Consider the following 71,818-nt stretch of genomic DNA (forward strand, 5'->3'; position numbering starts at 1 on the left):
TCTAGTCATCTCATCCTCTGCCACCTCCTTTTCCTTTTGCCTGAATCTTTCCCAGCATCAGGTCTTCTCCAATGATGTTCTTCGCATCAGGTGGCCAAAGCATTGGAGCTTCAGCTTCAGCATCAGTCCTTCCAATGAATATTCAGGACTGATTTCCTTTAGGATGGCCTGCTTTGATCTCCTTGCAGTCCAAGGAACTCTCAAGAGTCTTCTCCAACACCACAGTTGAAAAGCTTCTTTCGAAGCTTCTTCAGCACTCAAACTTCTTTATGGTCCAACTCTCACATCCATACGTGACTACTGAAAAAAATCACAGCTTTGACTATACTGACCTTTGTCAACAAAGTGATGTCTCTGCTTTTTAATATACTGTCTAGGTTTGTCATAGCTTTCCTTCCAAGGAGTGTCTTTTAATTTCATGGCTTCAGTCACTGTCCACTGTGATTTGGGCATTGTGTTTATTGAGGCTTAATTCTAGGTTCTATCTTTTGCCTGTTCAAAAATATCCATATCTCCTAACCATCCACAAAATAAAAGCCTAACTTTCCAGAATTTAAAGCCCTTCGCCATCTGTCCCAAATGAAGTTTTCTGAGCATATCCTATTGGACATTCCCCTGCCCCAAACTTGTTATCCTCTTGCCTACCTCTCCCTTCCACTCCTGATAACCTCTACCCTTCCTCATCCTGCCTGGCTCCTGTCTATCCTGAGATTTTGAAAGCCCCCCACCCCAATATACTGGGCACCCATCATCCCATCTTCTTTCTTATGATATCTGATCCACATTGCTACTGAGAGAGCAGGACCTCAGGTATTTGAGGAGAGTCCAGGACAGTGCCTGGCATGGAGCAAGCCTTGGTCAACATTTGATTCAGGCGTTCTTACCCTTCTTATAAAGCTAGGGACTACTTGGGCATCTGACAAAGTGTATGGAGCCTTTATCAGAATTACTCTTTCAAATGCATAAAATAAAATACAAAGGATTACAGATGGAATCAATTTCATTGATTTTTAATTGCAATTTGTGACTTAGTATTAAATGTACTTCCACATGAAGACTCTAAAGAACAGGATCCACTGGTGCGTTCTAGTGACCATTTCCAAATAGGGAGGAGCATAGGCAATATTTCAAAACATCTCCACCAACTGCTAATATTAGGTAGAAAACTGACAATATTGCACTGTTTTATAGCTGCGGTTTGGAGCTACCAAACAGTGATTTCAATATCATTTTGTCTAATTCTACTCAGGTTTGTTGCTTACACTTGCAGGAAATGCTTGATTTCAGGTAAGTGTGAGTAAAACTAAAGATGGCTGTTTTTCTTCATCAAAGTTCATGGACACTCTTGAATTATATCAGGGACTCATTGAGGAGAGATATCTTGATAGCCCCTAGTTGATGAATGGTCAGAGCCCAGGAAAGGTGCTGTGGGAGGGGAGTAGTGTGGAGAGGAGCTGCCTGTGGAGAGAGGCTGCACCAGGGGCAGCCTGGGGCTCCCTGGGGCTTCCTCTTCCTGAGCATCTAACCAGCCTGGGTCTCTGCTCCCCACAGGCTCCCTGTTCCCACAGCTGAAGCCCTCAGAGGGTGTCTTCAAGGTTATCTTCTGGCTGGGCTACTTCAACAGTTGTGTGAATCCACTCATCTACCCCTGCTCCAGCAGGGAGTTCAAGCGTGCCTTCCTCCGCCTCCTGCGCTGCCAGTGCCATCATAGTCGCCAGCGCCGCCACCCACTCTGGAGTATCTACAGTCGCAACTGGCAAGCTTCAAATGGCAGCTCACACCCAGACTGCCCTCCTGGCCCAGGTGCCATACCCACCAGGGCCCCACAGGCCTTCACTGTGCCCTCAGCCCCTGGCTCCCTGGGCGCATCCAAAGCACAGGCTCCAGCTGTCACCTGTCGAAAGATGCCCTGCACCTTCCGTGAGTGGAGGCTTCTCCGGCCATTCCAGAGACCTGCTACCCAGCTGCATGCCAAAGTCTCCAGCCCATCGCAAAAGATCCACACCAGAGAGGCCATGTGCGCCCTGCACTCAGAGGTGGAAGTGGTGTTCTTAGGTGTCCCCCATGATGCAGCTGAGGGTACTACCTGCCAGGCTTATAAACTGGAGGACTACAGCCATCTCCAAGAGACTGATATTTAAGGACCTTGAGTTAGGCCGAGGAGTATGCTGGGGTGGCAGGAAGGGTATGGAGAAGGAGACTGTCTTTGTTCAAGAGGCTGGTGAGAATCAGAGACCCAGAAACTAATCAGCATCAGTTTTGGCAACTGCTCTCCAGCATCCGTGAGAAACTGAGATGGGGTGAGGGCTTTGAAAGTTATGGGCTCCCCTCCTGGACACAGACACCCCCAGCTCCTCCTTTCAAGAGAGGGGCTACAGGCTCCTTGAGGCCATTTGCTTCCAATCCCTGCTTGAGAAACACTGCCCCATCTATGCTGTGAACCCTGGGTAGGTGGCCCCAAGTATAATCAGGCAGCCCTGTCCCTCCTCTTGGGGAGGAAAGGGCACAGAGGCCCTGCCTGGCTGTTCCCAATGCCTCCCTTCCAGGAAAGGTCACTGGGGCCAAGGATTCTCCATGGACACAATTTCTCCTTACTGCAGACTGGAGAAATCCAGTGAGCCTGCCATTGCCACCGGCATGCTTTGGTGGCAGAATAAATGACTGTTCTACAAGCCTATTGTATAACTTGCAGGCCACTCTGCCCTACAGAGGCTCTGCCCTGCCCCTCATTTTGTCTTCCAAAGGGCCTTACTGTTTACACTCTGTATATAGCTCCTTATGGCTGTGCCCATCACTTCTTGCTGGGATCTAGAACCATCAAATGGGGAGAGCTTTGTCATTTTTAGACATATTTATTGGTCAGGGTACTTCTGTTTTCTCCAAACTGCAAACTGTTCCTTTTTAGCTTACAACCCATAAAGAACTCCTTTTTGTACTAAAGGCCCACAACAGGATAAATTGAGTTATCCTGTGATCTGTGTTCACTTTTTAGTTTCAGCCTGTCTCTTTAACCGATGGCTACTGTCCTTTGGGACTTTCAGCATGACCAAAAGATTTGGGAATTTTGTTGGCTCTTAAAACTCACATGATTAGTCTTTGAAAGTAAACAAAGTTTAACTTGTTCAGTCTCACCAGATGCATCTGTGATGCTCTCAGGGCCTCAGTCTGGAAGGTGGCCATCAGTAAAATGGGTGAAACATTACTTTACATGAAAAAATATACAAGCCCAAGTAGACATGTGTACATGGTGAGTGAGAGAACACCTACCTGGAGCCGTGCTTATTAGCGTTGATGGTTCAACAAACCGTCCAAAATTTGTTGTATTCCCAAGAGGCTATAGGTAGTCCAGTCTTCAGCTAGATAATACCAACCACACATATCCAACCAGCAAAGGAATGATGATGGTAGCCCAGTGGACCTTTGGAAGGAGAACTGCTAGACAATACCCTGGGGTGTCTGGAGTGGAGGTGTTCTGAAACAGGAAGAACCAACTGCTGGGGCCAACATGGACCAGTATTTTCAACCAGAAGCTTCCTGTAGTAGGGAGGTAGTCTGTTGAAAAGGTCACCACAATTTCAGACTCCTCATCCCAATATTACAAGGTAAAAAGACAGCCAATATCATCTGGGCTCAGGAGCAGAAATTTCGCCCTGGGGGTCTAGCAAGTACTGGACTTTCAGGCCTGGCATCCCCCAAAGCACAGGAGGAGCAGTTAAAAGCAGATACTGGGAGCATGTTGCGTACATCAAAGAGGGCCCCATCTTGCAGCACACTGGCTGCCCTAACTCTGGGAACACTGGCATGGCCCCCAGAATCTTCTCACAGAGGTGGGCCCATCTGTCAAAGCAAGGAGGCAGACTCTTTTGTCAATGTATTGAACGTTGGGCTTCTGAGCAGGAGAGTTCAACAGCAGGGGAGGGTCTCTTAGAGGGTTCCCACATGCCAAGGCAGTTGAGCCCACAGGAGGTCCATAGTGGGGACAAGGGATAAATGTGGAGAGAGAGCTTTCATCAGAAGGATTTAAGTGGCGGGGGGGTGGGGGTGGGGGTGGGGGGGGGAGGGGAGCAGGGGTTGCTCCCTGTCCTGGATGACAGTGAATGTAGAGACAGGTGGGGTCAGCAGCTTGCCCAGTACTTTCTCTAGGCTTGATGACCAATCAGCAAAACATATCTGACCTTTAAGCCTCAGCTTTGGTCTCCTGCACATGGGGCCCTCAGCACAAAGCTGGCCTCCTCTTATGCCCTCCATACCAGGGAACAAGCCTGCAGGAGAAGGGGGCTGGGGCTACAGAGCCCCTAGAGAGGCTGTGCCACAGCAAGGGCATCCAGTGACCCAGTTCTAAACATCAATAAAGCAGAGTTGCTGACCTTGTTCTCAGGACATGGCAAAGGGTCCTGGAATAGCCAAGAGGAATGGAGGGAGTAGCAACAGCCTTTCTAAAGGAAGGAGCCTCTTGCAAGTGGTTTTGGGACATCTGGAAGAAGTGCATTCACTGCACCACTTTCTGGGTCTTCAGGTGCCCCAGCCCAGTCCACGACTGAGGGAGTAGAGAAGACTCTCTCAGTGCCCATGAAAATGGGACTAAGTGTTCCTTTACACAATCCTCAAGGGATGGAGTGAAGCCTGAAGGAGTCATGAGTGAGAAGAAGGATGCTCCTGTGAGATTTGACAGAGACAGAAGCAAGCCTCCAAGGGCACTGGTATTTGCCCAGTTCCACCACCCACCCCAGCCCCGCCCCCTGCCAATTCCTTAGAAAGCTGCATTCCCACTTCCATCCCAAGGTCCCAGCTCCAGTCCATCCTCCCTTTCCAGCTGGGCTCTTGCCACCCATCTTGCTTTCTTCCCACAGTCTCAGGACTTCTGTCCCAGCATCGTCCAGGGCTGCTTTTGCAATTCACCTGGGACCTTTCATTTCCCCAATCTCCTCCCTCTCTGTCTCTGCCACAGTCCACACTGGTAGCCACTCCCTGTTTCCTGAAATATTCCTCTCCCTGCCTGATCCACACCCCTGGGATCTTCTGGTCCCCTGACCACATTCTCTCCATCTCCCTCTCTGCCTCCTGTGCAGGTGCCTCTACGGTCTTGTCCCCAAGGTTCTTTTCTTATCTCTACTTGCCACCCAATCTCATCCACTCCAAATCATCTTAATGACCACTTGTACATAAATGGCTCCCAAGTATCTGTCTGTCTCTAGCTCCAAATGTGTGTGATCACCCTCCCCTGGATGACCTCAAACACCTCAAATACAAGCCCTCCAGCCTCTTCCAAAGTCATGTCCTCTACTTCTTGCAGGCATGACAAACCCACTGATGCTGAAGCTTCAGTATCTCAGAGGCCCTGAGCCTGCCTGCCCTCTTACATTATCTTCCCAAGACCTCCTTCCCAGACCCCTGGCTCAGAATTAAGCCCTGAGTGGCCCTCAGCCTCTCTGGTAGTTCACACCAAGGTCATCCAGGCTTAGAGTTCACCAATAGAATCCATATCTTCATCCACTACGTGGAAGTGGGCTGTCTGACCCTAGGCTATTCAAGACTAGGTGTGAGCATTCATTAAATCCTGGATCAATGGAGTTGCCCCATTACCCCTTCCTGCCACACTGCTCCAGTGCCCACTTGACGGCTGGCCAACATCACTGTCTTTGTAAGACCCTCCCCACAGCCAGTTCTACCAGTCCTCAAGGAGCTCGAGCCTGCATCCTTCTCCAGCCAGAGAGCCAGCTACACCCTGGACTTCTGAAGAAAGAAGTCTCCTGCTCCACATGCCCTGCTGCCCAGACCTCTCCTGGAGCCCTACTCTGCAGGCCGCTCACCATCACCACCACCAGCACTACAAGCCAGTCCCTTAGTCCCTCTGGTTCCAGGCGCTGACAGGTCCTGGGGAAAGTTTTTGGACCTCAGTGACTTGTCAGAGCTCAACTCCTCTGTGCCCTCCTGACCCCGTTTCTATTCCCATCCTGTCATACCCCCAGGGGGTTGCATGTTCACTGTACACTTGGAAAAGAATTTCCTTTTTTTTTTCTTCTTCTTGTGGTTTCAATGAAGCACAAAACCAGATGCTTATAAAGGCTAAACCCGTCCCATAGCCTCTCAGCTCAGAATGGCTCTCTAGGGAGCCCAGTAGATCCAGGTGGTGCTGGGGATGGTAACTTTGGGAAGAGGGGCTGCACTCGGCTCTCCTGAATGTCTAGGCTGTCACTTATTCCCTTTCCCATCCAACACTTTGAGGGAGCAGGGAAACAAAGAAACTGGCCTACATTCTCAAATTGCTCTTGTCTAGAGAAAAATGAAGCAGGAATTGCAGGGTGAACTTGGAACCAAGAAGAAATATAGGAACTGGGACCACAACAGGCTGAGCTTTTAGAGCCAGGAGCTAGAAGGAAGGACACACTGGAAGAGGACTTCACCCATGGCATTTGTGGATATCCCTTCCAGGAGTTTGACATTCATGTGACTCCATCATACTGTTTGCATACACCTTCTTCTGTCCTGCCAGAAACCATAGGACTCTCAGCTTCCATTCTGGAGACAAGCCACAAAGGCTATGGCTCACTGGCCAGCCCATGGATTGACTAATTAGAGGTCAGGTCTGAACATCTGGGCAGACAGATAGGCGTGAGATGAAGCACATAGTACAAAACACAGCTGCCTGGGTGCCAGTGTCTGTGAGTAGAGTAATTCTCCTAGATGGGGGAGGAGTGAAGCAGATAACGAAGGACAGAAGCGCCCTGGATATGCTGAAAATGCAACTGCAAGTAATAAGCTGCTTAAACACTGGTTATTGTTTTTCTCACTTCACAACTTATTAAGTAGGCACTTTCTGGTATTGTCAGTCACATACCCAAGATCTTTCTATCTTTGCTTCATAATCTTAAGTATGTTGGTTTTTATACTCCTTGTCGCTTCACCGTGATCAATGGAACCATGATTCACATTCATATTCAAGGCAGAGGAAAAAGGAGAAGGGTCTGGGCTATGGCATCTGCCTCCTTTTATCAAAATAATAAAAGTTTTCCCCAAACCACCCTTTCCCAGCTTACCTCCAGAAGTGGATATCATGACCACCCTGCAAGGGAGACTGGTAACATAAAAAACAAGACGGAGTGATAGGTCTGCAAAGTGGGCCAAATTTAGCTTACCACCTGACTTTATACAGACTATGAACTAAGAATGGGCTTTACATTCTTAAATGGATGAGGGGGAAAAAGATCGAGAGATTATTTCATGACAGGTGTATTATATGAAAGTCACCTCTTGGCCCACAAAGCCTAAATGGAAAAAAAAAATTTTTTTTGTCAAAAAGTTTGTTGACCCTGCTTTAGGGCAACATGAATCATTGCCTCCCATTGGAAACCACTGCTACTCTGAAGAAAATCACAATTCTGGCAGCAGGAGGAAGCAATGGATATCATGCAGGCAGTTCTCAGTGTCTGTCACATAGGCCAGTCACTGCAATGCAAGCCTTTGTCAGCTATCTAATCTGCAATAGCATAAGCTAAGAGCTCCCCCTCTCATCAGGAACCTAACCAAGGGGGGTTTTCAGGAAGCCTTCTACCTCAAGGAGAGTTTCCCAAACTGACCAAAGGTGTGGAATTTTGAAAAAGTAAAAGGGGACACAATGAAATATCTGTCTGGCTATGCCTCAAAAGACTCAATCAGTTATTATCTGCTCAATGAACTTGCCCTCAGCCAAGGGGCTGGTCTTTGGTATTACAGTTGTAGAAAGTGAGTCTTGCCAGTGTCCCACAGTTACCAGTCTCATATAAGCTACACAGATGGCCTACCTAACTAGGACATGAAGTTCATAAGCCCAAAGCCAATGTACTCATTTTTAATGGGAACTATAACTTAACTCGGAGTAGGCAATGGCAACCCACTCCAGTATTCTTGCCTGGAGAATCCCAGGGACGGGGGAGCCTGGTGGGCTGCCGTCTATGGGGTCGCACAGAGTCGGACACGACTGAAGCGACTTAGCAGCAGGAGCAGCAGCATAACTTAACTATCACACAAGCCAGTGTTCTCATGACAATAATTGAACTTAATGGGAAGCCAAACTGTGGTCTGAAAGATATTTAGTGAGTTCAGAGACAGAGCCAGAAAGTTAAAGGGAAAATTCACTTATTTAGTACGCCAGGTATGGGGACTGGTTCCCAGGACAGGGTTCCATGTCCCAGGGCGCTGTGCCTCTGATTTCCCTCTCCATCCTCCCGTCTCATGTTTCCCCATGTCAGCCTTTTGTCTTACTCTGTTCCTCAGGAGTGAGAGGCAATAACATAAACAAAATATATAGTAAATGGTGATAAGCAAAAAAAAATATAACAGGGAAAGGGAACAGGAAATGTTGAAGCTGTAGAACATTGTACTTTCAGACTGAGTACCCAGGGAAAGTCTCAGGTAAAAGTTAATATGTGAGAAAAGGCCTGAAGGTAGTAATGATGCAAACTGTGCAAATTGTTGAGGAAAAGCATTCCTTGCAAATGGAACAGCAAGCGCAAAGTCTTAACTTAGGAGAAGACTTGGTGTGTTCAGGTTAGCGAGCAGGGCAGGGTAGATCAGGCAGATCAGGCAAAGTACAGGAATAGAAAATGAGGCTGCCAGATGTAGTAGGTGATGAGTGTCAAAGTGCACAGAGCCGTGTAAATAACACAGGACTCGGGCTTTCCCTCTGAGTGAAGTGGTGCCTTACAAGAGTTTGAGGAGAGAAGTGACAGGGTCTGACTTTGGGTGGACAGAGTTATTCTAGCTATTGTGTGGAAATCAAAAAAAAAACAAAAACAAAAAACACAAAGACCAGAATGAAAGCAGGAGGCCAGTTAGAGAGCAGTGACAGCAACAATCTAAGCTGATAATGGCTTGGCCAGAGGAATGCAGGTGAATGAGAAGAGGAAGATTCTGGATATTGTGGAGATGGCATTTCCATGGGCTACATCCATGCTCAGCTTTCCTTTCCCAAGTTACCATCTATACCTGCCTGCCTTATTAGAAGCCCTTAACATCTCAGGAAAGACTATTGTTAAATCAAAACCACTTCCAACTTAAAGTGACATCCTGTCAAGTCCTTAATAAAACCCTTCTCCTTAAAATACCAATAAATATTTTAAAATAGAATAGAAATTCAAGACATGTCTGAAACATAAGGATATCAGCCAACCATTTGGCAAACAGTGGGAACTCTAAAGGCAAGGAAATAGAATTAAAAGGCTAGCCAGAGTTCTATCCCTTGTATCAAAAGCACCACTGGCTGAGGGTGAGTAAGGAAAAGGCTCTACCCTCTTCCACCAGAGCCCCCCACAGCCTACTCCTAACTCCAAGAAGAGCTTGCCCAGTCATGTAATCTCCAACCACTGTCCTACTGCCAAGAATTGCTTTCTGAGAAGCCAAGAATACAGTCTATGATCACCCATCATCCCGATTCCCTGCAGGAACCTTCTGCCTTTAGCAAGGACTTCAATACTGTCCGGGCTTGTAGGTCTGGGTCAGAAAGGACATTGAGAGTGGAGGGAAACTGTCATTTCTCAATTCTCCATTTGCTAGAAAAGGAGTCACAGCAATTCTGAATTTTTAGAACAATGAGCTGAGAACGAGGCAGTGGTTAGATCTTTCCTCTATCGGGCAGGACAGAACTAAAAAGAGCTTCTGTCTCTTCCAGCTCCTCGAGCCAGAGTCAAGCCATGAAATGAATCCTCCAGGAATCTGAATCCCTTGGCCCATTCCTGCCAGGCCCCTTTGCTGGAGCTGTGCCACCTTTGTACCCTGGGTGGCTTCCCGTCGCATGGGCCACTGTTCCCTCTATCACCAGTGCCAACAATATCCCTCTTGGGTTAGATGACTCTCCCAAAGAGAGATGTTAGCTACTGCCGTGATAATGCTGCAAAACAAGCCACCCCTAAATTCACAGGTTATAAGAGCAAGCATTTGTCTTTCTTGTTTATGTGTCTGTCTACAGGCCCTAGGTTGGATTCCAGGCTTCTATAAGCTCAGATCTATTCCCCCTTTGTCCATATTCTCCATGAAGCATCAGCTATGAGGGACCTGTTCTTGCGACAAATTGCAAGTACATGAGAGGCAGAAACCCAAGTGCAAACGTGTTGGGAGCTTCAGCTCATACCACAGTGTGTCTGTTCACCTTCTGTTAGCCAAAACAAGTCAGATGGCTAAGCCCAAAGTCAAAAGGCAGGAAATATCCTCTATTCCCAGAGGAAGAAAAGTGATTGATACTCGCTGAGTATCAATTTCAATGAGTATCAATATCAATATTTGCTGATAATCTTTAATCCACCACAGGGAGTTAGGTTAGGACTTCAACACATGAATTTGAGGGGACACAATTCAGCCAATAACAACCTCTTTAGTGAGAGGAGATGCAAGTTCACATAGCAAAGCAAGCAGAAATAAAGAACTGAGGTCACTTTTGCCATTACCAACCCCAAGTGGCAACACCAATCTAGCTTTTGCCCCAAGCTAGACCAAGCTCTATCAAAAGGAATCAAGGTTCTCTGAAGAAATGGCTGTTTCAATGACAGCGACAGGAAATATACAAGATACGCCTAGAGCACCTTATAGTGCCGGAAAGTCAGAAAGTGTTCAAAAAGAAAAGAAAAAAAAAATCCAAACATTGATGGCAGCAGGTCAGAGACACAGGAGCCAACTGAAAGAGCTCCCAACAACCAAAGTTGGAATAATTTAACAACAAAACAAAGTAGTATTTATAAAATAAATATGCATGAGTCCATTCTGATATAAATAAATGACTGAACAAGTTAATAAATGAAAGGGGGAAAGGAAGAGAAGGAACAATTTTCCTGTGCAGAAGAATTCCAAATAAATTATATAGATACTATTATCTAAAGGAGGGGAACATAACTCCCCACTCCCTAAGTGTGTGGGCTGCAAAGTGACTTCCTTCCAAAGAGGACAGTATGATGGCAGGGGGATGGGGGAGGATAACTTCACAGTGCAGAAACCTGATAAAGTCTATCTCAGCAAAGTGATCAAGGTTCTATGGTGAGATGAAAATGGCACTTTAACTCCGCGGTTTTCCTCCTAAAAACCTATAATCCCAGTCTAGTCATGAAAAACACATCAGACAAATTCCAATAGGGGGCATCCTACAATACATCTGACTATACTACTCAAGGGAGAAGGCAATGGCACCCCACTCCAGTACTCTTGCCTGGAAAATCCCATGGATGGGGGAGCCTGGTGGGCTGCAGTCCACGGGGTCGCTGAGGGTTGGACACGACCGAGTGACTTCACTTTCACTTTTCACTTCCATGCATTGGAGAGGGAAATGGCAACCCACTCCAGTGGTTTTTTTTGCCTGGAAAATCCCAGGGACAGGGGAGCCTGGTGGGCTGCCGTCTATGGGGTCGCACAGAGTCAGACACGACTGAAGTGACTTAGCTTATACTACTCAAAATGGTTAAGATCATTGAAGATAAGCAGAGTCTGAGAAAACATCACAACCAAGAAGAATCTAACAAACATGATGGCTAAATGTAACGTGGCATCATGGACAGAATTCTGGAACAGAAAAAGACATTAGTTTATTCATCTTTCCTTAGTTTAACCTATGAACTTTGGTTCACTGATTAAAACATCGGTTCTCTGGTTATGACAAATATACCATATTAATGTAAGATGTTAATAGGGAAAATGGGGGTAGAGGCTAAATACTCACTTTTTCTGTAAGTCTAAAACTGTTCTTTAAAAAGCTATTAATACAAAAAAATGATAGAGTTGAACGGATAAACAGATACACAATTATATTTAGACACTTAAACTATTCTCTCAACAATCAAAAGAACTAGACAGAAAATCAGCAAAGATATAGAGGAAATCAACAACACTATCAGCCAACAGTATCTAGTCAACAGCTGTAGGATACTGCACCCAACAATAGCATAAACACATCCTTTTCAAGCACCATAGATCATATTCTAAGACAGACCATATCCTGAGCCATAAAACAAACCTCAACAAATTTTATTTCTTTTTAATTGAAGGATAATTGCTTTACAATATGTGTTGGTTTCTGCAATACATCAATATTAATCAGTCTTAGGTACACATGTCCCCTCCCTCTTGAACCTTCCTCCCACCTCCCACCTCCCATCCCTCTATAACCCTCAACAAATTGAATTGAGATCATACAGTTCAGCTTCACTTGGGGAATAAAATAAGTTCATAGTTCCTATTTATTTATTTAGTAAACTTACTTACTGAAACATCATTAAATCTTCCTAGCACAGAAGCTGGCATAAAAAAGTCTGATGAACAAACAAAACAATCAATGAATGACGGAATGAAGAAACAAAAAAGAAAATATCTTGTTGTTCAGTTGCTCATTGTGTTCAACTCTTTGCAACTCCATGGACTACAGCATACCAGCCTTCCCTGTCCTTGACTAACTCCCAGAGTTTGCTCAAATTCATGTCCATTGAGTCGGTGATGCCATCCAACCATCTTATCCTCTGTTGCCCCCTTCTCCTCCTGCCCTCAATCTTTATCACGCGGCCAAAGTATTGGAGCTTCAGCATTAGTCCTTCCAATGAATATTCAAGACTGATCTCCTTTAGGATTGACTGGTTTGATCTCCTTGCTGTCCAAGAGACTCTCAAGAGTCTTCTACAGTACCACAGTTCAAAAGCATCGATTTTTTGGTGCTCAGCTTTCTTTATCATCCAACTCTCACATCTGTACATGACTAGTGGAAAAACCACAGCTTTGACTATATGGATCTTTGTCTGCAAAGTAATGTCTCTCCTTTTTACTACACTAGGTTTGTCATAGCTTTTCTTCCAGGGAGCAAGGATCTTTTAATTTCATGCCTGCAGTCACCTTCTGCAGTGATTTTGGAGCCCAGGAAAATAATTCTGTCACTGTTTCCATTTTTTCCCCATCTCTTTGCCATGAAGTAATGGGACCAGATGACATGATCTTAGCTTTTTTTTTTTTTTTTCTTAATTGAAGGATAATTGCTTTACAGAATTTTGTTAGTTTCTGCCAAACATCAACATGAATCAGCCATAGGTATACATATGTTCCCTCCCCCTTGAACCTCCCTCCCCATCCCACCCCTTTAGGTTGTTACAGAGCCCTGGTTTGAGTTCCCTGAATCATACAGCAAATTCCCACTGGCTATCTATTTTACATATGGTAATATAAGTTTCCATGTTACTCTCTCCATACATCCCATCCTCTCCTCTCCTTTCCCACCCCTTCCCCGCCCACCCCCGCCGCTGTGTCCATAAGTCTGTTCTCCACGTCTGTGTCTCCACTGCTGCCCTGCAAATAATTCATCAGTACCATCTTTCTAGATTTCATGTATATGCGCTAGTATACGATATTTGTTTTTCTCTGACTTACTTCACTCTGTATAATAGGCTCTAGGTTCATCAACCTTATTAGAACTGACTCAAAGGTGTTCCTTTTTGTGGCTGAGTAATATTCCATTGTATATATGTACCATGTCTTCTTTATCCATTTATCTGTCAATGTACATGTAGGTTGCTTCTATGTTCTAGCTATCATAAATAGTGCTGCCACGAACATTGGGTTACACATGTCTTTTTCAATTTTTTTTCCTCAGGGTATGTGCCTAGTAGTGGAATTTCTGGTTCATATGGTGGGTTTTTTTTTTTTTAAGGCCTTGAATAGCTTTATTGAAATCTGTATAAACAAACATGCACATTTCAAATGTAAACTCAAGTGAACTCAAGTGCAGACAAAATTTTAACCTCTGTCATGCAGGAGGTTAGTTTACATTAAAAAAAAAAAAAAAGAAAGAAAGAAAAAGAAAAGGAAAGGATAAAAATGAAAAATGCAAAACAGCTTTAAAAATACCAGGATGAAAAACCAGCTTTAATATTAAGGTATAAAGCAAAGCCATGATCAACATACCTCATTTATCCTGGTTAAATGCATTTTTCTTTCATGTTTAAATGCTAACATAAATAAATAATTTACCATAATGTGCACTCACAGAGTGAACTTTTATTTACAATACACAATTTATAATCTATTGTATTTGATTAGTTCAAGTGAAGAACATTATACTTTTTGCTTTACTAATAGTGGGACACATAGCAATTTCTCAGGTAGTCGATATGTGAAACGTGCCCCAGCATATGCCAATTGACAATACATTCTTTCAACTAGATCGAAGGGGAAAAAGCAGCAAATGAAAAATGTTTCAAATGTTCACACATATTTTTGGGCATCCTGGATCCTTGAATGTGGTGAACTAAAATCAAATTCAAGGTTTATGTTTTATATACTGTACAGGTTCTGACTCTGGAACATGCAATGCCAATTCTCTTGTAACAAGTTCCCTTCTGAGAAAAGCTGTAAGGCTATGGTGAATTCCATCAGGAACACACAAAGAAAGTTAACAGACCTACCTTTAAAGCCAATTGTCCATTAGTAATTTAAAGGCCAGAAAAAAATTTCTCATCTAAGCTTGATGCAATCATTACTATGGATACAGAATACTATTAAATTTGTCTTTATATTACAATACTTATACATATTATAATAATACTTATTATTATACTTATTATACTTATTATAATACAATACAAAAATCTCCATACTGTCTTCCATAGTGGCTGTATCGATTTACATTCCCACCAACAGTGCAGGAAGGTTCCCTTTCCTCCATACACTCTCCAATATTTATTGTTTATAGACTTTTTGATGATGCCCATTCTGACTGGTGTGAGGTGATATCTCATTGTAGTTTTGATTTGCATTTCTCTAATAATGAGCGAAGTTGAGCATCTTTTCATGTGTTTGTTAGCCATCTGTATGTCTTCTTTGAAGAAATGTCTGTTTAGGTCTTTTCCCACTTTTTGAGTGGGTTGCTTGTTTTTCTGATATAGACTTGTATGAGCTGCTTATATATTTTGGAAATTAATCTTTTGCCACTTATTTCATTTGCTATTATTTTCTCCCATTCTGGGGGTTGTTTTTCATGATCTTAACTTTTCAATGTTGAGTTTTAAGCCTGCTTCTTAACTCTCCTCTTTCACCTTCATCAAGAGGCTCTTTAGTTCCTCTTCTCTTTCTGCCATTAGAATGGTATCATCTGCACATCTAAAGTTATTGATATTTCTCCTGGCAATCTTGATTCTAGCTTGTGATTCCTCCAGCCTGGCATTTTGCATGATGTTCTCTGCATAGAAGTTAAATAAGCAAGGTGACAATATAGAGCCTTGACGAACTCCTTTCCCAATTCTGAACCAGTCCATTGTTCCATGTCCAGTTCTAACTGTTGCTTCTTGACCTGCATACAGGTTTCTCAGGAGGCAGGTAAGGTGGTCTCATCCTGGAGGCCAACAAAGCCTCTTTTTACAAAAGGTTAAGAATGAAAAATAAATGATGCCCTGGAATAAGTTGCAATATTACTTTATTAACTTTATTCAGTATTAACTTATTTTCTATGGCTTATTGAAAATTTTTTTTTAATTCAGAAAATCTCACAGAATCCCAGACACAGATGTTCTCTGTGCAGCAAGAGGGCTGCATTCTGATATGGCCAGCAGATGGCACCAGAGGATGTGGTTCAGCCCATGAGGTTGTCCTTTCATAAACCTTAGGAGTCCTCCTTACCTCTCCCAGCCATGGAAAAGAGAGCCAGCCTAGTCCTTCCCTCTGTGGCCTGAGGACCCCCACCAACCACCGCTAGAGTGAGGATAGTGAGGATGCAGAGAGAGCAAGTGTAGAAAATGGTAGAAAATGGCTTGACCAGAAAAAAAGGCAAGGAAAAGTGGGAGTAAGATGAGGGCTGGGGATGGGAAAGACACGAGGAAACTGAAATTCAAGTGGGAAGGAGTAGACAGAATGGGATAGGAAATGACAAGCAAAGTCCCTGAGTTTGGGGCATGGAATACACAAGTGATGGATCACACACTTCCACTGTGTCTGGGAAAGGTCTGCAAAGATGGGTGTGTAGGCTGCTGCTGCTGCTAAGTCACGTCAGTCGTGTCCGACTCTGTTCGACCCCATAGACGGCAGCCCACCAGGCTCCCCCGTCCCTGGGATTCTCCAGGCAAGAACACTGGAGTGGGTTGCCATTTCCTTCTCCAATGCATGAAAGTGAAAAGTGAAAGTGAAGTCGCTCAGTCGAGTCCGACTCTTCGCGACCCCATGGACTGCAGCCCACCAGGCTCCCCCGTCCATGGGATTTTCCAGGCAAGAGTACTGGAGTGGGGTGCCATCGCCTTCTCCGGGTGTGTAGGCTAGCAGTCTTGTAGATTTGTCAAGGAAGTTGCCTCCAGGTGGCTTCTATTTTGTCTGTGAAGCAGGAGGCCATTCTGCCTGTTGACAGTTGGTAGGGGAGGGGAGGTGTCAGAGTTAAAGGGGTGCTGACAAGGGAAGCCCATGAGGACTGCTGGCCAGCACCAAGGATGGGTCTGGGAGATAACACTATCCAGCTCAGTTTCTTCATTCACTTGCTCATTCATTCTGCAAATATTCATTGATAACCCACTATACCAGGCACCATTTTGGACAATGCGAGCTACAGCCTGGGGGAAGGGGCAAGGGGAGCAGATAGACAAATAAATAGACATATAAATTTTAAAAATATGACATCATGGAAACAGAAGGACTATGAAGAAAGAGGCAAGGGGAAGGATAGGGAGTGCTGAGAGTGCTGTGAATGGGGACTTAGGGAAGTCTTCCTAGAGAAGTGACAGCTGATTAGAGGGCTGAATGCAGCAAGGGAACGAGACCTGCATTACTGGGGGCAAGCATTCCAGATAAACAGGACAGCCAGGGCCAACAGAAGGGGGACACAGAAGGAAACGGGGCCAAAGAATAGGTCACACGGGACGCTGGAAATCACGTTTTATGCTCAGTATGATGGGAGTCACTGGAACTAGGGAAGCACATAACTGGATTCATATTGGTAAAGGGATCATACAGGCTCCTGTGTGGAGAACAGGCTAAAAGGGCCAAGCATGGAAGAAGGGACACCAGCTGGTCAGTATGAGAAAACACGCTTTATGTGAATCTACCACTATGTTTGGCAGACCATTAGTTAGACAAGCAGTTCTCTAGAACGGAACCAACAGCCCACTTCACTCTTGCACCTTGGGATCACCCGTGGGCTCATTTTGACAGGCCCAAGCAAACTCAGAGTGACTCAGACCAGAGGCACTTCACTCCTACCTTTGTGTGTGGGTAGGGTAGACATTCCAAGTGGCTCCCGTGAAGAGGAATACCTGTTCCAGAGCAGCAAAAGTAGGAAGAGACAGTACTTGCCGAGTACCCCAGGGAACCTGAAGGAACATTTCAGAGGCTTCCACAAAGCCACAAACCAAACACCTGGGTCGTGGATTCACTGATGCCCACAGCACAAGAAACCATGCAACCAGTTCTACACAGAATCCAGTGCCAGGAGAGAACTTCCCTGTCAAGTGACCTCCCACAAGTGACAAGAATTGTGTAGCAGTTTGGGCACAGGATGTTGGCCTGAGCGTGCCATCTAGACACGCCTAATAGAGTCATCTGAGTATCAATCAATGCCACAGCTCTTTAAGAAACCTAGTCACAGCAAGGAACTCATCCTGTGTCTATCTAGTCTCTGGCACATATTTCAGGTGGGCATATCCACTCATTTCCCTTGGGTGTAGAGCCAAGAGTAGAAATGCTGCCAGGCACAAGGCCAGTTTTCGTAGAATCAGCCACACGGTCTCCTAGTGTGGCTGCACCCAGTTCCACCCTGTCTATAATGGCCTAAGATTTTTTTTTTAATGGCACCAGCCTCTTCTTTTTATCACACAATAACTAGAATAACCCTTCACTGTAGCCCCAAACAGTGTAGCATCGGGGTTTCCCAGGTGGCGCAGGTGGTAAAGAACCTGCCTGCCAGTGAGATGTGGGTTCAGTCCCTAAGTCGGGAAGATATTCTGGAGAAGGAAATGGCAACCCATTCCAGTATTCTTGCCTGGAGAATTTCATGGACAGAGGAGCCTGGCGGGCTACAGTCCATAGGGTTGCAAAGAGTCAGACACGACTGAAGCGACTTAGCATGCATGTAGCACCAAACAGACCTTGGATTAAGTCTCATACCACCTATCTGAGTGAACTTAGGTGCCTTACTTGTATTACATAACCCTCTGGAGGTTCTGTTTCCTCACTGGGATGAATCACCCTCCCTAGTCTGAGGTGGCATCCATGTTAAATTAAGAGACTCTATGTCTAGCCCTTAAGTGTGGGCAAGTCAGACTACCCTCCTGACCTGCCCACACCTGAAGCTCTCCAACTTGCAATCACCAAATAAACTTCACCCTCAGAGTTATTTAAATTCCTACACTTGTGATCTGGAAATTCTACGTATTATTTTCATCCTTCATACTTATGTGATGGGCCACTTCTGTACATCCCGGCACAGTTAGTGGGAAAAATCCAGGACGTGGGGAGGGGTCAAGACTGGATCAGTGCCTCCAAAGGTGAAGTTAATAGGAGGTGCTTCCTGCCGCACAACTCTGGCCAGGAAGGAGACAGACACTCCTTGACCAAAGTAAGATCCAAATTTACATTGTCCATTTAAGTACCATTATGGTAAGATCTCCAAGACACATCATGTTAACTAAACAAGCAAAATGCAGAACAGGATGGATACTTTGTCACTTTCACATAAAAAGAGAGAAGGGTATATATTTATAATAACATATCTAGAAATGGATACACAATATACTAATATATATAATATAATAATACTGGGAGTGGCATTCCACTCCCAGTACCACTGGGAGTGGCAGTGGTACTGGGGACAGCTGTGGGAGGAAGTTGTTCAGTGTATCCTTTTATGACTTTTGAGCATGAACTACATTGATAGATCCTCTATTCCAAACATATTTTAATACATATACTTACAATTTTTCAAGTTACCCATGAGGTGAATACGAATCCCTAACATAAACTCCATGAGGGATGTCGGGTAGGTCAACCTTCACAAAACAAGGATGCCTCTTTGACATGTGCATGTAGGTGTGTGGGGGGGAGCGGGGAGGGCGGGGGGTGGGGGGCAGCGTGTATGTGCATGTAGGTGGGTGTGCATGTAGGGGTGTGCAGACAGGTACAGGGAGGAGTGTAGAGGCATAGCCATGTGTTGGACATCTTCATCACAGCCTAAGGTAAGGGAGTAAAGGATATAGAGTCATATGAAAGGCAGTGCCCTAAGCTTCTGAAGAGCTAACCCAACCTAAATTCACACAGAGTTAAACCAGGGGGTACACCCGGCTTTTCATCACATCCTCCACCACCCAACCCCTCAACTCTGTAGAATTCAAACTCTGTCGCTAGAAATCTGGAGTAAGAAAATGACTAAATGTTCTTTAAGGTTTTATGCACGTGTGTGTAGTTGTACTTGTGTATAGGTGGAAGGGTGTGGGGTGGTGTATCTGTGTAGGAGTGACGTATGTGTGTGTGGATATATAAGGGATGTATATGTGTGTGTATGTTTTCACCCACCAAAATGGCTGTACTACTGTACTTCCCAGAAGTTTTTCTGGGAAAAAGCTTCCCAGAAGTCAACTGGAGCATCCCAAGGGCAGAACCAGGGCCTTCTGGCCAGATGACATTGATTAACAATTAACACATCTGAGCTTGGCATGGAGCCACAACAGGTGTCCCCTCCCATAAAACTCACCTTCACTCCATGTGGCTATGTTACCCAATCAGGCTCTGAGAAGTCCAACAAAAGGCCAGCAGGCAGACCCAGGCCTATCTTGAAGGAGTTGGGGCTGGGTTATGAGGGGCTCTTACTCCTAAGGAGTCTCACTGGCAGGAAGGGAAACAATCACAAACAGACTGGGGTGAGAGGATGCCCCTTCCACTAAAGGCAGGCATCTTCCTTTCTGGGGGTATAACCAGACCACAGCTGGCCCCATTATCCCCTCGAAGAAGATATGACAAACACACAAAGACATACATACACACACATGTACGTACATGCACACACACACACACAAGGCTAAGAAAAATGGAAGAGAGAAGCTGAGGAGCACAGGAAGGGCAAGCCTCTTTTATTATCCCAAAATGCAAAGTATTGAAGGCACTTACAATAACAAGGTTAGAGATGAGGGGAAGCATAGGGAGGTCAGAGATCAGAGCACAGAGGTAAATCAATGGATCCCACCCTGGTCACCACCCAGGAAGGAGAAAAGAAGAAGCTACAGGGCCAGGTCTGAAGCCAGTTAAATGTCTAGCTCTACAAAAGATACAAATCCATTCTACAGAGGACTCGGAAATGAGGAGTACACAGCAGCAAGGGGCAGGGCTGGCAGTCACGAGTTAGTGGTTCTTTAAGGAACACGCTCGGCAGCAACGAGGCACTCAGGTCCCCTGCTGGAAGAGGTCTCGGTACATCTCAATGAGACGGGCAGCCTCACGCTGGCCAGAGAGCAGAGCACCATGGGTGGTGGAATAGTACTTGCGATGGGTGGCCTCACCTGAGAACAGCACCTGCATAGGCTGGGCAGGGGGACAGGGAAGTGAAGATGGAGGAGCAAGAAAAGCTACCTGTCTGCCCCAGAACCCCCATCCATACTACAAGTTAGAAAGGAATAGGCGGGCATCTCAGATGCAGGTATTGTTATTTCCATAGGAGGAGGAGCTGCCCATCCCACCTGCCCATCTTCCCCTGCTTCTTCCCCAAACATCCGGGCCTCAGTCCTTTTTGCTCTGAGGTTTTTGTGAGTCCTGGCTCTACAATTTCAGAAATTCACACTGCCTCTTACTAGTGAACTTGGGGAATGATTTAACCTCCCTAAGCTTTGATTTCTTCATCTCCAAAATGAGTTTATACCATCTACTTCTGAGGGTGATTGTAAGGATTAAGTGAAATAATGTATCTAAAGGACTCAGAACCTGAAAGAACATAAGAACTCAATAAAGTTAGGCAGTAATTTAACAAACCTTTATGGAGCCCCTATTAGGTTCCAGGGACTGTTCTGGGCACTTGGAAGATAAAAGGTGACCAGGCAGCTGCTTTGAGGAGCTTCCTTGCTGGTGGGGAAGCCAGACACGAAACCCAATTACTAAATGGCATCATACGTGACGTGATGGGTGTTTGGGCGAGGTGCTGAGAGCCCAGAAAAGAGGCCCTCTGTCAGGGAGATCACACAAAGCTTCCCAGAGGACAGGACCTTTGGGCTTCTTCTCAGAAGATGCTGGATAAATAAACAGGCAAAGGATGTTTCAGGAAGAAGGAAAAATGGGGGCAAATGCATCTCCTAGGCCTTGTCTAGGAGATGGTGAAAATTTTGGCAGAGCCAAGCTTAACATCAAGAAAGCAGGCTGTTTAGGTGGGGTCCAAGCATAGAACAAATGCTTGCATTCCAAGCTTGAGTTTGGATTTTATTCCAAAATACCTCAAACTGAATGTGTAAGGTACCAGTCGGGGACCTTGTAGAATGAGGTTTTCATTCATCAGGTCTGGGGTGGGCTGCAAGTCTTATGTCTAATATGCTCCCACATGGTGCCAGTGCTGCTGGTCCATGGACCACCCACCTTGAGTAGTGAGGTTTTAACCCACCAATAAAAAGCCTGCAGAGGTGGTTAAGCTGAAAGGGAGGCACATATTGTGGCAGAGAGCAAGCTGCCTACTCCACATCTTTTCTCTTTCTCCTCAGTAACAAAAATCCTGACATTTAACTGGGTCCATGGACAGAAGAGCCTGGCAGACTACAGTCCATGGGGTCGCAAGAGTTGGACACGACTTAGCGACCAAACCACCACCACCACTCCCATCCAGGGAAAAAAAAATTGTATCCCAGTCTCTCTAGCAGCTGGTAGAGTCATGTGACTACGTTCTAGCCAATCAACTTCAAGTGCACTATTGCTTAGGGACACTGACTCTTCTCAAGGGTTCCCTTCTTTCACTCATCAGCCTGTCACAGACATGAGAACGAGAGCAGCAACCTCCACGGCCCTCTTGGATCACAAGGTGGCCTGGAAGATGGAGCCAGGTTCTACTGGTACTGGGCCCCAATATCTACCTCCAGATTTCCTTTTGTGTGACCTAAGTAAACTTCTGTCTTGTTTAAACCAGTTTGTTTTGCTTTTTGTTATATGCGCTAGTCCTGACGCAGGGGACGAGAGAAGGAGGATGGCTATAGCAGTAGCCTTTCCTGAGCACAGCTAGGACACGCACAACACATTGCTTAACTGCAATCTTCCTCATCAATTACACCAGAGAATTATTTTAAATATAATTTTGTTGGGGTTTTAACATTTATTGTATGGGTATGCTTGGTGGGGGGAACTCAAAATCTACTTTATAGGAGCAGAAATATATAGAGATAATTTCAATTTATTATTTTTCTGTGTGTTTTACTATATAGTTACTATAGTTTGGGGGAAGGTCAGTATTTTATTTCCTAAAATACATTGGGGGAAATAAGCAAAACATACTGGGTCAGTGCTGCCCAACAGAACTTTCCACAATGACAGAAATGCTCCATAATGACACACTCTAACGTGGCAACCTAATGAGGCTACTAACGTGGCCTCTAACGTGGCCACTCTGATGAGCAACAGGTGGCTCTCAAACTTGAAATCTGGCTAATGCAACTGAGGAACAAAATGTTGTACTTATTACTTTAGATTTTAATTAAATTAAATGTGGCTAACAGCGACCATATTGAACAGCACAGAATTAAAAGGCTCAGTTTTTATAACCTCAAGAAAGCATTTAAGATATCCTAGTTTGACCCTGTTTGTTCTTCCAGATGTTAAGTGTACTTTTTCTTGTTTTCTCCATCATTACAGGAGCTACTCCACCTATCTTACCTTGGCACTCCTCCCCTGGACCAAACACACATACACAACACCCACCCCTCAAAGACCCCTCACCCCGCAGCCCCTCACGTACCCAGCACACCCACACTCACCGCTGTCTTGGAGCTCTCCGTGTACGGCAGGGGCTTGGCCAGCTTCTCCACATCTGCCCCACTTGAGCCCACCTGTGTGTATGAATAGGATCCCCGGAAGTAGGGGTTGCTGCCCCAGGCTGAACGCAGGATTCGCCGAGGCTTTGGGATATTGGGGTTCCCTGTTGGGGAGTGAGAAGAGCCAAGGGGAAGGAGGATAAGAAATGGCTGCACACAGAAGACACTCCTGAGCAGACAACTCCCATTGTATCTTGGGGGCTCCAGGAAGGCCAGGCACGAAGAAGGGAGGGAGGGAGGCTGGGGTTCAAGCTGTATACCCCTCAATGTCTCCTTGTTTTTCTCCCCAAGAAAAACAGCTCCTCTCCGTGGGCCTTAATTTTCCTATCTGAAAAACATCCCAGATAATCATGTTCCCCATTCCAATTTCAGGGGTTCTTGTGGGGCTCTTCTGGGATAGTGCAGGAAAGATGTTTGAACAAAAATCAGACAAAACAACCACAAGTCCATCTCTTAGCAAGACAACATGACTAGGAAGTGGGGAATCTGAGTTGGGGTGATATCTGAGTCTTTCACCATCAGCCTTAGAAACAGAGAAGAAACAAAGAGCCTGTGATCTTGAGTGTCTCAAATTCCAAATGGAGAGAGCTTGCAATTTAGGAGGCCAAAGCCAAGACACAGTGTCCTACAGCATCTCTCCCAAGGGGTGCGCCCCCTCAGTTTCACAACCTGGGGATGAGGATGCTAGTACTGGTTCAGGAGACTCAGAGGGGCTAGAGGAGGAGGACAGACAGAGCGAGGCCTATTGAGCCGGCGGCGAGACAAGGACAGGGACGCACCTGTGAACTGCCGCAGCATCTCTGTGCAGATCTCGGCCACTGCCTCGTCATCACACTTCTCCATGACAAGGGCCTCCTCCCCACAGATCCAGCCACTCAGCACATGGCCGTATCGCTCAGGCGGGTAGAGGACATCAAAGCCACAGATCTTGCGGTACCAAAGCTCGGGCGGGTAGGTGAGCGTGCAGCTCTCCGCCTCGTCCTCCCACACAAACCGTAGGCTGTTGCACTCGGGGCCCCAGAAGGGCTCCTCGAATTCTAGAAAGATCTTGTCAGTGGTGCCGATGCCCAGTCGGTGGATGGCAGCCACCTTCTCGGCGGGCAGGCCTGGCCGAAAGAAGCTGGCATGCTGCCTCTTGAGCACGCCCAGTGACACGGTCACGATCACGTGGTCTGCCGGGATCACCTCACAGTCCTCGCACTCCACCACCACTGGCCACTGCTCATCCTCATCCTGCCTCTCCTCCCGGGGCTCCTCTCCACCCTGACTGCCCTCCCCGGCATCATGATTATGGTCACCCTCATCCCGGGGCTCAATCTCAGGGCCCCGAGGGCGGGATGAGGCCTGGTCCCAGTGAACACAACGGACGGGTTTCCCCAGCTGGATGACGTGGGCTGGGATGCCCTCAGCCAGCAGCTCCACAACCCGCATGAAGCCCGAGGGGATGACGTGGTGGGCACCAGGAATCTCAGTCCATTCCCCAAAGGCGCTCAGGGACACCTCATCCATGCTGTGCGAGCTACTCTCACAGCTTTCCACCTGTGGGAAGAGCCAGAGGGGAGCCAGGTGACCGCCAAGGCTGGGCAGGGATAGAAGCAGGACTTTAGGGCAGTGCTGCCCTCCTCGGACCCAACTTCCCCAGGGTCAGTCTTTCTCATTCTGGCATTTGTACTCAACAGAGCTCCGAGATGGCAAAGATACCTTCAGGTACTGCTGGATCATGGCGAGCTTCAGGCGCTTGGTGGCCTCTGGATCATCAGGGTCATCCCTGATGCGGTTGCGCACCTCCTCTCGGGTGAACACCCCCACGCTGTTCTGACTCTCAGCGTTAACTGGTTTACCATGCCGGAAGAACTCCTGGGTCAAGTTATAGACCTGCAAAGAGATCCCAGGAGACTGAAAACACCTTCACTCGTCCCACCTCATCTCAGACCTAAGGGTTCTAACTCAATACTCACCATCTCCAAAGTGTTCCCGGATATGCTGAGCCCATGGCACATCTTCCTTGGAGAATTAATGTGGTAATCAGTTTTGTACTGAGGCTGCACCAACAAAATGGAGGTTTGGGGATAGCAAACTGAACCTGGGCAGTCAGCTTCCTTGCCTCCAGACACAGGGAGGTGGGATGGGCCCCAGAAGCTCTCTTACTGAACCCCTGCTTAGAACAAAGTGAAATGTCTGGTGCCCGTACAGTGTGTGGGAAAGGAACTGCCCTTTCAAGTGCTCCACATAGCCAAGCATACCGCCCACTAAAGAACCCACGTCTACACAGATAACTCTTATTCAAGAACCAAATGCACAGACTCTCCCCTGACATTCCTGTCCAAGTGTATCTGCTTCACCCTCTCCCAGGAAGGCAGCATGGAGCTGTGTCCTGACTGGTGTTTTGCAGGGGAAAGAGCAAAAGGGGCCCGTACATTGACAGGAATGTGTCTACCCTGCAACTCAGCTCTAGGACTGCTGAGGAAGAAAGGTGGTATGGCCCAACCCCTATTACTCCCTCAAGGGAAAAGCCTCCACATAAGACAGAAACATAAATTAAACATTTCTCTGAATATAAAGAAGAAAGCAAGTTAAATTATTCCTTTTTCTTCTCCCAACAGTCACAAGATGCTGGGTGTTTGGCTTTAACTGAAGTCCTCAGCAAATTCCTCACCTAGTACCATTGCCAAGGAGTCAGGCTTTCAACTTGCCTCCTCCCCCTTAGATTTTTCCCCTTGGTGATAAGCAACAGAGTAGCCAGCCAATCAGCTTATGTTAACTAAAGGCCAAAATGCCCAGCTGAGGACTAACAGATTTGCATGATTCTTTGTGTCAACCACTGACTAGGACTGCCATAATTGAACATGCATTTGCCATGTGGGTGGTCTCCTGTCCTAGGTTAAACAACATCTTCCTAATGTGACCCAAGGGAAATGGGATGGGTCTGTAAGAGCTAACAATATTCACCCCATTTCTCATTAAGCACTTTTCACTGGGATCTCACTTATCCTTCATAACACTATGAAGTAGGTATAACTGTGTCTGTTTTACAGATGAGGAAAGTAAAGCTCAGAGAGTCTCAATAACTAGCTCATGAATATACAAGTATGTACCATTCTATATGAATGGCAGAACTGGTACTTGAGTCAAGGCAATCTTGCTCCAGAGATTAAACTCTATTATGATAACTACCGAACAAACTCATCTATTTGTTAACAAATATAAGACATTCAAATGAGTAGCCCTTCAAAGTCATTGCCTTGGGAGGGAGGCTACATATTTATTACGAAGCCACCCTCAGGCAAGGCTTCACATGCTTAGAGCACACCTCTTCAGAATGGCCTCCAGCACTGTCTAAGAGCTATATAAGGAAATCTCTCTCTTGACCTCATGGTTAACACCTTTTCCTTCTGACTCAAAGCAGCACCACTTAGAATGATAATAATAATAATGTAATGTTAGTCGCTCACTCATGTCTGACTCTTTGTGACTCCATGGACTGTAGCCCACCAGGCTCCTTGTCCATGGTATTCTCCAGGCAAGAATACTGGAGTGGGTAGCCATTTCCTTCTCCAATGATAACCTACCTTTATCTATCCTACTTTCCATGACTCACACTCTTGGCTTTCAAAAATCAGACCCACAAGCAGAAGTTGATGATGATCTACCTTCAGGAACGTTTAAAAGAACAAGTAAGTCATGGACCCTGAACATCATTCTCAAGAGGCATCCATGCTTGAAGCACTCACAGTAATATAGGAATCAGGACATGACTGATTCTCAGTACACCAAGAAGGTCTACTTTCAAGAATGCTGATTCTTACTTGCTTAATATTGAGTGAGAACACACAACACTATAGGATTGTACACACACACTGTATGAGTGCACACCCATAAGACAATGAGTGTTCCTGCCTTCCATTGAGCAGGGACAACCCCAAAGCAAGGGTCAGTTCTCCTTTCCTATGCCCAAGAGACATAAAAAATGTATAATAGGTAAGTGTTGACCAGTTTACTAACCTAAAGTGAAGGGTCATTACACTATAAATGGAAGCTATCAGAAGGCAAGATCTACAAGTTACCTTGCTTGTTTTTTGCAGTTCACAGCAAAGTTTCTAAAAATATTAACTTTTTTTTAAGCCAAAATAAGACAAGGGCACATTCCCTGACTTACAAAGCTACAGTAATCAAAACAGCATGGTACTGACACAAAAACAGACACACAGATCAATGGAACAAACCAGACAGCCAGACACAAACCCACACACAATTACTCTGTGATACAGGAGGCAGAATATATATGGAAAAAAAGACAGTTTCTTCAACAAGTGGTGCTGGGGAAACTGGACAGCCATAAGTGAAAGACTGAAATTCAAACATTTTCTCACACCATATACAAAAATAAACTCAAAATGGACTAAAGACCTAAATGTAACAATGGAAATAATGAAACTCCTAGAAGAGAACATCAGCAGAACACTCTTTGACATAAATTGAAGCACTTTTTTTTCTCCTAAGGCAGAAGAGACAAAAGCAAAAACAAATTTAATTTAATCTAAAAATGTTTGCACAGCAAAGGGAATCACTGACAAAACAAAAGGACAACCTACTGAATGGAAGAATGCATTTGCAAATAATATGACCAGTAATGGCTAATATCCAAAATACATAAACTGCTCATACAACTCAATTAAAAAAAAAACTATCAACTTGATTAAAAAATGGGCAGAAGACCCGAATACACATTTTTCCAAAGAAGAAATACAGATGGCCAACAGGCATATGAAAGATGCTCAACATAGTTAATCATCAGAGAAATTTAAAATGACAATGAGATATCACACCTGTCAGAAGAGCTATCATCAAAAAGAACACAAGTAACAAACATTGGTGAACATATGGAGAAAACAGAACCTTTACCCTGTTGCCAGGAATGTAAATTGACGCAGCCACTATGGAAAATATGGAGGTTCCTCAAAATATTAAAACTAGAACTATCACATGACCCAGCAATTCCACTCCTGGGTATATATCCAAAGAAAAAGAAAAATTAATTTGAAGAGATACTTGTACCCCAAAGTTCACTGCAACATTATTTATAATAGCCAACCTATGGGAACAATCTATGTGCCCATCAACAGACGAATGTATAAAGAAGATGTTAGATAGATATAGATATAAAACGTAAGTTATATATGTAGTATACATACACATGTTTTATATACATGTTAGATGCTGCTGCTAAGTCGCTTCAATTGTGTCCGACTCTGTGCGACCCCAGAGACGGCAGCCCACCAGGCTCCCCCGTCCCTGGGATTCTCCAGGCAAGAACACTGGAGTGGGTTGCCATCTCCTTCTCCAATGCATGAAAGTGAAAAGTGAAAGTGAAGTTGCTCAGTCGTGTCTGACTCCTAGCGACCGCATGGACTGCAGCCTACCAGGCTCATCCATCCATGGGATTCTCCAGGCAAGAGTACTGGAGTGGGTTGCCATTGCCTTCTCCAAAACATGTTAGATAGATAGATATAAACTATATTGTTATATATATGTATATAGACACACACACACATTGGAATTTTACTCAGCCATACAAAAGAATGAAAATCTGCAATTTTCAACAACATGCATGGACCTAGAGGGTATTATATTTACTGAAATAAGTGAGACAGAGAAAGACAAATACTCTGATCATCACTTATATGTGAAATCTAAAAAACAAAACAAACAAACATAACAAAACAGAAATAGACTCAGATCTAGAGGACAAACTAGTGGTTACCAGTGGAGAGAAGGAAGGAATGAAGGGTAAAACAGGGGTATGGGATTAAGAGATAAAAACTACTATGTATAAAAAATAAATAAGCAACAACTATATATTGTACAGTACAGGGAAATATAACCATCATCTTGTAATAACTTTAAATGGAGTATAATATATAAAAATGTTGAATCACTATGCTGTACACCTGAAACTAATATAATATTGTAAATCAACTATACTTCAATTTTAAAAAATCAGTTATAATTCTATATACCAGGAACAATTAGAAAATAAGGGTTTTTTTTAAGTTATCATTTACAAAAGTGCCTAAGAACATTAACAACAATGATCATACACATTTACCTAGTAACAAATCTGATAGATATTTAAGGACTTTCTGCGGAAATATTTAATCATAAGTATCAATAATCTCTTCCCTAGTACTTCTCTACTCATTGTCTTCATTCTACCCTCAAACTGGGGCCCAGAGAATGTACAGACATGACCAGGATCACAGAAAACCCTAGCAAGTTGCCTAGGCCCCCACCCCCATCACACACACACACACACACACACACACACCAGTGTGCTCCCTGTCCCCCACACTCCTGTGCTCAACTATTCCCGTAATACCTCACCTCGTTGTATAAATCACTGAATTCCTCAACCACATCCTTGGGGATCCTGCAGCCACGGTTGGTGAGGTAGCAGGCCACGCCATTCTTGGAGTAGAGGCTGATGCGGCCCACACTGCGCTCTCCATCAGTTGTCTCTTCCAGGAGCCCGTTGGCTTCTGCTAGATGATAGATAGGATTCCCGTGGGAGCCATGGATCCACGTGGCTCCCAGCTCAAAGGTAGCGTGTCCTGATGGCAACAACAGGTTCTTAGCACAGCAAGGACTCTTCAAAGAGGGCCAGAACACTGCCTCATCTTCCTTCTCCAAGGGGATCCTTCCATCCCCAGCAAGAGGGCAAGGAAGGGGATTAGGCCCCCCTCTGGCAACAAACCAAAGTCTTCAGTGAAAAGCTCCCAGTAAGAAACCATATGCAGCACAAAATGGATTCCACTTTATAAATGAGGTAACTTCCACCCTCAGTGACTCTGACGACACCAAGTCGCCTCACTGGAATTAGAAGATTCTCCTTCTGTGATAACATCCGACAATAGGCCCTCTCTCCTCACTGATGCCTCCCTCTCAGGAGAAATTCTACAGTACCAGAGGGTACCACATGGTACAGGTACCTGAAATACCCAGTGAGGAGGCCCAGCCTTTCAGACCCAAGGTCCCCATTTGGCCTTATTCCAATTCCTCAAAATCCAGTGGTTCAGGAATCTAAACCACTCATCCAGATGGAAAATGGGCAACTCCTAACTCAGTCTAGGGCAGAAGAAAGAGGGAAACATTCCAGTTTTGAAGACTCCTCCCCAGGGCAGTCTAAAACACACTTCTGGAGAAAACTAAGCTTTCTCATCCTATGGCATAGGTGGCAAAACCTTAAGAGATTGTTTGGGGCAAGGGAAAATCTTGGGCCCAAACTGGGATGAGGCTGGTGGCTCATTTTACCACCCCATCCATAGCCAAGGGACCAGATACTCTGAGGCAAGTTCCCACCGTGCCTGGGCCTATTTCCTCTTCTGGGGCTCAGTTTCCTTTTCTTATGCTGCAGAGCCTGTGATACAGTTGTCTCCTCCCTTGCCTAGCTCCCAGGAAAGTTGAAACAAGGAAAGGAAAATATAGAGGAACATTTTTTGTGTTTTGTTTTGTTTTTGGAGGCCTGATTCAAGACATCATGTATGATAACTTTTTTGCCAAGATGGACACAGTAATTCCTCCTATCCTTACACACATGGCCCTTTGCAATGTGACTTTGTCAGTCCTCCCATCAAGAGATGGAGTCTTTCCTCACCCCTTGAATCTGGGCTTGCCTTGTGACTTGCTTTGATTAATAGAATGCAATGAAAGCAATGTTGTGGCTTCAGAGGCTAGGCCTCAAGAAACCTTGTGCCTTCTAGCCTCACCCTCTTAGACTGTGACCACCATGAAGAGAAACTCAGATTTCTGGAGCCACAGAATATCAGCAAATAAAATAATGTTGTTTTAAGCCACTAATATTTCAGGCTGTTCTGTTATGCAGCAATAGCTATCTTGTAAACCATAACAGACAACAATCACCCCTCACCCCAGGAATTGGGCATTCCTCTTTTTCTGTGCTTTCTCTTTCCTGGGCTGCTTCTAATTAAACCATCAGTTCAAAAAAAAAAAAAAAAAAAAAAGCCCTGTAGCCCTGTATGCATCTATGTGCCAAACACAGAGCAAGAGAAAAAACAATCAACCTCAAACCACAGCCAGTAAGGCAGAACTTCCTGGTGACTCTGGAATCAGGGGCAGGAATGTATGGGTCCCTTTGTCCAGGGAAAGTGGGCAGACTAGAGGGCATGAAAAGCTGGAAACCCAGTGCCCTTCTTCCACAGGGTTCAGGGAGGGGGGCTGGTCACTGGGGACATTTATCACTAATTATCCTTTAGAGCCTCAAGTTCCCAAAGGTATTTTTTTGTTTTTGTTTTGCTTCTTTTGAGCTTCCAAAAGAAGCAAAAGGGGCTTGCATCATGGACCCTTCCCAGGGTACACCAGGGAGTTCCAAGTCATAGTCACTGGGCAGCCATGTCCAGGCATGGGGTATCCAGGCATAAGCAGGAATAAGGTGAGCAGCTCAAGGTTAGCAACATCAGAGTTCCACCCTATCCCTCAAGCGTTACAAGGAGGTGGGGGGGCCCGGAGCAGCCTCAGTCTTAGGATGTTCCCTGTCATCCCCCACAGGCCTCTCACCTCTGTCGTCCTTGTAACCACAGGGTACTGGGCGCCATCTCCACAACTAGCCCACAGTGTCCCTGGGGCTTCTGGTCATCGCTGCTGCCCTTACCACCGGGATTCGCAGCTAGCATCTCACACTGCTGCAGGTCCAACTGCAGCCTGGGCTTTCAGCCCCAGGTGTCTGCACACACAACACATACGCGCTTGCCTGGACTTGCTCTCCCATATTCTAGCAGAATCTGCCTTGATCTGACTCCTCATGTATATCATCCGTTCCTTCTTTTGACTACCTATCCGACTCCCCTCATCACCTAAGGCCCACCCAAGCTCCCTCCCCTCCAAGGAAGGCTTCCAGCCACATGCATCTCCTCAGCCTCCTGTAGCCCTATCTCTTCCACTTCGCTCCCTGTATCAACTTCCCTGCAAAGCACATCTCAGGTGTCAACTACCACTGAGACTGGGCCATTTGTCCTCCCATCTTCCGCTTTTATGTCAGACCCTGAATGTCTCATCAAGACTTGAGAACCACAAATGGAGCCATCCCATCCCTAAAGCTCCTAGCCAGCCAATCCCTAAGGCTCCTAGCCAGCCAATCAGGTGTTGAGCAGAGTCTCCAGGCTTCCCCCAGCTGACTGTCCTCAGGTTTCCGTGTGCCTTGGGACGCACTTTCATCCTCACTGCCAACACATACTCCTGTGTCTGCCAGGGAAAACAGACATAACTTCGCATATACCTTCCAGGAAATGCTCTAAGGAAGACTTTTACTGTGATCAGAGTTTTTTAAAACATGAAAGTTTCCCATGTCTCCTCAACCTCTGCTTGTTCTAAGCCTGACCACCTACGTTTCTGAACCAATTGCCCCATTCATCAAAAGTAAATACACAGAATCTGCGTGGCCTTGCAGCCCAAGTAACAATGGACACAAAATCCCATGGAGGGTCAGTGTAACCCACATACGCCAGGCCACCATGGGTAGTCCCACTGGGCCATTTTCATTGTCAGACCCCTTGGCTAGGGAACCCTGACCTCTGGCTGCATTTCAGGCTCTCCCCCACCCTCTAGGACCCCTGGCAAAATCTGCCCACTCTTGGGTGTATCTCTTAACTGGTTGCTTTCTCCAGAAGCCTTAATACTCTGAAACCTATACAGATCCTCTTCCCAGACAATCCTAAGACCTGCCCACCACTCACAAGGAGGCCCAAAGTCTTCTTCCACCTCCACTGCGCTGAGCTCCTATTGTCCCAGGGCTAGCTCTTAGTAATGGTATACTAAATCATATTCAAAAGTTACCAAGTAATAAAAACTTGTACAATTCCCCTTCTTGTGAAATAGAAACCAGTCTACCCACTACAAAGTTTGGTTCTGGGTGTCCTCTCCCACCTAAACACTGTGAACCCTAGCTTTTGTTCCAAAAACAGAGGCCAGACTCCCCATTCTGCACACCTCAGAAGGGTGCTGAGGGGGCAAAGGAAGTTTCTGGAAAAGGCCCAGGCCGCATGCACGACAGAACACTAAACCCTGGGAAAAAGCTAAAATAACAAGATCTCAGGCTAGGCCAGGGCACTAGGAGACAAGAGGTGACCTTGGGAGATGACTGGACTGCGGTGAATGAGGCACTTACCAAGTTTCACACTCTGTACGCGGCCCCCGATGCGGCTGGACGCCTCAAGCACAGTGACATCTGTAAAGCCCTGCTCCAGAAGTGCTTTGGCCGCAGCCAGGCCAGCCAAGCCAGCACCGATCACCACCACACGAGGCTGTCCCCTTCTCCGCAGGCCACGACTGAGAGGGTCATCCGCACTGTCACCACTGGATTCACAACTTTGCATACCGTCCACGCTCGCCTCCTAGGAACCTGAAGCGGGGAGGGGGTCACAGCTCACCTGCTCTGCCTTCACTTCCCACCTGCCCCAAGAGATGCTCTCAGTCTCTGCCCTCAAGGGGGGACCTTGAGCCCTCTCATTCTCTTCTGAGGATCCGGACAAGAAGAGCCACCTCCAAAGGATGTGGGGAGAGAGGAAAAGAGGGAGCCATAAGAAGGAAATAGGAAGGAGGTTATGTACTGTGGGCCCTCATCAGCAAACAGGAGAGCTGAGAGCCCATCCCAAACCCCTGAAATCCATCAATCCCACCCCCAATCAACTAGGTACTGCTTCTTCCTCAAGGATGAGACAAGAGTCAACAAGAAAGAGGATGATCAAGAAGGTCAAAAGCAGGAGAAACTGACCCTGGTGCTGCTGACCCCAGACCAGCACAACCCAGCACAGCCCAGCATCACTGCTGTGGTCCAGCTCACACCAACCTCAGGATGCTCACATGGACCCCAGGATGCTGAACAGACCTCAGGGTGCTGGAACCAGCCCCAGGATACTTGAACCCACTGCACCAGACCCTCTGCTCTCCCTCCCTGGCCTGGCCCTTCCCTGGCCCTCACTCTCCCTTCCACTGTCTCCTCTTCTCCTTTTGCTTTCTGTTAGTCTTTCAGAGCCTAAACGAGGTGGTAATTTGGTGGGCAGGACACAGTCCCACCTTCCCCCAAGAAAGTGCCACGAGGCTGGTATTGGATGAACCTCTGCTATTCCGGGTAGGTCTCCGGTTTTTTGTCCCAGGCCACTCAGCCCCTCAGTCACCACAAAGCAGCAAAGAGCCCAGGAAACAGTGGACCATGAGGACCTGTGGCACCAGAGGCCAGACATCAAATTGACAGTTACACTAAGCCAGCTTGCTCAGAGACGCCAGTCTAGGGAGCTGATGAGAGGCCCAAGGGGTCCCTGAATCTGGCCCCAGGGCTGAGAGAGGTTGCCCTTCTATTCCCAGAGTGACTACAAGGGCTTGAAGGTATCTTTGGGCCATCCCAAGGGGCCACTCAGCTCTGATCCTGTCCCCACTTCCTTCCTGACCCAAGCTGCCTTTGCTAAGTTTTCAGAGGCAGAAGTTGCATACCGTCTAGTTATCCATACTATCCATAGTATTCAAGACCTAACAACAGGGAAATGAATTCATGAGTGGAAAGTAGCTGCTGGGCAATGGACAGGGGGCATATAAATCTAATAAAGCTAAGAAAAACCCTTCCTATGACACAGCAATTCCAGTCCTAAGAAAACACCCAAGAGAAACAGGGTATACTCCACCAAATAGATACACTAGAATGTTCAGGACAACTTTCTTCATGATAACCAAAAACAAATATCCCAAAGGCACATCAACAGAAGAATAGATAAATATATTGTGCTATTTGTAGTGTATTCATACAAGGTACTATTCTTCAGTAATAAACAAAACCAAACTACTCTCAACAACATTACATTGACAAAAGAAGCCAGAGACAAAAGAGCACCATATTGTATGACTCTATTTATGTGAAATTCATGAAGCAGTAAAAAGATGACAGAAGAGAGATTGAGAGGAGGGGAATGAGTGAAAGGGTCAGAAGGGAACTTTCTGGTCTGGAAGGAAATGCATCTTTCTATGAATGGTGGTTAGTGCCACTATATATATATATATATATATATATATATATGCATAAACACCTCATTCCTGGCTCACTGTAAAAAATAAAAGCTGTGCACTAACAACCTTCTTCCCACACTTCAAGGTCTGACAGCTTGTTTCCATCCCACCTCTAACATATATCACAGATTTTAAAAGAGTTTTTTTTCTAAATATAAATATGCTCAGGCTGAGAAGCTGCTCCTTGAACTCCTCGTCCCACTCTACCTGCCTATGTCACACCTGGGCACGGACAGGAGTGTCACCCCATTCCTGCCCCCAAACTCTCTCCAAACCGCACCCCACCTCCCATCCCTATGCTGCCCGACTCGGTGGAGTCAGGCACCGGAAGGTGGCGGAAGGTGGCCGGAAGGTGGCGCCCGAGACACGGAGACCGTCAGAGGCAGGGGCTCCCCTCCTCCTAGGAGAACCTGTATCCCGGCTTCCACATTCTTCCTTGTGCGGTTACGGTCTCGCCCACCCCCACCCCAGTGATGTTCGGTTCCGCCTCCTGGGAGCGAGGAGGTCAGAGCTGGCTCGAGCCCTTTCCTCCCCTCCCCCTTACCCTTCCTCCGCACCCCCTCTGCCGCCCTCCGCTTCCTCCCCAGGTTCTCCTTGGGAGGACTAAAATTAGAGGTGAGGGTGTGGCTGCCTGTACCAGCGCCGACAGAGAGGAAGAGTCCGCCCCGCAGCGCAGGCAAGAAGTGTGTTTTACATCAGGTTTGTAAACACGCAGGGAGCTGCCGATGGGCACCACAGTGAGCACGCTGCTATGCTATGCGAGTATCGAGACTGCCCACCCTCCCCCGACGCCTCAGTTCTCCAAGACTGGGGGGCTCTTCCTGGGCGTTGCTCCCTAGGCCTCCAGCCCCACCCCCAACCTGAGGCTGCCCCCCAGAAACAGCCACTTTTACGCTGTAAAGGGGTGGGATTACAGCAGTGGTTCTCAGACCTTACAGATGGAACCCGTTCTCGAAAAGCTCCTGGGGAGACCAAGGTTTAACTGAGATGAAAGGGGATCTCTCTACTCCCTCAAGCCCCTAAGGTCTCATGGCAGAACTCCCTTGCTCCCTGGAGCACCACCTCTGAAAACGTGGAGGAGTAGGATAACTTCACCCTTGGGAGGCTTGTAGAGGGAAGAAACGCTTGGGGCAGCACATTGGGGTGGGGGATAGCTAAACTTCCTGGCTTTCCCATCTCCATTTCTTTCTCTCTCAAGTGGTCCAGCTTGTCCTAACCTACGTTATTATGGACGTCTAGAGATTGTCAGCATTTTTAAGAGCCTTGTCCAGGAAAATCATTTGTAAAATTCTGTAGCTAAATTTTTTAAAGATATTTATTTATTTATTTTGATTGTCTGTATTTACTTATTTTAAAATAAGCATCTAAGAACTCATCATCTAAAATAAAAACTAGAAAATTGATAATAACTAAATTTGTATTAATAGGCTTCAGGAATGGATTGTGGGAAATGTGGGCACACAGTTTGCCTTTAAGATGAACACAAAAAGGACCCCACGTTCCCAACATATCAGAGACCTTCAACTTAAAGAGACATCATAGGGTGCTGTGGTGTGTGTGTTGGTCTGACTCTTTGTGACCCCATATACTGGGGCCCATCTGGCTCCTCTGTCCATGGAATTCTCCAGGCAAGAATACTAGAGTGGGTTGCCATTCCCTAGCTTCCCAACCCGGGAATCAAACCCAGGTCTTCTGCATTACAGGCAGATTCTTTACCATCTGAGCTATAGGGAAGTCATGGTGGAAACAGGTAAACAAGGGCCATGTCGGTCACCTATTCCACTGGCCTTCACTGCTAACCCTAGTTCTGTGTCTCCACAAGCCTTGTCCCAGATGGGCCTGTCAACCCCTGGAGCCCCTAAGCCAGAGAAGCCACAAGCACTGTCCACAGATGGCAAAATGAGGCATCTCCATCTTTCCATAGAGTCGATCTACCCTGGGATCCAAACTGAAGTGAAGAGAGAAAACTATACCTAGAAACACCTACTGTGTGCTGGGCCCTCAGTTAAATGCTGCACTGGACTTTTGGACCCTCTGTTATCTCAGATTGCGAGGGAGCACATTTGTTTTCTGTTGGTTTGTGCCATCTCTTCCTTTGAAATTTTTTAATTTTATGAGAAAATGCCTTACTGGGGAAGAAAAATCACTTAATTCTCCTTGGTGCTTGCCTCTCCTCCTCTTGCCTTCCGTAAATAAATAAATAAATAACATACCCTTCCTTGATCTGTATGCACAGGAGAAACAGAACACCCTGTACTTTTCGAGCAGATAAAGGAGAGAAGAAAAAAGTGCTGGCTCAGCCAGGCAGGGAGGGGGAGGTGGGGCAGAAGGCGGGGGAAGGAGCAGGGACAGGGCGAAAGACTCTTGCCTTCTTGCTCCTGTTTCCAAGGCAAAACATGGGTAGGAGGGTAGGGCCCCCATGTCCCCAGGCAGGCCATGCCTAGTAGCTTCCACCCCCATTCAAGATATCCAGATGCCCCACTGCCTCCCCACCCAACCCCCACGCCCCTCCTACCCTCACTCCCAATTCTCTGGCCTGCAGGCCACCACCTCCCCCTGCAGGCCAGAGCCAACACTGCCCCAGCTGAACCCACCCAAGTAGCCAAATTGGAAAGCAGACAGAAGAGAGGAAAAAGGGAAGAAAGGCCCTGCCCATGGCAGGATCACCAAAGAAGGATGAGTGAAGACCATGAGGCCAGGTGCCAAGAACAGGCACTAGCCACCGAGCACAGGGCCACTGCCACTTTCCCACCCACCTTCTGTCAACACACTCAGCAGTTTCATTTCGTCACCCTTGGAAATTTACCCTCCAAGAAATTAAAAAAGTAAAAGAGATATCCTGTCCAGCCCTCCAAGAAGAATTTCCTAATTGCCAGATACTAAAAACAGGTTTCAGTCCTGGCCTGCAACAGCTAAATTTGCTGAGCCACTTCACCGAGCCCAGAGCTGAACTGGGGACACCATGCATCTCCTTATGCTTTCTCAACCACAGTAAAACCACTGAAGCGCCAGAGCACTCACAAGGCTCAAAAGCATCCTAAGCAGAAGTTCTGCCCTTACCCCTCAGGTCAAGTCTTGTCTACCCCACACCCTGTATCACTGTTCCCCAGGTGCCTGCCTGCCTGCCTCCTCCGACTGAACCACACTCCTGGAGAATTGTTGGGCCTATTCCAAGCTCCATCCCTTAAAGACAGCATGTTGTTCAGTCACTAAGTTGTGCCCAGCTCTTTGTGACCCCATTGGACAGCAGCACACCAGGCATCCCTGTCCCTCACTATCTCCCAGAGTTCGCCAAAGTTCATTCCATTGAGTCAGTGATGCCATCCAACCAAGACAAGCACATTGTTAGATAAAATCTAACAATTCATGAACATCTACTATGTACTTCTATGGGGAAGGCCTCAGCATGTCAGCCCTTGACCCCTCTGAACCCAGCTGTTCTTTCTGGTTTCAGTTTTCACTCACACACACTCACTGCCCCCTCCAAACATATACACATACTCCAACTTCACCAAAGACTCAGGTATCCCCAGCCTCGCCTCTCTGAAGGCCTATGGAAAACACTCCTCCACACACATTACAGAAGGGAGCTCTGGGTTCTCTTAAACATGTACAGCCTTGTGAAGGACACAGAGCTTGTGCAACTGTGTGACTACACAACTCTGTGTTGACTGAACCACCAGTAAGGCCTGCCCCATTGATGTTTACTGAAGCTACAGACATCTTGGAAATGAGAGTACTTTGCAGCCATCACCACCCAACCCCAGCCTGTTCCCAAAGCATGAGCATCTCACCTCCAGGAAATCCTGCTGCCTATTACTCGAGTGAGGCTGCAGTTCCACAATCACTGAGCAGGGCTGAGGTCCCAGACTAGACTGGTGACCCCTTCCTCAAGCCCTGGGAGTGAATCACAAAGAGTGTCAATGACCCAGGCTGGTGCAGGATGCCCCATCCCCCTCAGTGTTGGAGCCCGCTTCAGCCTATCAGGCTAATTCCCTCCCTAATAGTGACCACTGCAACAAAAACAATGCCACAAGGGACCAGGCTCCCAGGAGCCCCTCACCCTTCCAGAACTGTCTCTCAGAAGAAACAAAAGTCTGCCTATCCTTGGCTCACTTCTGAATACAGGCTCAGGCTCCCAAATGTGTCTGTCTCCCTGTCCTTTTCTCAGCATCACCCCAGGATGAATGACCATATCCCAGACAACTGTATGACCAAAGCAGTTAGCCCACCTGGCTCACCTCCAGTCACCCTTTAGAGTCCAGACTGCCAACAGCTGAAGCACTCCAAAATGGGCCTACCCCTTCCAAAAAGCAGGCTTCTCTACACAACATGCTTGCTCATGTGAGCTCTGTCCAGAGCTTTAGGGGCCACTGCACCTTCCTTAAGCAAACTCACGGACTTAAAAGGGTCTCCTCCCAACAGATATTCTTAGTGCCCTGGAGAAGCAACCCTACCTCAGTTTCTCTGAAGGAACCCCTCTCTGCCTCAGGCTCCTTACAGGAGGGAGGGAGGGGGAGGGAAGCTGGGATACTGGTCCTGAGGAATCTCTCTGGACTGCCTGACAGGTCTGGGGAGGGATTTGGATTCTCAAGGGCCCCCTAGACAATGCAATTATTCTTCAAATGTAAAAAACGCCCAGAAATCCCAGACCAGCTGCTTTGCACAGCGGCCCTGACAATGGGGCTCTGTGTCTGCCCATGAGGCTCCTCCCACCGTCAACCCCAGGGAAGGACTGAGCCTGAACTCCGCCTAGCCAGACCCTCTCCAGCCCTCCTCACCCAGGCTAGCCAGCCAGGAAGTGAAAAAAGTAGGATTGCTGAGCCAGGCCTGGCCAGTCACGGAAGGTAGGCTGGGGTGGGTCAATGTGGGGACAAGGCAAGAGCAGTCTGTGACCCAAGAAGACACAGGGGGAAGGGAGAGAACACTGGCTTGGGAACCCAGAGACCTGGATTCAGGCCCCAGCTCAGTCTCTCTTGGCAGTGACGCCAGACTAGTGTATTCCCTTCTCTGGGTCTCACCTACAAATACCTCTGAACTCACCCCAAAGGCAGAGCACCTGTACCCCATCTGCTGGACATATTTTTCTAAGCCCCATCTAATGTGTAAATGCCTGCCTCCTTCAGTCTTTAAGTTTCCCTTCGGTAAAATGGGGATAGATACAGCTACCTGGTGGGACTGCTGGGAGAATTCAATGATAGCACAGAAAAAAGGTGGGACCACCTGCCAGGGTCACCTCAGAGAAGGAGGGAAAGGGAGGATGATCCCCAAAGAGACTAGTACAGAAGAGGGAGCCACCTCTTCTAGGGCCCAGAGCTCCATTTCATGTGTAGAAGAACCTGTCTTCATCTCAGCTTAGACTCCAGCCTCAACCTGGACCCCAACCCTAATATCAGAGTGGACCTTAGCCTTGGCATCAACCAGACTATCCCACAGCCTGTGTATGACCTACCCCCCAACCTTGACCCAGCCTGACTATCCCACCAGTCTTGCCAGGGAGTGGGTGGGGAGTAGGCATCAGATATGGTGGCCATTTGCCAACTGTAAGCTCAATCAATGAAAGAGACAAAGCATGTGGGCTGAATTCTGCAGAGCCCTCCCACCTGCACTGTTCTCCGGCCCGCCCAGGCCAACATGGGCAAGGGGCTCTAGGGACCCCACCTTCCTTCTTGGCACTTAGACTTTTCTCCAAGCATAATGTCTTTATTACCCACATTTCTTTCCTGTAACCAAATGCGTAAAGTCCCTAAAAGCACAATTTTCAAAGGCTTTATAAGCCTTTTTCAGAAGAGAAGTGGGTAGCCTGCACTGCATGGAAAAAAGACAGCCCTAAACTCAGTGTCTGGGGGGTTGTCAGAGCCAAAGGCATGACCCATGAAGGCACTGGTGGGCATGACGGGAAGGCATTCCTGGGGAGGTGAGTGCTCTGGCTAGTTTATATTTCCCTTGATGCTCTGCAAGGTGGGATAGACTAAGTGAATTGTTTTAGGAACCCAGCTTATAGCTGCCTGCAGAGACAGAAACCAGGGACTACCTGAGAAGGGGTGGAGGAGGGGAAAAAAGGAAGGGGAGAAGTCAGGGAAGGGATAGGGTCCTTTTGATGGGCATAAAGCTCAGCTGACAGTGGAACCAGGGAATCCATCCTAGAGATCCCACCCACCTTCAGCAAAAATGAGTGGATCACGCTCTGACATCGAACTGCCAGAGATCAAATTGCCAACATCCACAACCCATACCTTGAATGAGGCCAGCCAGGACCCTGGACCCTATTAGCCAGTGTCCTGTGTCCCCAGTAAAGTCCTAAAGGCACAGGTTTCACTGTGGCTCCCTTTAGCAACCCTTAGGATGAGACCTCATGGCCTGGATTTTCCTCCCTCTGAGCAGAACCTGACACCCCAACTCTAACCACCCCTCTAGGAAGCTATTAGCTACAGAAGTAAAAGAGACCACAGAGCTGGTTACTATGCCAGTGACTACATTGGTGTGAGACTGCCCTTGGTGATGTCAATCAGGCCATGGGCAGGGGAGGGCTGAAGGGAGAGGGTACTCATAGTCACTCACTACCCTGGGAAGGGCTGAATCTGGAGAGAGAAAATCAGCCTCAAGACCATATGAGCCCTGTTTTGAGGCACCCAAGTCACCATGGCCCTTGGGGAACCCCAGGAAGACACCTTTTGTTTCTCTCATCCTCCTTTGTCTTTCTGTCCCCAAACCACCCCCCCACACACACACACACGCACACTTTTATGTTTCCCTTGATGACTCAGCTTGCTAAATAGTTTCCTCCTTTTGGACTACCTTTAGCACCATGGTTTTCATGGAAACCATGGTTCACAGGAAAAACCCTCAGAGAGGACCCAAAGTGCAGGGATGAGGTCTAACTCTAAGTGACCCAGGGAAGACTCTGTTTTCTCATCTGCAAAATGGATATTGTCATCACATCTGTTCTCTAATGGATCTTGGGCTCCCACTCAAGTTTTTGGAGGGATGTATGTTTTGCTTCCCTCAAGATGCAGCTTCCCCCTCCTTCATAGCAGCATTATTCACAATAGCCAAAAGATGGAATCCACTCAAGTGTCCATCAATGGATGAATAAACAAAATGTGGTACATGCATACAATGGAATGTTATTCAGCCGTGAAAAGGAAGGAAATTCTAACGCAAGCAACAACATGGATGAACCTTGAAGACATGATGCTAAGTGAAATGAATCAGTCACAAAAGGACAAATACTGTATGATTCCACTCATATGAGGTATGAAGAGCAGTCAAATTCAGAGAGACAGAAAGTACAATGGGAGTTGTCAGGGACAGAGGAGTGGGGGAAAATGGAGTTAGTGTTTAAAGAGTACAGAATTTCAGTTTTAGTGGTGATGGTAGCACAGCAATGTGAATATATTTAATACCACTGAGCTGTATGCTCAAAAATGGATAAAGTGATCAATTTCTGTGTATTTTACCACAATAAAAACAACAATAAAGTTGAGTGAGTGCTACTCTGTGACAGGCCCTTGAGGTACAGAAACAGCCAGATGCCTCCCCGTCAAGGATTGGGGTGACAGGTATCTGTGTGTGTGTGTTATTCACTCAGTCATGTTTGACTCTTTGCGACCCCATGGAGTGTAGTCAATCAGGCCCCTCTGTCCATGGGATTTCCCAGGTAAAAATACTGGAATGGGTTGCCGTTTCCTTCTCCAGGGGAATCTTCCCAGCCTAGGCATCGAACCCACATCGCCTGCATTGGCAGGCAGATTCTTTACTGTCTGAGTCACCAGGGGTGACAGGTGCCACAAAGCAAAGCAGATAAGGGGAGAGGCAGCTGCTCTGTACAGGGAGTCAGGGAAGCCTCTCTGACACCAGAGCAGAGGAAGTGAGAGGCAAGAGGGGGCCAGAGCCTACAAATGCTGTGGTGACCTCCTAGGGATTTGCTGAATGAAGGAATGTGGGAGTAAGAGCAAGGATGGGGTAGGGATGACTTGGGTGGCCAGTCATGACACCAGGACCAACCCTTACAAGTTCTCTTCCAACTGGTCGTCTCCTTTCCCCCTCACAACAAGCCTGTGAAGTAGGAAAGACAAAAATTGGTTCCGGGACCCACAGGCAGGAGAAGGGCCCTGGTGGCCTGATTCCAGAGCCCAGTTCTTTCCTTGGGGCTTCAGGAGAGATAGGAATGCTTCTCCGGGCCACCTCCCATCGCAGGGATGAGCCTGCCCTCAAACACACAGCCGAGGGCCCCTCTCCCAGCCCCACTGCGTAGGGCATCACCTGCAGGCGTGGCCTTAACCAGCCCCTGACCTGAGCTACTGTCCCCACGTGGAGATCCACCCATTCAGAAGATGGGGCACTTGAGGCCAGCGAGGTGTAAGCTGGCAGATGAAGAGGTAGCCTCCCGGCAGGGCTTCTCCCTTCTCCCTGCCAGGAGCCGCAGCCTCACAGTTCTGGAGGGAAGGAAGACAGCACAGTCAGCAGTTTCCACTGATTCTTTCAAAATCACTGACAAGAACTGAGGCTTGTGAGACGGCTCGGCCAGGCGCGGTTCCCCCTTGCCTGCCCCTCGTGACCGCACAAAGCCGATCTGTGCTTCAGCTCCAGCCCCGAGGGGGTGGGGGGCTCTCTAAGTAGAGTGGGGACCTCACCCATGGCTCTCTCAAGGAAAGATCTTCCTCTTCAGGAGAGGCTCTGGAGCCAGGGTGGGGTCTCCCAAGCCACGGGAGGGGTCCCCATTCTACTCAGCCCAGGATTCAGGCTCCTAATGGCATAGTTGGGCTATCCAAGGCTTTTGCTGGTTCAGGCAGCATGTGCAGGAAGAGGCTCCCCTTCATTCTAAGTTCCCTTCCTGCAAAGCTCCCTATTCTGTGCTCACCACCCCCCAAACTCAACATGGTTTATCACAGAGCACAGGTGGCATGCATGATCATGAAAAAAACATCCCTCCACAGTCCAGTTACTAAATAAACCCCAGGGCAAATCTCTATTTGTTGAACCCTTTGTGTGCCGGGCCCTGTGCTGGGCACATTCCATTCATGGCATCATTTAATCCTCCCAAACACCCTGATGCCCATTTAAAAAATGAGGAAACAGGCTCAGAAATGTTCACAGGTGTGACGGAGGCCACCCAGACAGAGTGAAGGGCAAAGCAGGCTTGTCAATGCCCGGCTCAGCTCTCTACCCTGCACTTGCCCACCTCTCAGGCCCTCGGTCAGCCTCCCGGGGCAGCAGGCCTGAGCACAGTCCTCTATCTGGCACTTCTGTCTTACCCCTCCCCACACAGTGACACTGTACAAACTGTACCAGGCACCCCGGGCTAGCAGGAGGTGTCCCCGGCCCGGCAATTTTCCCTAGCTACACTGCCAAAACTTGCTGCCCAGAGGCCACTCGCCTCCTGGCCAAGGCATTAGTCAGGTGGGCTGTGGGTCCCATGGGGACTGACTTAAGGCTTGCCAGACCACAGCCCTCTGCCCTTGGTTTTACCCTCCATAAATAGTGACAAGGACAGTGATTTTGGTAGCACAAAAGAAAATTCTAAGAGCGGCTAAATGATAATTCCCTCTAGACAGTCACCTCTTCTCTCTGGCCCAAGATTTTCCTCTCCTGGTAACTCCAAGGTGATTTAACTGTGCTCTCCTTATACAGGATTACCCAATAAAGAGCTCTTCATAAAATTCAACCCTGAAGCAGAACACCACCACCTCCACCCCTGCTATCACCTGCCAGCCTTAGAAACAGCTGGAACCAAGTCAGAAAAGCCAATGGTGTTCATTTCAAAATGCATATGTGGGCCCCATGATTTAATCCATAAAACACCTACAGAGTTAAAACACTGAGCTTAGACAATAAACATACTCTTCAAGTTCTTTTGTTGAGTTCAAAGAGAAGCTTAAAAACTCACCAGCTTTTAGAATGAAGAAAAGTCTGTTCTTATAATTCTATCATCGCTGTTACCACTATTTTTCACTGAGTATGTCTAAGGTACAGAGGGCAATGCTAAGCATTTGGCATGGAATGTTTAGGTTAATCATGTCAATACCCCCTTCTACAGAGGACAAAACTGAGTGAGTTTCAGAGAGGTTTCACAACCTGTCATCTGACATAAGACAATCCAAACTATACTAAGATACTAAGGCTCAGATTTTACTCTTTCTTAAAGCCAGAGAATGAATCAAATTCATCATCTTTTCTTGAGTTACTTTCTCAGATTAACTCAAAATTTTGCACTAAGTGTATATGATTTTTTCATTTTCCAAAACAGAAGAAAGTAAAAGAGATATGTGCATTCAACACTTAAAGACCTCACTTAAAAAATCTTTCCTATGACCATCTGCCCACTGGTGGTCCTGCATGTCTCCTACTTAGCTGACTTAAGGTCTAGATATTTGCCTATCCACTCAGAGCACTCATCAGCCCTCTCTCCCTGGAGTCAGTAGTTTGGGGGGGCTGGGCTGGACTGGCCTGGGGAAGAGGTCTGGTTGTGGGTAGGAAGGCATGGTTGAAGGTGTGGAGATAGGCTCTGAGGGGTCTGTGACTTGAGAAAAGGGCATCAAACCAGATGTCCTAGAACCCAGATTTGAGACCCAGTCACGCTACTTGCTGGCACTGCCAGCATTCCCATCTTTGGGAAATAGCTCATACCCCATGCACCACAAGGAGAGGAATTATGTGTCCATCAGGGCCTCGGACAAGGCTGCAGAAGATGGCTGGGTTCTTTGTTCTGTTTCCTAATAAATCACAACTCATTTCCAAGTGCTGCTTCTCTCGGTCTTAAATCAAACCTTCCTTAACACCCTCCCCCAAGAAGCAGCTAAAGAATCTGTCTGCCAATGCAGGATACATGGGTTCAATCCCTGGTCTGGGAAGATCCTACATGCCACAGGGCAACTAAGCCCAAATGCCACAACTTCTGAGCCCGTGCTCTAGAGCCCAAGAGCCACAACTACTGAAGCCCGCATGCCTAAAGCCCTTGCTCCAACAAGAGAAGCCACCACAATGGCAAGTCCAGGCACCACAATGACAGACTAGCACCCAGTCACCACAACTAGAGAGAAGGCCACGGCAGCAGTGAAGACCCAGCACAACGAAAGTAAATAAGTTAATTTTTTTTTAAATGGAATCTAGACTAAGAGGCAGGGGTACTGAATTTACCTGCCCCAACACAGCTAAGCCACCCTGTTTTGGCTGAATCCAAATGTTTTTCTTCATCCCCTCCTACTGACTCCTGATTCAGAGAGAGCAGGAGAAACTTTGGGTTCCTGCCTATTTGAAGAAGAAAGAAACAGGGGCAAAGGAAGAAGAGAGTGCAGCTGAACTGGGTAAGAAAGCTCACTGAGCACCCAGGGCCTCCCTGAGGGCTGTTGTCAGCACATAGGGCTCTTACCCACATGCACTATTACGGCAATTTCTGGATCGTTGTTTGAAATGCCATACTCCATCACCTCCACCTGAGCTGCTGAGTCCTCACACCTCAGAGGAAATGGGGTGTGGCAAGGGGCAAGGCAGGGTGACCTCACTGACCTCCTCTCCCAGCTCTAGGGGAGGCAGGAGGAGCACAGGCCCAGGGATTCTCCCTGTCCTACACTTTAGACACCCCTTCCGGGAAGGTGACAAAAGTGAGATTCTTAACCTCTTAGGAAAATGACTCAGAGCTCTGAAAATGACTATGAGCCGTTCACTCACCCCCAGCCCCATGCTTGAGACATGAAAGGGCACACAATTCTCTTAGGAAGCCAATGGAGAGTCCTGTACTCCTAACCCACCATGACACCCAGCCACTTTTCTCACTAAAACACTGTTCTGATCAAACCACTGCCCTGCCCAAAAACCTTCAATGGTTCCCAGTGGCCTAATGAATGGAGACAGGTCCCTGACACCTCTTCCCTGCCCTCAGGCCCCTTGTCTTCTGCGCACACCCACTGGACCCCAAGACCCCCACACCCAGACCTGGCCCACACGGCATGTGGGCCCTGCCCAGATGCCTTCTGCCCAGATATCCCCACCCTGCTAGCCACTCCCCCAGAAAGCCAGTCCTCACTCACTCTTTCTCTCGCTCTTCCAGATCACTCTTCTGTTCTAATCAAGACCCTACCCCGAGCCTCAAGGTGAGTGCAAAGAAAAAGAGAGCAAGCCAGGCTGTCAGGCAAGAAAAGGGAAATTTATTAGAGTGAAACGAGAGGGTGACTGGCACTTAAGGAGAACCAGCGTCCTCCCTTTCTGACAGGGTCTTTCTTATACCCCCCCAATGAAAAAATTATCTGAAGAGATGGTTAATTTTTAGCCTGTAGTTGAGTCCTGTAGTCACGTAGCCAGAGGTCTGGAATCTGGTGGTCTCGTAGCTTTGAGAAGGTAAGCCAGTGAGGAAACAGAATGTCATTTGGGCAATTTGGTCATCTCAAGGATCGCTGTGATTTTATTCTTTGTTTGCGAGGTCAACATAATGAGCCATCTTAACAATGAGACCCCATGTGGGCCCTATCAACGCCCTCTCCTGACCTTTGGGCCTTTCAAATCTCTGACAGTCCGCTTCCCTGGGATCCTCCTGGAGACACTGCCTGCAGCCCTGTCAATCACACTAAGAGCAGGCAACAAGAATCTGGGTGTCACACAACCCTAAAAGGGAGATAGCATTATCCTCACAGTACCAATGAGATTGAGGCAGAGAGAGGTTTTAGCTTCTTGCCCAGGGATCACAATCCCACTCTCTGAGATTAAAGGAAGGGAGAGAACTTGTAGGGCAAGAAGACGGCAGGGGATGATAGGGTAGGAGGCCCTCCCAGAATCCCTAAGACTCAGGCCTGGCTACTGTTGGGTCCCTTGCCCACCCACCAAGTGAAGCAAAGCTTCCTAGAACCCGAGTCCTAGAACCCAGGACTGGTTCTGGGCCCCAGTGCTCTCTTGGCCATCCCTTCCTCTACAGTGCTCTTTTCTTCCACTGACTGTCCAAATTGAACCCAAACCACCAAGTCCACCTCTCCCAGGAAGATATTGCCCCATCCTACCTCCCCTCCCTGTCACTGTGGGCCCACCCATCACCCATGTTTACAGTCTCTCGTGGAACAACATCCTCCCACATCAGCCCCTCCCATCAGGTGTTTCATTGGTCAGTTAGTCATTATTAGGATGTCTTCAGAAAAATTTTCTTTCTATGATCAAATCAGTTTAGGAAATACCAGTTTATTTTCTGCAGGACTCTTCAAGAGTCTTTTAAATGCATTCTGAATCTTCCACAGAATTGTAGAGTGGCTTTTCCAGTTTCTGCCCCTGTTTATCCCCTAAAACCTTGAGGCTTCTCAGAACAGTCTTTGAGAAACACTTCCTCTTCCCATCCCCTCAGGCTTCCCTGGTGGCTCAGCAGTAAAGAATCAACCTGCTAAAGCAGGAGATGCAGATTCGATCTGCAGGAGAAGGAAACGGCAACCCACTCCAGTATTCTTGCCTAGGAAACCCCATGGACTGAGGAGCCTGGCGGGCTACAGTCCATGGGGTCACAAAGAGTTAGACACAACAACTAGAGAACAACAGTCCACCCCTTCAGGACAGCCTGCACAGCAGGGAGCACATGGGTAGGAATCAAGGAGGGGAGCATCTGGTCCCCTTTTAGGAGTTATGAGTGACATTCTGGGAGCTCAGCCTGAAAACCCCTCCTGGCACTGCCCAGGGCAGCAGAACAAGTGTCTTCTCTTTCTACCTTCCTTTGGGTAAGGTTACTGCCTACACTTCTGCTAGAGTCTAGAGGGACCTCATTTGACCAGTTGCCTCAGATACTACCCTTCAGGCTATGCAAAGCCCAGAGAACAAGGGGTCTTGGGAGATTCCCCCAAATCAAGCTGGACAGCTCTTCTAGGCAAATCACTCACTCTACTCCATCATTAGCCCATGAGTTTCAATAGTAATCCAGGATTAAAATGTATTAAGCTGCCATTCTGGGAAGATGCAGTGTTCCACTCAACAAACCCTACAACTCTCCCCACTGCTGCCCAGGGAGGGGACTGAATCCCTCAATTTACAGGAAACTGAGGCCTCAAAGCAGAGCAGACACTTGCTTGTAGTGACCCAGCCAGGGGCAGAGCAGAGAGAAGCATTCAGGCCTCCCCACGCCCACATGGCCCAACAGCAACTCATGCAACCATCAGGGCAGCTTCAAGGACTCATGCAGGCCAGGCAGGGATAAGGGTTACTTGCTGAGGGGTAATGGCTCAGCAGCTGGGGAGACTTTCGGGTCTTTGAGCAGAAGATGGCATGTCTAGGGCTGGAGTCAGCTGTTTCCCTAATCTCCTTGGCCACACCCTGGCTACAGGAAGGGTGCTCACCCCAGATTGGCTAACCATAGGCCAGCTTGGCTGTGGGGAGAGATAAGATGCCCTACATGCTACCCGCGTGTCATCTTGCCCTGGGGCAGTCACCTAAGATACTTTCTCATGGTTTTGAAAGCTCCTCAAAGTCTGGCAACCTAGAAATCAGGCTTGTGTTCCCAACCTGAGACCCAAGTCCCCAGAAGCCTCTCACTTGGCCCCACCTCCCAACAGAGTAGCCCCTCCATCCTATACACTCTTCATAACTCCCCTCTGCCCTGCCCTCATACAAGTAGTCTCTACACCTCCCCCAACACAGTCCACAGGACCCAAGACAGTCACCTGTTTCAGGTCTCACCTGATCTGTGCCCATCCCTGTATCTGCCTGGCCCAAAGTCCCCAGTCTCAACCCTCACTACACAAAGATAATCCATAAGCCAGCAGCATCACACCACCCAGGAGCTTGTTAGAAATGCAGAGTCTTGGGCCCATCACAGACCTGCTGAAATGGAACCTGAACATTATTAACAAGCTGCCCAGATGACCCACATGTATGCTAGAGTTTGAGAAATAGTTTTATAGACCACTGATGTAATCAAGTCCTTGCACCCATGGCAAGCTTTGACAGCTCCTTGGGGGCCTAGTGAATCAAGTCTAGACTCAGTGACTTGGCAATCAATGCTTCAACTGACTTGTCCAGGCTTGGGCTCCCACTCTTCCTCAGGAAAACCATCCCATCCTGTGTTGGCCAAAGCCACCCAGGACTTCAGAGCCCCCTTAAAGCACCACCTCCTCCAAGAAGCTGTTCTGAACCACGTTCCACTATATCACATCTGGCTTGGCTCACTCTTTTTTCCTGATGAGTGGGGACCCTGTCCTGGTTCCCAGTGGCTCCAAGCACCAGGATGGGGCACAGAAGATGGCAGGTGCCAATTCCAGGTAACAAGGCCCAGTGCCAGTTATTGGGAAGTCCACCCTCAGCTCTAGTCTGTCTTCACCTCAACTCAGCAGACAAGGACTCGGGCAGGGTGGAGAAGCCCATTGCATACTTCAGAGAAGAAGCACTCCTCAGAAACATGGGCTTAATGAGCTTCCAGCAACAATGTGGAAAATGCAGAGAGAATGCCTCCGAATCTCCCTCTTTTCCTGGGGGACTGGGAGGTCTGCTGAGATAGATAAGCAGATCCCCTAAAACCTGGGGTCAGAATGTGGAGCAAAGCAACTCCATCCCTGTGTGGACAACAAACCTTTTTTCTGCCTATTAGCCAGGCCCCTAGAAGGCCAAGTCACCTGCCCCGAGGCATCCTCATGACCAAACAGAAAAGCCTCAAAGGACAAGGCTGCCACACCCTCCTGCCCACCCGCTCCTTTCTGGCCCAGATCCTGCAGGCTGGCATCCCATAGGAAGTCCTTGCTCCTTTGCCCTGGGTCTTCAAGAGGGTATTCAAGCATGGACCTCAAGGAGTTCCTGGCTTCCACAGCCTCTAGGGATCAAAGAAAAAAAGTCTCTTGACTCTCATTTTACAGACACAAAAAGAAGTAAGGACAAGGCCAATACTGAAGTAGAGTAAGCTCTTTTCAGTTCCCATTTCTCTGTTCCCCCAGCTCTGCTCCCACCTTCAACCCAGCCCTACTTAGACCCCCATCCAGGTTTCCCAAGGCCAAGTCTGAACCTCCACATCATAACATCCTAGATTGAATCCAGAACAGGCTAGTTTATCTGCAGAGCTCCTATCTGACCTCTCTGGAGTCCTCACAGGCAGATGAAGAGGGCAATGGGGCAATGCTGAATCAAAGAAGTGATATTCTAATGGTGGTATCTCAAGCAGGGAGCTGTTTTTGTACCAGAAGAAAATGTCCTTCCTAGCTCCCTGAAATCACATTATGCATGACACCCTGTTTGGCTTGGGCACAGTGCCCCTCCTAGAAGAAAAGGAGAGGCATGAAACAGACAGACTCAGCCACCCACTCTGAGTAAGGACCCCTTCTACCTTAGAGGGTTTGACTTCTTTCCTACCTCTCCAGCCCCAAGGCCAAGCACCTTTGGGAGTCAGGAAAAAAAAACACTTGTTAAAAAGACTTCAGCTCACATATCTGAGAGGTAAGAAAGAAGTGACAGAGTAGACTGATTTAGAGCATGGATTCTGAAGCCAAATTGCCTAAGTTCAAATCCTTGCTCTGTCACTATTGAGCTGTATGACTATGCCTTGGTCTTCCAATCTGTAAAATGGGAATAAGACCTACCTTATAGAGCTGTTAAGAGGATAAAAGGAGCTAATATTTGCAAAGTCCTTAGAATACTGCCTGGCACCCAGTGAGTATACCAGGGCCCTGGACTAGCCTCTTGGCCTCTGCTCAATTTCTCCCACGTAGGACACCCTCTTTTCTCCCTGCTCTATCCCAGCTCAAAGCCTTTCCTAGGCATGCCAGCCCAGTTGTGATCTGAACCCCAAGCCCCTAGGTCTGGCACTCACCTCACAGTCTTATCTTGGTCCATCACCAGTCTCCCTGTCTAGGGCTGCGCTTCCTGCCCCCAGATCCCTTCATTCTGAGAGCACTAACCAAACAGCTCAATTCTCAGCTGGGCTCCTCTGTGCAAAGAGGAGAGCTGTGAGTGGGAAGATAAAGGACTAGAGACCCCCCAATCTCAGCTTCTTCCTCCCCTTCAACTCTCTGCCCCCAGGGCTGGGTACCCAGCAGTCACCCAAGAAAGTAACTTGAAATAAAGCCCTGGCTGCCCACGCCATCTCTATCTCCTGAGTTAGAAAACACACACAAGCACACAGGTACATACCCTTCTGTTGACCTAATCTGGATTTCCACCAAAGGGAGCAAAGGAAATCATTGATCCCCAACCCACAGCAATTCACATCAACTCCACACCCCCTATCCATCCAATCTCCCACTACATGTACAGGCCTGCCTTTAAGCCATTTGTACTGTCTCTACTTCCCTTTTCCCACTGGCCCCCTCAGATTCTTGCAGTGATTTGCACAACTGCTTTCAAGGAAAGAAAATAAAAGTCCTATGATCACTTGAGATTTACAGGGGGCTCCTGCACTGCCTGACCTTCCCACCTGGCTGAAGATTTCCTGAGTATTGGCTACATTCCAGGCATTCTGCTAGATGCTCCAGATGCAACAGTGGGCCAGTGCTTAGGACGCTACACCAAGTAAACAGACAACTGCAACAAATGGTTATGAACTGTGATAAGCACAATGAAGAAAGTAAACCACGTGCTATGATGAATTACAAAGAGGATGGGAAGGCATATTTGAGGTAAGACCTGAAAAATAAGAAGGAGCAGAGCCAGTCCAGTAGAAAACCTTGGAAGTACATTCAAGGCAGAGAAAACAGCACAAAGGCCACAGGGCAGGAAAAAGCTTAGGTGTTCAAACGGCAGAAGTGATTCAGGTGTGGCTGTCAGAAAAATGCAAAGGGGACAGTGGTCAGGATCAGCAGTGACCAGATCATGGAAGACCTGAAAGACCGGGGAAAGCTTTGAAATTTTACTCCAAGTGCAAAAGGGAGCTGTTTAGGCTCTTAGAGGAATGAGACTACTCAATATTTTTCTAAATTGTTCTTGTTGCTGTTAAAATGGATTTGAGGAGGCAATTGCAGACTTGGGGAAAGCAGGCAGAAGCTACTACAGTATTAAGGCAAGACAGAAAAGGTAGCTTGGCCTGGGGCAGTAGCCTAGGGCAGTAGCCTAGGGCAGTAGCATGGAGTCAGAGTATGAAGAATAGGCCTGAGATAGATTTGGCAAAAGAACTTGCTGTAGTACCAGCTGTGGAGAGAAGGAAAAAGATTCCACCTAGTTTCCTGTCTTTGATGGCAGGTGGGTTATGGGGCCTTTACTGAGATGGGAAGGCCACAGGAGGGTCATGCTTGGGGAGTGCAGTCAGGACTCTGTTTCATCCATATTAAGTTTTCATACCTATAACATCATAAATCATTAGATTGTGGCTGGATAGAGAGGTTAGATTTGGAGAAGGAAATGGCAACCCACTCCAGTGTTCTTGCCTGGAGAATCCCAGGGACGGGGGAGCCTGGTGAGCTGCCATCTATGGGGTCGCACAGAGTCGGACACGACTGAATCGACTTAGCAGCAGCAGCAGCAGCAGCAGCAGCAGAGAGGTTAGAACTGAAGATAAAATTTGCTACATAATATTATGAGAGTGAAAATGATGTACATTTAAGATTTGTGCTTGTAAATTAATGTTTGAAATTAATGATTTTAAAAATTATAAGAAAAAAAATGAGAGCTTGAGGGGAACTTAAATAGAAGGGACTCAGGAGAAAGGAGGAGGTAAGAACAGAGCCCAGGATCCTCCAACATTTACAACTGTGTGAAAGACTCATCCTTAAAAACAAGCAAGGAAGGGCTTTGGTAGGAGGAAAGGGGGTTTGTGACGAAGAAAACCAAAAGTCAAGAGAGGACATTACAAAGAGTGATCTAGACCAAGGGAGGTCAAGGAAGATCTGCTTATAGGGGAGTATAAACCACTGGAGACCTTTACTAGGGCAGTTTCAGTGAAGCGGTGGGACCAAAGCCTGGTCAAGTGAGCTGAAGAACACAGAGACCATAGGTACAGGCAGCTCTCTGGAGAAGTATTACTGTGAAGGGAAGTGAGGTCATCTGTAGCTGGGGGAGAATGAGGGATGAAGAAAAAAAAGGTGGGGGAGGGTCATAAAAGGGAAGCAGTGGGGTGCCAAAGCATGTGAAGAAGGTACTGCTGGGAATGATCCAAGAGAAGTAACTGAAGAATGAGTGACAGGGAGCAGACTACGTTGGAATCCTAGTGGAGGCATTAGCCTGAGGCAGGAACTGGGATGCTGGGCAAAGATGCAAAACGCAGATGTGGGTCCTTCACTACACACTTTCAGATGCATGCATACGCATTCCAATGACCCCCCTAGACACCTGCCGTCTTGCTGCCTGCTCCAAACATAGACAAGTTACCCACCTACTTCGCGGTCTGGCACGGGATGTGCCACCACCGGCAGATCCTGCAACCAACCTGTGGGCACAACTCACCACAGGTGCCAGCTACAGCGCTTGTCTTATCAGGCCATGCCTTTTCCTGGTGCAAGCTCCGAGGGGGTCCCCAGCCTCTGACCGGCTCTATCTCTAAGCCCCTCCCCCAAATTGAGCACTCAACACTCCCTACCCCTTTCCGAGACGGTAGGGAGCCTAACCTAAAGCAGTCTGTGAGCCCCTAGTTGGCTCTTCGGAGAGAGCTGCTCCCAACCCTGTCCGGGGGACTCCTCCCATACCCCCCGCGAGAAGACTACCTGGACGCCCTTTGGGAGGACGGCCCAGCCTCTTCCAGCGTCCCGACCATCGCCCCGGCGCCTTCTCTTCCCTCCCCAGTGCCCACCCTCTGGGTCGCCCGAGCAGTCGCGGGGCGTCAGCGCCCTGCTTTGTCTGCTCCCATCGAGGACGCCCGCCGGGGACGTCTCCTGCCGCACGCAGCCCCAGGGTCCCGCCTGCCCTCCACCCCAGCACAGCCCCTGCCCCGGGAACCACGGCCACTGGGTCGGACCGCCGCCTCCCGCAACACGAGCAAAGGGGCGCGGCACCCACCGCCCCCGCCAGCCTCCGGGAACGCCGGACACCCTCGCCCTCCCGCACAACCGCCGCTCTAGCTGCCCGAGCCCCGGACCGGCCGAGCCCTCGGGGCTGCTGCGGGCCCCTCACCCTCCCGCGGTCGACTCAACCCCAGCCTGCGCCCGAATGGGGCCGGCGGCCGGGGGTCGAGGATCGGGGAGCAGGCGCGCGCTGTACCTTTCCCTGCTGAGCCGGGGAAGAGAGTTTTCCGTGAGTGGCGCTCCACCTCGGCCTCCTCCGCCTCCCCTTCTCCTCAGCCGCCTGGCTTCCTCCTCCAGCCGCTGCTGGGACCTTAGGGGCCCGAGCCAGCCGCCGCGGCCTGTGTGGGGCCCCGTTCAGCCTCGCGTCCCCAACCCACCCCGCCCAATCCGTTCAGGCCCAGCCCCCGCTCCGCCTCTAGGCGGGGACGCGCCGAGCTCCTCCCAGGCTCGGCTGGACAGGGGCGGGGAGGCTGGAGGCCGCGTTGGCAGAGGACCTCTGTGTCCCTTCTTGTAGAGGGACCGGGACCCAGCGCTCCCTACCTGAGCTCCAACGTCCCTTCCTCAATCTGGGCACCTAATGTTCCCACCTGTCCCCCAAAAGAAAAGCAGTTAGTCCAGCCCTGCCTGCCCTGTGCTTGGGTGTAAGGTGGAGCCCAAGCTGCCTGCCAGGTAACAAGCAGAGCTAGGCCCCTGGACTCAGTTTACCCGCAGAACTCCAAACCCTACCGTCGAAAGGAAGAGGAACCTCTCTCTCCTCCCAGAGCTGCCTTCACTTCCACAGATCCACTGGATCTCAGTTGGGGGCGGGGGTGGGGTGGTTTCCTAAGGGGCTACCTCTAGCCTCAGATTGTCGGCAACACCACTTCGCACCCAGCAACCACCACCCCTTCCCATGCCACCTCACATTAATACTGGTGCAGAAATCTCAGCATCTCTGTACACTGGTGCCAATCAAATCTTGGAGACAGAGTCTTGGATGAAGTAGGAAAGGATAGCTTTAGTGCTTTGCCCGCAAAGCAGGCCACAGCTAGCTCATGCCCTCAAAACTATATGTCCCAATTTGGGGAAGATAGTGAGAAGTTTTATATTAATTGTTTAAAGAGGGCATGATCAACTCCTGGACATTCTTCTGCTGGGCTGGTGGTGAGGTAAGTAGGAGTCAGCATCATTAACCTTCAGGTCCAGCTGGGGTCTACCTGCCTGTGGGCAGCATACCATCATTAATCATTAACTTCCCCCACCTGGAGCAGGTTTCAGTATCTATGAAATATCTCAAAGATGTTGTTGTGTGTATCCCTTGAATAGCAAGGAGAGATAAAGGGGCCTTCTTAAAGGAAAAGAAATAGAGGAAAACTATAGACTAGGAAAGACTAGATATCTCTTCAAGAAAACTGGAGATATCTAGGGAACATTCCGTGCAAAGATGGGCACGATAAAGGACAGAAACAGAAAGAACCTAAGAGAAGCAGAAGAGGTGTCAAGAACAGAAGAACTATAAAAGAAAGATCATAATGACCCAGATAACCATGACAGTATGGTTACTCACCTAGAGTCACACATCCTGGAGTGTGAAGTGAAGTGGGCCTTAAGAAGCATTACTACAAAAAAAGCTACTGGAGATGACAGAATTCTAGCTGAGCTATTTAAAATCCTAAAAGATGCTGCTGCTAAAGTGCTGCACTCAATATGCCAGCAAATTTGGAAAGCTCAGCAGCAGCCACAGGACTGGAAAAGGTCAGTTTTCATTCTAATTCCAAAGAAGATCAATGCCAAACAGTGTTCAAATTACCAGGCAGTTGTGCTCATTTCACATGCTAGCAAGATTATGCTCAAAATACTTCAAGCTAGGCTTCAACAGTACATGAAGCGAGATGTACAAGCTAGATTTTGAAGAGGCAGAGGAACCAGAGATCAAATTGTCAACATTTGTTGGATCATGGAGAAAGCAAAGGATTTCCAGAAAAACATGTGCTGCTACTCATTGACTCCACTAAAGCCTTTGACTGTGTGGGGGGGTCAAAAAAAATTGTGGAAAATTCTTAAAGAGATGGGGGTGTCAGACCATCTTGCCTGTCTCCTGAGAAGAACCAGACATGGAACAACTGACTGGTTCAAAAACTGGGAAATAAGTACAATAAGGCTGTATATTGTCATTCTTCTTATGAAACTTATATACAGAGTACATCATGCAAAATGCCAAGCTGGATGAATCACAAGATGGAATCAAGATGACTAGGAGAAATATCAACAACCTCAAATATGCAGATGGTACCACTCTAATGGCAGAAAGTGAAGAAAAACTAAAGAGCTTCTTGATGAAGGTGAAAAAGGACATTGAAAAAGCTGGTTTAAAACTCAACATAATAAAAACTAAGATCACAGCATCTGGTCTCATCACTTCATGGCAAATAGAAGGGGAAAAGTAGAGGCAATGACAAATGTTATTTTCTTGGGCTCCAAAATCACTGCAAATGGTGACTGCAGTCATGAAATTAAAAGATGCCTTGCTCCTTGGAAGGAAAGCTATGACAAACCTAGAACAGGAATTAAAAAGCAAAGATATCACTTTGCCAACAAAGTCAATATATTTGTTTCCGATTCCAAGTTTTGTCTGTTTACAGCATGACAGGCCAGTTAACCCAGCAACAAGGTATTGAGACAAGGAATATGACTTTATTCAGAAAGCCAGTTGACAGAGGAAAATGGTTGACAAATGTCTCAAAATAACCATCTTTTTCGGGTCTGGATTCCAACTTCTTTTATAGGACAGAATAGGGGAGGAGTTGAGGAAGTAAAAGCCAAGTCTATACCCCCACCAATAATGCCAGAGAAGATGAAGTTGAACAGTTCTATGAAGACCTGCAAGACCTTCTAGAATTAACACCAAAAAAAGATGTCCTTTTCATCATAAGAGATTGGAATGCAAAAGTAGGAAGTCAAGAGATACCTGGAATAACAGACAAGTTTGGTCTTGGTGTACAAAATGAAGGAGGGCAAAGGCTAACAGAGTTTTGCCTAGAGAACTGATCATGGCAAACACCCTTTTCCAGCAACATAAGAGATGACTCTACACATGGACATCACCAGATGGTCAATACCGAAATCAGCCTGATTACATTCTTTGTAGCCCCGAAGATGGAGAAGCTCTATACAGTGAGTAAAAACAAAACCTGGAGCTGACTGTGGCTCAGATCATGAGCTCCTTACTGAAAAATTCAGACTTAAATTGAAAGTAGGGAAAAACCACTAGGCCATTCAGGTATGACCTAAATCAAATCCCTTGTGATTATACAGTGGAAGTGACAAATAGATTCAAGGAATTAGGCCTGATAGACAGAGGTCCAAAGAACTATGGAAAGAGGTTCATAACATTGTACAGGAGGCGGTGACCAAAACCACCCCCAAGAAAAAGAAATGTAATATATACAAATAGTTGAGAAAAAAAGAGAAGCGAAAGGCAAAGGGGCAAAGGAAAGCTATCCCATCTCAATGCAGAGTTCCAAAGAACAGTAAGAAGAGTAAGAATAGTAAGGAGAGATAAGAAAGCCTTACTTAAAGTAAAGACGATTATCTCGCAAATATCTGCTGGAATGGCCAACCTCAGAGAGTGCGTGCTTGTGCTTAGTTGCTTCAGTTGAGTCCGACTCTTTGTAACTCAATGGAGCTACAAGAGCCTGCAAGGCTCCTCTGTCCATGAGATTCTCCAGGCAAGAATACTGGAGTGGGTTACCATGCCCTCCCCCAGGGGATCTTCCTGACACAGGGAGCAAACCTGGTCTCCTGCATCAGCAGGTGGATTCTTTACCACTAGCACCACCTGGGAAGCCGCAAACTCAGGGAAAGTGGAAGTGAAAGTTGCTCAGTCGTGTCTGACTCTTTGCAATCCCATGGACTATATAGTCCATGGAATTCTCCAGGCCAGAATACTGGAGTGGGTAGCCGTTCCCTTCTCCAGGGGATCTTCCCAATCCACGGATTGAACCCAGGTCTCCCACACTGCAGGTGGATCCTTTACCAGCTGAGCCACAAAAGAAGCCCAGGGATGTATTAATCTCTTCAGGCAGAGGGGCAAGGTTCCCCAAGGCAGGTCATTATGTATGATTATAATAGCAAAAACAATGAAAAACAAAGGTTAAAGTCAAAGAAACAGATACATCATGGAGTCGGAATTGGCTCTTCCCTGCAACACAGTCAAGGGTATGGTTTTTCCAGTAGTCATGTACAGATGTGAGAGTTGGATCATAAAGAAGGCTGAGCACCAAAGAATTGATGCTTTCCAATGGTGGTGCTGGAGAAGACTCTTGGCAGTCCCTTGGAATGCAAGGAGATCAAACCAATCAATCCTAAAGGAAATCAACCCTGAATATTCATTGGAAAGACTGATGCTGAAGCTGAAGGTCCAATATTTTGGCCACCTGATGCAAAGGGCCAATTCATTGGGAAAGACCCTCATGCTGGGAAAGATTGAAGGCAAAAGGAAAATGGGGGCAGCCCAGGATGAGATGATTAGATAGCATTACCAACTCAATGGACATGAGTCTGAGCAAATCCTGGGAGATGGTGGAGGACAGAGGAGCCTGGCGTGCTGAAGTCCATGGGGCCACAAAGAATTGGACACAACTTAGTGACGGAACAACAACAATCCCTTGATGGGGAAACAAGACCTTGCCCCAAGGCTGCTCTTGACTGTTTCTCCCTGGTCTCACTCCTCCTCCCTTTCCTAATTATCAACTGTTTGAATTTACCCATTGGAACTCAGGGAAGGTCATGGAGGCTGCATGAAGATTATTTACTATAATCAAAGAAATGGGGGACACAGAAAGGCCTTGTGTCCAGAAGCCCCACAGGACCCTGCATGGTATCAATCTCGAATGTTTAACTGCACAAAGAGGAAAGTGCGGTGGGAGGGGGAGCATTCAAATCACTGGAGCCTGTCCCTTCACAGTACATGACCTTGAGTGGAAGTGGCCTCTGTAAGAAACTATTTTTCATTTGTACCCACTGCCTCATCCTCAGTTTAATAAAACTCAAAGCAACTCTAAATGTGAGGGTCAGTTTTTCCTTAAAGAACAAAACAAACAAACAAACAAAAACCCCCAAAGATTTGGAGGTTATTTGTTCATTTATTTTCTACTTGAGATTCTGCTCCCTGGTAGTCTTTCACTGCTCTACTTTGATGGCAGGGAGGAGGGAGTGTCTTTGACAATTTCATTCTATTTAATCCTGTGAGCATCTCCAGGGCTTCCTGGTAGTGACAGAGTCTAAGTCCAAGGGGTCAAGCCTTCCGTGGAAGCTGGGCCCTGCCTTAACTGAGTCCACTAAGCTCCTCTGTCCAATGGAATTCTCCAAGCAAGAATACTAGAGTGGGTTGCCCTGCCCTCCTCCAAGGAATCTTCCCAACCCAGGGATCAAACCGAGGTCTCTCACATTGCAGGTGGATTCTTTACCCATCTGAGCCACCAGGGAAGCCCCTGGTGTAATTGTCTATTACTGTGTAACAAACCAACCCCAAAACTTAGTGGCTTAAAGCAACAATGATTTCTTCCTCAGAATTCATTGGGTTCACTGGGCTCAGCTAGATAATTTTTTCTGTTGCATTCAATGTTGACCAGTTGACCAGTGTTAACCAGTTTAAGTTGACATCAACTTAAAGCTTGTCTGGAGCTCAAACAATCCAAATGGCTTCTCTCTACAGAATATACTAACAACCTGGCAGCTTGACTTCCCAGAGGGTGAGAATGGAATGTGCTAGGCATCTTAAGACTAGGCCCAGGAGGACCTGCAAGATGGTGAAGGAATAGGACAGGGAGACCACCTTCTCCCCCACAAATATATCAAAAAATCATCTGCATGTGGAACAATTCCCACATAACATCTGAACACTGGCAGAGGACCCCAGACTTCCAGAAAAACAAACCAATCTCCTCAGAATCAAGTAGGGCAAAAAATAAAGACAAAAAAAGGGAGACAAAGAAGTTCGGGACAGAGACCTGCACCCCAGGGAGGGAGTTGTGAAGGAAGAAAACTTTCCAAACACTTTCCTAGTTTCCTACCCACTCAGAGACAGGGTCAGAGGGGAACTTCAGAACATTCAGAGAGGAGCGCAGCGAGACAGGTGCTCTGAAGCTCTGAAGGCAAAACAGAGAAAATTCACCACAGAGATCACGCCAAATGGCATTTCCCAGCTGAGAAGCAGCTTACATGCTCTCATCTGCCCACAGCAAGTAGGGGCTGAGTGCAGAGGCTCAGGCCTCAGGGGTTGGTCCATAGGGACAGGACCAGGGTTGACTGCCATGAAAATACTCTGAAGGGGCTAATGTGACACTGCAGAGGCAGACCAGGGAAAACCACCCGAGGAGCAAAATATCATTCCTGCAGGAAGGCTTTAACACAGTACTCTAACTCCACATGCTCACAGGACAAAGGAACCCTGTACTAGCTAATGCCTAAAGGGGGGCGAGCCAGCTATAGTCTACAGCCCCAGAGGCAGAGAAGCTGGTGAGAATGCCAGAGGCGGAAGTCAGGGCGGCGCTATGATCCCAACCCCAGAAATCACAATTACCACCAAGCTGTGAGCTGCCTCGGGTTGCTACCCATGTCTTCCTAGGAGCCCAAGTAGTTCAGCTCTGCCAAGGGTGTCACAACCCAGGACCCATAGGAAAACGCAAGACCCACCTCAGACTGTGGCAACCTCCTGCAGGGACCAACTGAGGTGAGCACGCCCCACACACCCTAGCAGCATCTGCTGTACTTCTACCCTTTCCCAGCACAACTGAGCAAGTGAGTCCTAATAAGCAGCTACCTTCACCCACCTCATGTCTGGGCAGAGAAGAGACACTAAAGAGAGATTTACAAGTGGAGGTAGGCCCAAAACCAAAGCAGAACACCAAGGGCTACATGAGCAAAGGAAAGAAGGGGAAACTACCCTGGAAGTGGCAGGTGCAATGGTTTAAATTCCTGCAATTAGCCCGAGACTGCACTTCAGGGACAACTGTAGACTTTGAGAACAAGTACAAGCTGGAGCAAGGGAAGATCTGATTCTGAACTGAGCCCACACTGCCCACAACAGATCCAGAGACCTTCCTAGGTATATTGGAGGACTTTCTGAGTAGGCAAATCAACTTAAACAGGAAAATGGAAGAATCACTTGGTCATTCCTCTCAGTGCTGTTGCTGCTGCTGCTAAGTCACTTCAGTCGTGTCCAACTCTGTGCAACCCCATAGACAGCAGCCCATGAGGCTCCCCCGTCCCTGGGATCTCCAGGCAAGAACACTGGAGTGGGTTGCCATTGCCTTCTCCGATTCCTCTCACTACTGCTATCTATATATTTCCACCCCCTATTCCCTTTTTTCTCATATTGTCCTAATATGTTTCTTTATTACTCCCTTAATTTTTTATGACTTACTTCTTCCTTTTAAAAAAACACTATATTTTTAAAATAAATTCCATATTTTTGATTTTTGATTTTGATGTTTTGTTTTTGATTTGTATTTTTGAGTCTAATTTTTTCCCATGTTTTTTATCTTTGTTTTTTGATCTTTTGTTTCTGATTTTGTATCTTTGAGAGTCTAATTTTTAGTATTAATTTGCACTTAGGGGTTTGATAATAATCTTGATTGCTGTCTTCTGACTCCTTTTCTTACCCATCTTTTTTTCTTTTTCTTCTTCCTCCTTTGTTTCCCTATATAATTATGTGAATTTCCTTGGGAGTTCCTGGCTATTTAGAGTTTTTTCACTGTTAGTCCAGAGATTTTTGTTTTCTGTGCTGTGTGACCTGTGAAGTCTTCATGCTACTGTAAGGAACTCGAGTCCAGGAATCTGGACCACCAGAGAACTCTTGCCCCATGGAAGATTAATAGGCAAGAGCCCTCCCAAAGGCCTCCATCTCAACATGAAGGCCAAGCAACACCCAAAAGACAGCAAGCTCCAGAGCTGGATGCCCCACGCCAATCCTTCAGCAAAACAGGGGCACAACCCTGCTATATGGCAGACAGGCTACCCAAAACCATACCAAACCCATAGACACCCTAAAAGACACTACTGGACACAGCACTGCCCTCCAGAGAAACAAGACCCAGCCCCATCTACCAGAGTACAGGCACACGTCCTCCCAACCAGGAAACCATCACAAAGCCCTGGCCCAATCCCACCCAAGGTGACAGACTCCATAAGTAAGAGGAACTGTGACCTTCCAGCTTACAGAAATGAGACCCAAAACACAGTAAATTAAACAAAATGAAAAGGCAGAGAAAAATGCAGTGGATGAAGGAATATGATAAAAACTTACAAGACCAAATTAATGAAGAGGAATCAAGCAATCAACCTGAACAGGAAGTCAGAGTAATAATAGTAAAGATGATCCAAAATCTTGAAAATAAAATGAAGGCACAGATAAATAGACTGGAGGCACGAATCAAAAAGATGCAAGAAATGTTTAGCAAGGACTTAGAAAAGAGTAAATAATCAACAATGAACAACACAATAACTGAGATTAAAAATACACTGTAGGGAACCAACAAAAGAGTGACTGAGGCAGAAGAACAGATAAGTGAGCTTGGAAGATAGAATGGTGGAAATAACTGAAATGAACACAGTAAAAATAAAAAGTAATGGGAACAATCTCAGAGATCTCTGGAACAATGTTAAGTGCTCCAACATTTGAACCATAGGGATCCCAGAAGAAAATAAACGAAAGGGCATGAGAAAATATTTGAGGAGATTATAGTTGAAAATTTCCCTAAAACAGGAAAGGAAATAGCCACCCAAGTCTAAAAAGCCCGGAGAGTCCCATACAGGAGAAACCTGAGGAGAAATTTGCCAAGACATGTATTAATCAAGCTAACAAAAATTAAGCACAAATATTAAAAGCAGCAAGGGAAAAGCAACAAATAACGTACAAGCAGATCCCTAACAGCTACAAAGCTAACAGCTAATAGCTGATCTTTCAACAAAAACTCTGCAAGCCAGAAGGGAATGGGAGAATATAGTTAAAGAGATTGAAAGGGAAAAGCCTACAATAAAGATTATTCAGCAAGGATCTCGTTCATATTCAAAGGGGAAATCAAAAGCTTCACAGACAAGCAAAAGTTAAGCGAATTCAGCACCACCAAACCACATCTACACAAACACTAAAGGAACACCTCTAGACAGGAAACACAAAAAGAAAAAGCATACAAAACAAACCTAAAACGTAAATGGTAACAGGATCATACATATCAATAATTAAATTACCCTAAATGTAAATGGGCTAAATGCTCTAACCAAAAGACACAGATTGGCTGAATGAATGCAAAAACATATATTCTGTCTACAAGAGAACCACCTCAGACCAAGGGACACATGCAGACTGAAAGTGAGGGGCTGGAAAAAGATATTCCATGCAAATGGAACTCAAAAGAAAAGTAGAAGTAGCAATTCTCACATCAGATAAAATAGACCTAAAGACTGTTAACAAGAAACAATGAAGGACACTACATAATGATCAAGGGATGAATTCAAGAAGAAGATATAACAATTATAAATATACATGCACTCAACATACAAGCACCACAATATGTAAGGCAAATGCTAACAGCTATCAAAGGGGAAATCAACAGTAACACAGTAATAGTAGGGGACTTCAATCCTATATTCACACCAATGGACAGATCAACCAGCAGAAAATAAGTAGGGAAACACAAGCTCTAAATGATATATTGGACCAGTTGGACCTAATTGACATATACAGATCAGATCAGATCAGATCAGTCGCTCAGTCGTGTTCGACTCTTTGTGACCCCATGAATCGCAGCATGCCAGGCCTCCCTGTCCATCACCAACTCCTGGAGTTCACTCAGACTCACATCCATCGAGTTAGTGATGCCATCCAGAATCTCATCCTCTGTCATCCCCTCCTCCTCCTGTCCCCAATCCCTCCCAGCATCAGAGTCTTTTCCAATGACTCAACTCTTCGCATGAGGTGGCCAAAGTACTGGAGTTTCAGCTTTAGCATCATTCCTTCCAAAGAAATCCCAGGGCTGATCTCCTTCAGAATGGACTGGTTGGATCTCCTTGCAGTCCAAGGGACTCTCAAGAGTCTTCTCCAACACCACAGTTCAAAAGCATCAATTCTTTGGCGCTCAGCCTTCTTCATAGTCCAACTCTCACATCCATACATGACCACAGGAAAAACCATAGCCTTGACTAGACGAAGCTTTGTTGGCAAAGTAATGTCTCTGCTTTTCAATATGCTATCTAGGTTGGTCATAACTTTCCTTCCAAGGAGTAAGCGTCTTTTAATTTCATGGTTGCAGTCACCATCTGTAGTGATTTTGGATATTTCACCCCAAAACAATAGATTTCACTTTTTTCTCAAGTGCACATTGAACATTTTCCAAGATAGATCACCACTTGGGCCATAAGTCAAGCCCTGGCAAATTTTTAAAAATTGAACTAATTTCAAGCATCTTTTCTGACGACAAAGCTATAAGATTAGATATCAACTACAGGAAAAAGCTGATAAAAAACACAAAACCTAGGCCCAGAACTGCCAATTCATTATTTCTGTCACATTGTATTGCCTGCTGCTGCTGCTGCTAAGTCGCTCAGTTGTGTCTGACTCTGTGCGACCTCATGGACAGCAGCCCACCAGGCTCCTCCATCCCTGGGATTCTCCAGGCAAGAACACTGGAGTGAGTTGCCATTTCCTTCTCCAATGCATGTGAGTGAAAAGTGAAAGTAAAGTTGCTCAGTTGTTTCTGACTCTTCGCGACCCCAGGGACTGCAGCCTACCAGGCTCCTCCATCCATGGGATTCTCCAGGCAAGAGTACTGGAGTGGGGTGCCATTGCCTTCTCTGGTATTGGCTACAGAAAGTCACAAAGCCAGCTCAGATGAAAGGGAAGAATAAGTTTACTCTACCTCTTGACGGGAGGATTACGATGTTCTATTAGTTTGCTAGGGCTGCTGCAACAAAGTCACACAAACCGGGTGGCTTAATTAATGTATTGTTTCATAATTCTGGAGGTTAAAAGTCTGAGATCAAGGTGTCAGGGGGTTGATTCCTTTTATCAGATGGAGAGAATATGTTTCATTCCTCTCTCCTGGCTTCTGACTATTTTCTGGCAATTGCACCCTTCATCCCTTTATCTTCACACGCATTCTCTCAGTATGCTTATGCCTATCTCTGTGCCCAAATTCCCCCTTATAAAGACACCAGTTGACTAGGGCCTTCCCTGATGACTTCATTTTAGCTTGATTCCCTCTATAAAGACACTGCCTCCAAATAAGGTCACATTCTGAGGTTCTGTGGATTAGGACTCCAACATATCCAAGATATCTATTAGGAGGAATATAATCCAACCCATAACAAATGTGCAATACAGGAACAGGAGTCCTTAGTAACCATCTTTGCAGATATCTACCACAAAGCAGAAGCTCCAAGAAATACCTCTCTCTTATCTTCAAGAACAGATTCTTCGGGTAGGCTGTTTTAACTGGAGCCTGGAACTTTAAATGCTCCTTACAAATCTAGCCACCAGCATCAGCCTTGGGTATAATCTGTTTTTCTTTCCCCCCAGTGGAGACTTTGGAGTCTGATTGGTGCAATGTGACCTGGAGCTAAGACACTCCCTCATTGTTTTCTCCCAGAACTACAAGAGGAAAAGGTCAGGTTCAGGCACCTGACCCTCAATGAGATCTTGAGCAGGTTTGCCAGATTCCTGTTTGCCATTCTTTAAATGGGAGTAGTTATAAAAGACTGTCTCTCAGGATGGGGGTGAAAATTTAAAAGAACAAAGTATGTAAAAACTAATGTCTAAACTATCAGGATTTCTGTGTATGTGTGTGTGTGTGTGTGTGTGTGTTATTCACTCCATCGTGTCCAACTCTTTGCAACCTTATGGACAGTAGCTCTCCAGGCTCCTCTATCCATGGAATTCTCCAGGCAAGAATACTGGAGTGCATAGTCATTCCCTTCTCCAGAGAATTTTTCTAACTCAGGGGTCAAACCCAAGTCTCTCACATAGCAGGCAGATTCTTTACTATCTGAGCCACCAGGGAAGCCTTCTCAGTTCAGTTCAGTTCAGTCGCTCAGTTGTATCCGACTCTTTGCGACCCCATGAATTGCAGCACGCCATGCCTCCCTGTCCATCACCAACTCCTGGAGTTCACTCAGACTCATATCCATCAAGTTAGTGATGCCATCCAGCCATCTCATCCTCTGTCGTCCCCTTCTCCTCCTGCCCACAATCCCTCCCAGCATCAGAGTCTTTTCCAATGACTCAACTCTTCACATGAGGTGGCCAAAGTACTGGAGTTTCAGCTTTAGCATCATTCCTTTCAAAGAAATCCTAGGGCTGATCTCCTTTGGAATGGACTGGTTGGATCTCCTTGCAGTCCAAGGGACTCTCAAGAGTCTTCTCCAACACCACAGTTCAAAAGCATCAATTCTTCAGCACTCAGCTTTCCTCACAGTCCAACTCTCACATCCATACATGCCCACAGGAAAAACCATAGCCTTGACTAGATGGACCTTTGTTGGCAAAGTAATGTCTCTGCTTTTGAATATGCTATCTAGGTTGGACATAACTTTCCTTCCAAGGAATAAGTATCTTTTAATTTCATGGCTGCAGTCACCATCTGTAGTGATTTTGGAGCCCAGAAAAATAAAGTCTGACGCTGTTTCCACTGTTTCCCCATCTATTTCCCATGAAGTGATGGGACCAGATGCCATGATCTTCATTTTCTGAATGTTGAATTTTAAGCCAACTTTTTCACTCTCCACTTTCACCTTCATCAAGAGGCTTTTTAGTTCCTCTTCACTTTCTGCCATAAGGGTGGTGTCATCTGCATATCTGAGGTTATTGATATTTCTCCCGGCAATCTTGATTCTAGCTTGTGCTTCTTCCAGCCCAGCGTTTCTCATGATGTACTCTGCATAGAAGTTAAATAAGCAGGGTGACAATATACAGCCGTGACATACTCCTTTTCCTATTTGGAACCCGTCTGTTGTTCCATGTCCAATTCTAACTGTTGCTTCCTGACCTGCATACAAATTTCTCAAGAGGCAGGTCAGGTGGTCTGGTATTCCCATCTCTTTCAGAATTTTCCACAGTTTATTGGGAAGCCTTCTAGATGACCATAATTAATGGCATCAGTCTCTACCACATCAATACAGCTGACTTAGACTACATTTTGAGTTGCAACATTATTAAAGCAAGGCAATGGCACCCCACTCCAGTACTTTTGCCTGGAAAATCCCATGGATGGAGGAGCCTGGAAGGCTGCAGTCCATAGGGTCGTTGAGAGTCAGACACGACTGAGCAACTTCACTTTCACTTTTCACTTTCATGCATTGGAGAAGGGAATGGCAACCCACTCCAGTGTTCTTGCCTGGAGAATCCCAGGGACAGGGAAACCTGGTGGGCTGCTGTCTATGGGATCGCACAGAGTTGGACACGACTGAAGTGACTTAGCAATAGCAATTTATTTGTGTGGAGAACTACACAGTTTACTAAGCACTTCCACACCCACCATCACGGGGAGTCAGACCTCTCTGTTTTATGAGAACAGAGTCTTTCATATATCTGGACAAAAACATGATCCAAAAGAATACATGCACCCCAATGTTCATTGTAGCACTGTTTACAATAGCCAAGACACGGAAGCAACTTAAATATCCACTGACAGAGGAATAGATAAAGAAGATATGGTACCTGTATACAACGGAGTATCACTAAGCCTTAAAAAAGAATGAAATAATGCCATTTTTAGCAATATAGGTGGACCTAGAGGTAGTCATACTGAGCAAAGCAAGTCAGACAGAGAAAGAGAAATATTGTATGACATCCGTGTCAACTTAAAAAATAGTCACAACCTAAAAGTTGAGAATTATGTTTTATTTGGTGGGAATTTTTAGGTCTTAAGCCCCAGAGACAGCATCTCAAGTAAACCTGAGAGAAACTGCTCCAAGGAGGGGAGAGGAGGAGGCAAGTAATATAGAAATTTTGCAACAAAGGTCAGGTAACCTGAACATCAAAAGGTTATTGTTACGTAAAGGAAACTAGATATCCCAAGTTAAGGAATTTAGTGATTTTCTATGTATGGGAAGATGCAAGGGTCTGGGCTCACAGGAATCATTCCTTTCATACGTATCTCAATTATCCGGGGCATATTATCCGGGGCCATATGTATCTCAATTATCCTGTATTTTTCACATCCTGAGTTCTTAAGGGCCCATGGCAGGGAGTGACTGCAGCTTGACGGCTGCTAAATCACAGGCATTCTCCTTCCTGAGTGCCCTCAGGAACTCACATTGAAGGGCTGGAGTAACTGATGACTGTGACATACTTATTTACTGACATGGCAGGAAATACTCCACTTCTTATCCCTTATAGTAGAATCTAAAAAGAAATTATACAAATGAACTTACATACAAAACTGAAAGAGACTCACAGACTGAAAATGAACTTTTGGGCACTGGTGGTGGGGTGAGGGAGGGATGCAGGGGAAGGGATAGTTAGGAAGTTTGGAATGGACTGCTATATTTAAAACAGATAACCAACAAGGATCTATATGGAGCTTTGCTCAATGTTATGTGGCAGCCTGGATGGGAGGGAAGTTTGAGGGAGAATGGATACATGTATGTATATGACAAAGTTCTTTTGCTGTTCACCTGAAACTATCAAAACATTGTTTGTTAATCAGTTATACCCCAATACAAAATACAAAGTTTTTAAAAAAGAACAGAGACCTCGAAGAGAGGACTTTAAGAAGTGTATTAATAAAAAATAAATAAGTGTATTAGTAACAATAATACTGCCTCCTATAACAAACAGACCCAAGAATACAGTGGTTCAAACATAATAGAAACGTATATCTTACCCACATGACAAAGAAGTGTTCCCGTTTCATAATGGTCTTCATCCACACAGAGATTCAGGGCTCTAGGCCCATTCTATCTTGCACCTTCAGCGACTATTAGAGTCTTATAGTTACCTGCACAAAATCTGCAGCTTAGGAAAGCCTTAGCTTGACAAATGGCACTACTTCAACTCGTATACCATTGATCAAAATGAGTCACATAGTCACCTAATTACAAAGAAGGCTGGGAAATATGTTCTAGCTAGGAGACCAGGAAGGGTAGGAAAGTGACTTTTGGTGAACAGCCAGTAATCTCTTCCATGGGAGAGTTTATAAAGTTCTAGAAGGGATGGATCACATATTCCCAAGGAAGTATAGTTCCTGGTTAGAGGATGCAGTGAGTTGATGTATGGGCCGTAATTCTTCACTTTCCTATATAGTACTGTGTACCCATAATATTGCCATGGACTCAAGGAGGTGGAGTATATTTTCCCACCCACTGATATTGGACTTGACCATATGACTTTCTCTGGTCACTGAAATCAGGTAGAAGTGGTAGTGTGTCAGTTTTGAGGTTCAGTCTTAAGAGTTTCTGCATGTTTCTACTTTTCTTATGCTTTCACCATCTCCACTAGAAATTCTCCCCTGGATAACTACTGCCCTTCAGCCTGGGGCTGCAGAGTGAAGACAAGAGAAGCAGACCAGCACTCAGCCCAGCACTTAAAGCCCAGCTCACTAAGGCCATCATCTTGAAGTGCCTGTCTGATGCAAGTTTAGATCCCCCAGCACCCAGCCAACTTGTAGATACATGAGATCAGCAAAGTAATCTCAGTCAACTCACATACACATGAGAAATAAATACTAGTTTTTGTATGCCACTGAGGTTTCATGGTTCTTACACAACACTATTGTGGCAATAGCTGCTGATACAGAAGGACAAATAAAGAGTATCCTCATTCCCCCTAGCCTTTTGTAAGTGCTCAGTTGTGTCCTATTCTTTGCGAACCCGTGGATTATAGCCCATCAGGCTCCTCTGTCCATGGAATTTTCCAGACAAGAATACTGTAGTGGGTTTCCTACTCCAGGGTATCTTCCCGACCCAAGGATCAAACCTGTATCTCTTGCATTGGCAGGCAGATTCTTTACCACTGTGCCACCTGGGAAGCACAAGTGACGTCCATTCCACGTGTCTTGAGGTCCTTTAATGGACTGGAACCTGGTGGTCCGGAGTCGACAATAAGGAAGTAAAGGAGAGAAAGAGGCTGATATTCTTTGGTTTACCAGAAAGCCAATAAAGCCCCAGCACGGGGCTTACTCTGTTCACAAAGGCCTCAGGCGCCCTCTCTATGGGGTGAAGGCGCAGAGCACCTTCTCGAGAGGGTCTTAGAAGCCCGGGCAGGAAAGTGAACTCAGAGAGCCTCTGCACTCCAGGGGATCAGCCTGAAAAAGAGAGGGAGAGAGAGAGAGAGGGAGAGAGAGAGAGAGAGGGAGAGAGAGAGAGAGAGAGAGAGGGAGAGGGAGCGAGAGAAAGAAAGACACGGGGACCAGAGCTCTGATGGAGCAAAGGTGTTTTATTCAACATTGTGTAGGTATTTATACTGTCTTACAAGATAGCTATTTTCAGCAGAGATAAAATCAAAACTTACAAGTTATCAAGAAAACATGAGGTCATCCACATGAAAGAGAGAGTTGTAAATAACCACTTTTACCATATGGTTCATAAAAAGGAAGAGGGTACTTATCACCGTATAGAAAAACTAACGAAGGAAATGCCTGGATTCCTCAGTTCCAGAGAGGCTTGCCTCTCCTCTTAATTCCCGAATATTCAGGAATTAATGAGGAACAAAGAATTCCTGATAGATCCAAAACAGCGCACAGGAAGCCTCCTGTTAAATGCTTCCTGACACACCTGACTGAAGAAAGAGTTAGAAAATAAGAGATTACTTGGCTCAGCACCAGGCATGCAGTAAATGAACACTGCATCTGAAGTCAAAGCCAAACTGTATACTTTGCTTGTCCTCTCCACACACCCTGACTTGGAATCCTTAGGTTTCTCTTCCAGGACAGTATTCCCTGATTT

General features: G+C 46.8%; 2 protein-coding genes across 6 annotated transcripts in view; one reads left to right on the top strand and one right to left on the bottom strand.

Annotated features, from left to right (window-relative positions):
• The window catches only part of ADRA1D (adrenoceptor alpha 1D), a 21,223-nt gene extending 19,082 nt beyond the window's left edge, over positions 1 to 2,141 (top strand). The window contains exon 2 of the mRNA NM_001205684.2: positions 1,552 to 2,141. Within this exon, the coding sequence (NP_001192613.2) occupies positions 1,552 to 2,141 (590 nt within the window). The remainder of the gene's footprint in view (positions 1 to 1,551) is intronic.
• Positions 2,142 to 20,005: 17,864 nt separating this feature from the next.
• SMOX (spermine oxidase) lies at positions 20,006 to 55,311 on the bottom strand. 5 transcript variants are annotated; one of them, XM_059892636.1, is made up of 8 exons: positions 55,095 to 55,254; positions 33,136 to 33,369; positions 29,340 to 29,566; positions 24,660 to 24,833; positions 23,738 to 24,092; positions 22,902 to 23,062; positions 20,926 to 21,015; positions 20,006 to 20,481 (listed from the first exon to the last, which is right to left on the bottom strand). In XM_059892636.1, the coding sequence occupies exons 2-8, from the start codon at positions 33,341 to 33,343 to the stop codon at positions 20,344 to 20,346; spliced, it is 1,353 nt and encodes a 450-aa protein (XP_059748619.1). In that variant the 5' UTR covers positions 33,344 to 33,369; positions 55,095 to 55,254; the 3' UTR covers positions 20,006 to 20,343. The 5 variants fall into 5 exon arrangements, with proteins under 5 accessions (XP_059748619.1, XP_005214794.1, NP_001192368.1 ...); XM_005214737.3 differs by having other exon boundaries at positions 23,738 to 24,497; NM_001205439.1 differs by lacking the exon at positions 20,926 to 21,015 and having other exon boundaries at positions 23,738 to 24,497; positions 55,095 to 55,311.
• Between the last annotated feature and the right edge of the window lie 16,507 nt (positions 55,312 to 71,818).

This window comes from Bos taurus, chromosome 13 (assembly GCF_002263795.3).
Source record: "Bos taurus isolate L1 Dominette 01449 registration number 42190680 breed Hereford chromosome 13, ARS-UCD2.0, whole genome shotgun sequence".
In the NCBI taxonomy this organism is placed as follows: domain Eukaryota; kingdom Metazoa; phylum Chordata; class Mammalia; order Artiodactyla; family Bovidae; genus Bos; species Bos taurus.

Bases quoted from the DNA above. Each gene is read 5' to 3' on its own strand.
- SMOX (XM_005214737.3), bottom strand. From the start codon at position 33,343: ATGCAAAGTTGTGAATCCAGTGGTGACAGTGCGGATGACCCTCTCAGT. The intron at 24,498-24,659 runs GTATCTTTGCCA...CTCTTCCCACAG, and splicing joins TGATCCAGCAGTACCTGAAG to GTGGAAAGCTGTGAGAGTAG. The intron at 20,482-20,925 runs GTTTGTTAAATT...CCCCCTGCCCAG, and splicing joins CTAATAGGGGCTCCATAAAG to CCTATGCAGGTGCTGTTCTC.